At 33.6% G+C, this 60948-nt stretch overlaps 3 protein-coding genes across 9 annotated transcripts in view; 2 read left to right on the top strand and 1 right to left on the bottom strand.

Annotated features, from left to right (window-relative positions):
- Positions 1–2009: 2009 nt before the first annotated feature.
- On the top strand, positions 2010–30895 carry LOC126817007 (uncharacterized). 3 transcript variants are annotated; one of them, XM_050543816.2, is made up of 10 exons: positions 2010–2159; positions 5588–5734; positions 20899–24484; positions 24863–24985; positions 25295–25371; positions 25708–25885; positions 26416–26521; positions 26825–28141; positions 28411–28456; positions 29300–29438. In XM_050543816.2, exons 2-9 carry the CDS (start codon positions 5675–5677, stop codon positions 28427–28429), a joined length of 5466 nt encoding a protein of 1821 aa, XP_050399773.1. In that variant the 5' UTR covers positions 2010–2159; positions 5588–5674; the 3' UTR covers positions 28430–28456; positions 29300–29438. The 3 variants fall into 3 exon arrangements, with proteins under 3 accessions (XP_050399773.1, XP_050399771.1, XP_050399772.1); XM_050543814.2 differs by lacking the exon at positions 28411–28456 and having other exon boundaries at positions 29300–30895; XM_050543815.2 differs by lacking the exons at positions 2010–2159; positions 5588–5734; positions 28411–28456 and adding an exon at positions 7644–7758 and having other exon boundaries at positions 29300–30895.
- Positions 30896–37043: 6148 nt separating this feature from the next.
- On the top strand, positions 37044–46354 carry LOC126816885 (cyclin-H). Of its 3 annotated transcripts, none has more exons than XM_050543679.1 (11): positions 37044–37107; positions 38575–38736; positions 39158–39280; positions 42217–42290; positions 42565–42766; positions 43055–43162; positions 43517–43572; positions 43864–43934; positions 44246–44357; positions 44755–44830; positions 45987–46354. In XM_050543679.1, the coding sequence occupies exons 2-11, from the start codon at positions 38620–38622 to the stop codon at positions 46032–46034; spliced, it is 987 nt and encodes a 328-aa protein (XP_050399636.1). In that variant the 5' UTR covers positions 37044–37107; positions 38575–38619; the 3' UTR covers positions 46035–46354. The 3 variants fall into 3 exon arrangements, with proteins under 3 accessions (XP_050399636.1, XP_050399637.1, XP_050399638.1); XM_050543680.1 differs by having other exon boundaries at positions 37058–37126; XM_050543681.1 differs by having other exon boundaries at positions 37066–37150.
- Positions 46355–46357: 3 nt separating this feature from the next.
- Positions 46358–60948, bottom strand: part of LOC126816884 (uncharacterized) — a 14866-nt gene continuing 275 nt past the window's right edge. For 2 of the 3 annotated variants that reach the window (XM_050543676.2, XM_050543675.2), the window contains exons 2-18: positions 60918–60948; positions 60065–60221; positions 59367–59502; positions 58712–58860; positions 57541–57694; positions 56359–56471; positions 55188–55310; positions 54227–54323; positions 53318–53478; positions 51259–51339; positions 50719–50796; positions 49852–49981; positions 49266–49375; positions 48725–48788; positions 48452–48546; positions 47903–47975; positions 46358–47112 (exon numbers count right to left, since the gene is read on the bottom strand). The exon at positions 60918–60948 is cut by the window's right edge and continues 60 nt beyond it. In XM_050543676.2, coding sequence (XP_050399633.1) covers positions 46979–47112; positions 47903–47975; positions 48452–48546; positions 48725–48788; positions 49266–49375; positions 49852–49981; positions 50719–50796; positions 51259–51339; positions 53318–53478; positions 54227–54323; positions 55188–55310; positions 56359–56471; positions 57541–57694; positions 58712–58860; positions 59367–59502; positions 60065–60221; positions 60918–60934 — 1872 coding nt within the window. In that variant the 5' untranslated portion in view covers positions 60935–60948 and the 3' untranslated portion in view covers positions 46358–46978. The remainder of the gene's footprint in view (positions 47113–47902; positions 47976–48451; positions 48547–48724; positions 48789–49265; positions 49376–49851; positions 49982–50718; positions 50797–51258; positions 51340–53317; positions 53479–54226; positions 54324–55187; positions 55311–56358; positions 56472–57540; positions 57695–58711; positions 58861–59366; positions 59503–60064; positions 60222–60917) is intronic. The other variant, XM_050543677.2, reaches the window with a different exon arrangement.

Raw genomic sequence — 60948 nt, 5'->3', positions numbered from 1 at the left:
AGGTCAATTGAATAACAATAGTTCATTTTTAATAAAAAAAAAGTTACTTTTAATAAGAAATGAACTGTTCTTTGAAAAAAAAAAGTAGTTCCTTTTCAACTGTCCAATCAAATTCATGTAAAGATTAGATTATGAAATATGAAATATGAAATAGATTATGAAATATATTGCACAAGCGATATCTACTGTAGAATGTATTATTGGGTGATAAAATAGTTTAGATATGCACGATGTCCATTAATAAAATTGACACGTTTCTAGTTACTTGAGTTGAAGTAGAACTTTAATTTTTCTAAGCACAAATAGTGTGTTTAAATTAGTCATGTGACAAATACACTTTTAAATACAGACTCCCTCATGAATGGGTATACCCGGTTCTACCTATAGCATACATGTTCCTGAAGTGGCGACCACGAGGTTTACACAATATCTAGCTGATCAAAACTTCTATATACATAAAGATATCATACCCATATAAAATCATCTCCCTTTGTTAGTCTCTTTAAAAGTGAATTGAAACAAGTTGACAAAGATGCGCCATCAACTTAAATTCCGGAAAAAGAAAAATTCAGATTTTTGATTGTCGACTTCGCCTTTCCTGTAATGACTTAAATGGTCATAAGTTCTTATGGCACGTTATGGCACTTGCATCTCAGACAGCCCTTTATGCGCTTGCGGTTATGATTTTGATGATGCCAATCATTACCGTTTAACCTGTACGTCCGATGCACTCGGCAAACCTCACCAGATTCCAGTAGCGGAAACATTCATTTTTTTTTTTTATCTTAGCCCAAAACCTAATTTCAATCCAGTCACTATATTAAAAGGCAATGACGATATTATTATTTCAAGTATGATCTTTCAACAAGTCCATCATGGGTTTCTAGACATCCCCCCCCCCCCGAAAAATAAATTGCCGACCTTTTAAAATACCTAGGCCTACTGTTTTTAATAGACAGCAGCCAGGGATCATCATGTGGAGTATTGATTTGGAGACGTATCTGCCATATATTTCTCAGGCGAAGGACGCCCGGCCCCCTTAACCCCAAGAGAGAATTTTAGAAGAGAGCCCCATTCCCCCGCAAGGGTGTCATCTTGCCATTGCATAGGGGCCGGCAGCTATAAGTTGCCTCAGGGCCCGGCGCGCCTAATGATCCGTCACTGGAGGACCCCCTTCGTCCGGGTGGAGAGATCCTAGCTCCCTCCCCTAGCCCTAGCCGCAGATCTTATTAAATTTTAAGGGGGGAACGGAGGTGGCGGGCGGAGCCCGACACACGGCTCGCGCCGCAGGCGCGAACCTTCTGCGGGGGGGGGGGGGGTGACCTCCCCCAGAAAATTTGAAAGCAGGATGCCTGAAAACGCCATTTGAGACCATTTCTGAGCATTCTGCAGAGATGAACGTACCGAGAATAATTGGGCATTGTACATCGGCATGTTCGGAAATATAGGCTGCATTTCCCGGGCTGAAAATAAGACTTTTGAAATCTTATCGATGCATTTTTCGGGGGGGGGGGGCGAGGCATATGAAATCCCCCCCCCCCCCCGTGAAAATCCAGGGGGGGGGACGCGTCCCCCCATCCCCCCGGGATCTGAGGCCATGGCTACAGGCCTGGCCTGTATGCTTAAATAGAAGCAACTAACAACTATTTAAATTTAATTACGACCTACATCTAAAGCGTATAACTGTGTTAAGACGGGTCACGTGTGTGTATATTTTGATTAATTTCTGTTTCTTTCCGAGCAGAAATCAATAACGTTTACTCATACGCTTCGACCCACGCACGCGCGCTTATCATTGACGCAGACATGGCCTTTTCATCAACAAAATAATTTCTTGGCCAAAAATTCATTTATCAGTAGAAATCAAACAAAAACTCTTTCTTTTATAAATATCGATTTATTCAAACTTTAAACAAACATCAAAATATCGATTAAATACACTGAAAGAATCAGACAAAATGTAACTCAACTAATTTTCTGTGACCTTGACGTTGATTCATCGATTAGGTCATGCGGCCGTGTACAGGAACGGTTCCATGTAAATTATGTTAATGAGTCAACATGGCCGACTGTCGATGATTACGCATAGCTGTGGATGAGTTTACTCGTAGACAGAATTGTGTGATTAGACGTCAACCGGTTTGGTTAGATATTTGAAGGTACGTGTCTAAAATTGAACTGTTTTTAAACTCTAAAAAATGTAGCCTGTAAGAAACTTGGCCGATATGTCTAGGGGAAATTTAATTGTGTATTATTCTCCATCACACATGATTCGCTATTTTCAGAGAAGCTATGGGGTCGGTTAGTACCACTAAAGACAGGGAAATTTGCATCCGAGAAGTTTGGAAATATATTGTTATGGGGACATTCTTAAAGACATGATTGCGATGTTCAGTATGTGTCTAATAGTTACGTAAACAGCTACACTGTCTACCATATTTATTTTTGGCAATATTTTTGTGTTAGAAATTAGGGGCGCCGGAAATTAGTTTTACCCACCCCGCTCGATTTCGTAGTTTTGTAATCATATTTGCAGTGGATTTTAAGAGGAAAAAAAATAACAATGAAAACATAATGTACACATAGTAGCAGGAAATATTGGGCGATTGTTTCATATTATAGTACATAATAGGTAATATACGATATAAACTGTATGGTATCCAAGTATAACTTATTATTACATTATATATTTTATATGATCTTTAGTATTAAATCATAAATAACCAAAAATAAAGAAAAACAAATATTTTTTTTCTCTTTATTATCTACCATGTAATTAGTTTCTCATGAATCATGTAGATTTGTTTTAAAATTTACTTTCACCCATAAAGATTGGGACTATCAATCACAGCCTCTGTCTAACCTACACAACTACCTCTACTAACCATGATTTATTTGGAAGGAAACCCTGTCTTCACACAGAGATTTTACCCAGGATTGTAAATCAGATTACGAAATAGGGCCTAGAATGATAATGATTTAGAGTTTGGAAAGAAAGCGAGCTGTTTCGTAACCTGGCTGTTTCATACTTAGTTCATTCGTACCTCACATGAGCCATTTTGTACCTTGGTTAATTTCAAGAGAACTTTTACATGCACTTCTCCTTTATTTCAACTTCTTTCAATTTATTTCAACATACAGGAAAGGTATGATTCAATTTGTGGCACAAATTGACGTACGAATGAACTAAGTACGAAACAGACATGTTACAAAACAGCCTGCACCCTTTGGAAAAAAATGTTAGAAATATGAATTTTGATGTAAAACGTATTTTCACAAATATATGATTTGAATTTAAGAAAAATATCTAGACTGTTTCAGTTTAAAAATATAGCCTGTTGGACATTTTGATTCAGGCCTGACACATTAAATAGACACTCCTTTCTCTTTATGTACATATATAATAGCTCTATGTCCTTTAATTTAGAATGACTCCACCTTTTACTAAATTTACACATATGTGTGCTTATATTTGTATTATTAATTTCATAAATGTCATTCTTTATCTACAGAGTTTTTATCATAGAATTAAGATAAATGATAAAAATCCTTATCCTGAGATTGCTGCTGATACGGTAGAATTTTGATATTAAATATAACTTTTATTGAAAAGAAATATTTTGAAAAACATTTATTTGACACTGAACATGTAAGCTAAGTGTAGGCCTATACACATTTTGATTTTGAAAGTTTCACATGTAGACTGAATATTAAAATCAAACGTCAAATACTGAACTAATATTGATAAATTTACGGATTTCTCAATATGTTAATGTCAAATCGTCTGGAGTGACTTTGTGTTATTGATATTCTCTTGATATTTTGCCAAGTAATCCTAAATATGTCTAATATTTATGAATACAATCATAAAGGAAGATAGTGATGAAATTATAGGTCCCCCCATATTTAAAAATATTTTTATTTTGATGGAGTTTTAGTTATTGAATAAAAAGCAATTGTATGCCTAGTGGATTTTATCAAGGTACATTTTTTTTTGACAGAAGTGGGATCAAGTCAGGTTACTGATGCGACTTGAGTTCCCATCTCTGGTTTTGTGCTGATTTCTTTGTTTGATTCTGTAAACTCAGCTTACACGCCAATTCTAAGGGATTTTGAAATTTAAGTGAACTAAACTGGTTCAATAGTCGCCGAGCAAAATGCATGCAGAACACAAGTTTAAAAAATTGCAAAGCTTTATGGCCCTATATGGTCTTTTGATCCTTTTGCTGTTTTCACTCACACGCAGAGAGCAAGTTTTCATAGTCTATGGTCTTCGTTATTCTTTTGTTAATTTCTGTCTTCTGCTTTGGTCAGGGAGACAACTATTTATCCTGTTATAATGTTGGAGACTTTGTAATGGTTTAATTATTGACATCTCCATAAAAAAGACCAAACTCATCTTTGAAAGTTGACATCACTTCAATCTGGAAGTGGATATTAAAGTAACATTGCAATTGTCTTTTGTCGGAAAATATCCAATTTCTCACAGCTTAATACATGTTAAACATGTACTCAGGTTGATTATTTAAAATTTGAAATTAGAATAAAAACGGAAACGATTGAATGTAAATCAGTTTATATACATTCATATTACATTATTATACATGTATGTGTTGCGACCCATTTGTGTCAATTTCTAGGTCCCAAATATTAGTGATTTAGCTCTCCTTTAAGGTAGTATGAACAAAACATAATCATTTTAACTTTTAAGACAGGATACACATACATAGTGATAATGATCCTCTTTTAAGGTAAAAATATCTGATGATTCACTGAGATAAAATGTACATTAGACTGTTTATCTGGGTAGAAATAACACTTTATATTATAAGTAGTAGACTATTATACCAATTGTGTGAAATAATGACAGCATGTTCTTGAAATTGATTACTCCTTTGATAAAATAGGCCTACACTGATATATATTTCTAGTGAGTATAGGGTTATATTTTTAAAGATACATAGATACACTGTCTAAATACTTTAAATCACATCATATCTATATTTAGATACTCCTGTATGACTTTTAAATTCATAGTTTAAATATGCACAGATTGAACTCAAATCACTTCCGATAAACAAAATCTTAGAAGACCCCCACAGGGCACTATTCTTTCATTGATAATAAAATTGTTAATACAGATGCATTTGCCTCTTCAAAAATTGTTAAAGCTACATATAGGTAATGATGGGGGTCATGCGCTAGATAGCATATAGCCTACATACGCTTTCTAGCTACATGTAGATCTCAAGGAATCTCATATATTTGTTACTAAATCATATCAAGATATTTTTTTTCCAGTTTCATGGATGTTTTAAGAGCTATGTATATTAATATTATATGTTATTAATATCAATAAAATGTTACAGTGAAACTCAGTATGATCATGTGCAATACAAATGAACATTTTCCGCTTTTCAATGTATTGATTGAAGATTAACAATATTCATATGTTAAATTGCTCAAGGCATGGATGTGTAAAATCATGTGATCTAATTAATCTTGCATTTATTAAAACCATCAAAACCAGAACACCAATTAACATATTTGTGAAGCATGTTTTCTATTAGATGTGTTTGTTTTTCAGGAATGAAAGTTGTGATACTGTAATCGGTATCAATGCAGCGAGTGTGCTTTTCAACATGTCTGCTGACGTTATAACGATGCAGTGGAAATGGATTCTAACGAAAATATTACGGAACCTACGACCAGATCCTTTAATACGACACGTCAGGTGAGTTATATAGAAATATTCCATATGATTTTGATATGGCTCTAGGACAATTAATTCCAGGGCAATTCATCCCCAGACAATTGTCCCCTAGGGCTATTCGTCCCCATGGAAAATTTGTCCAGTGACTATTCGTCCCCTAGGACAATTTGTCCCCAGCCAGACAACAGTACTGCTAGTTCCATTATCAAAAACTGAATTAATCTTTACTTTTTTTATCCTAAATCTTAGTTTTGATGCTAGTTTTACTTAATGGTTCCGGAAGTTTTTTCTTAATAATTGATAGAAATAGCATCTGCATGGTTATTGTTCCATTCTGGTGGCTTCATCAAACCATCAGTGGTTAGCTTTTGCCAAACACCTTACAGTTCTATAAAAAGGATCATATGTTTAAATGGTTTCCCACTATAGATGTATTTGATCTGTGATTGAAAATTGAAAGGTTTGGGGTTCAATAGAATGCACACACACCCTCCACCAATTGGCAGAAAATAGTAGTCTTCAGACAGGAAGAGGGGGAACTGCTAATTTCTTCCTTCATTTGACCCGACGCGCAAGTGAATTATTGAAATAAAATTGAACCATGTGTTAGTCCCGAAATGACCTAGTTTGTGTCAAGTGGACTTTAAACCCCCTCTCTCTCTCTCTCTCTCTGTTTACTTATTATATTATGGTCTATAATGTTTTATATATTGTATAATGTATTTGACAGCATTTGCTGTATCAGGCTGATCTCTGTGGCTAGAGAGTTATTTTGAATATATTTTTTCTCTGGTGTCTACTTTGTCTATGAATTAGCTGATGGTTGCTATGGCAAAGCAATTTGCCAAAATGGCTTTATTCCAAATTTCAAGTTGTTATTTCGTAAATTGGTCTAAAATAACACAATATTGTCTAGATTTCAATATTTTAGATGATCTTTTTGTCATTAAATAGTTAGATACAACAGTTGTATACAATAAAAGTACTCTAAGATAGATAAGTTGCTCAAAATTGTTTCTAGACTTACACAGCACATAGCTGAAGAGTTTCCTTTTTAATTCATTTTAGCTCTATTCTTTGGCACCTAAAAGTGGACACAAATGGATCACAACACATATTATAATGTAACATGAATGTACAAGGCCGTAACTAGCTCAGAGCAACGAGGGGGCGGGAAGTGTTCTCAGGGGTGCTGTAATATTGATGGACAATGTATATCTATATTTTTATGGTAGAAATTTTTTCACAGGCGGGCAAGCCCCCCCCCCCCCCCTTAGTTACGGGCCAGTGATGTGAATGTATATGATTTACATTCAATCGTTTCTGTTTTTACTGTAATTTCTCATCAGTTATGTTAGTCAAAATATGCAAAGAGTCAAAATTGAATGGCAGTCTTTGGCATCTGGCTATTCCAGTCTACACAGGTAGTATTCTCTCCTGTGGAATATGTTTAGCCTCATTTATCAAGTTGCTTCACTACAAAATGGCGCTTGGAAGCATTCTGGTACTCAATTTCGTGTGCCAATTTTAAAATTTTCATTTTGTCTTAAATATTAGATAATCAGAAGCCCATTTTTTCACGGTAAGATAACAACATCAATGTTGATTTAAATCGACCAACAAGTTGTGTTTGCAATGTCAAAGACTGTGGATGATATAGAGTTAGAGTTCCTTTAATAGGAAACAAACTTTTTCCCCAATATGTTATGATTGAAAGGTTATCTGTATTTGTTTGATTTTAGTCAGTTTACATATCACATATATTGTAGTAGATAAATATATGTGTAAATGATGTATAAATCAAGGAATGGTAGATGATATATACAGTAAATAATACCAGGTGTAGTAAGATATATTCTAGACAGTAACACCCACTAGAAGACGTATATGTTATTCTATACTAACACTGCCTTTAGCTCTAGCTTCAACCTCTCTTAATACCAACTCAGTTGAATTGGAGAGAAGGTTTAGCTGACCTGATCTCTCACTAACGTCTGTGTATAAATTATCGAAATGTGATGGAATATAGCCGTTCAATTATTGAGGTAGAGTATCTTTAGTAAACTTGGATCTATCTTAGATTCTATTTAATCAAAATGAGTGAAGATGTCTGCTTAAATTGGTACTTAACAAGTGTAGTGTTCCTAATTCCTACTGTTCAGAGAGGATTTAGTTAGTACTCAGATTTTCTAATCAGTATGTTTCCTTGTACAAAAATTTCTGATTAAGATTTGTACAATGTAATTTTATGAAATATTCAAGAATTCTGTTTTGTTAGGGTGAAACCTTAATCAAAAAAAGACCTGATTGTATTGCTAATGTCAAATTATCAGATTGTTTTTATGCCAAAGAGTTATTTTGGATACAGATTTCATGCAAGGTTGTTGATAATAAAACTGTCTATATTGTCTAACTGGTGATAATGTATAGATTTTTAATCAACACAGTTGGCAACATTACTATATACATCCATTGGCAATAGGATTAACTCCAACTCGAATCTGAGACATTTTACCAGCGAATTTTGATTTAAATCAATGAAATTTTCTATGTTTCTCAAATAAAATAAAGTTTATTATGGGTCATGATGAGGAATTTGAGAAAATGTTTACTATAGACTGTCTGTAATGAAATTGTTCCTTGTTTTTTTATCACTAAGAATTACTCGTCGACTGACGTATACTCACACAGTTGATTGATTTCTTGGTTCAAATATTGATGTAATCTATAAATAGATCAATGAATTTATCAGGAATACAGAATAATGAAGTAAGGCCAGTTATATTGCCTGTATGATGCATGTATGCTATTACAGTTTGCTTTTAATACCACATGATATCGTGATTGAAAGAAACTTTTAGATGGGCTCTATTGATTACGTAGTACAAAGTTATTATCCGCTCCATTGGCATGACATTGGAATATCATACAATAAGCAGCAGATGTGCATGTATTAATTATCCAATTTTTAGCAGAGAGATTTGAGTTGGAATATTAATTAATTGGTAGAATATTATACAAAGCGTAGGGACAATGCATCATTACCTAATTTACATTATACATAGTTAATTATTATGAAAGATTTTGGAAGAATTGATAGTAAAAAATGCCTGTAGTATTCAACCTTTCTTCAGTGTGAGTAAAAAGTATAGGGTTAAATTAGTACTGGTAAAACTGGATTGAATCCTGATCATTAGGTACCACAAACTGTATGTACACAAACTATACAGCATTAGATTAACCATTTAGCAAAATAACCATATTCTTAGGACACCATGGGACAGATGTAGTGCTGGCACGATATATTGTTGAATTGAATCGCGATATCCATAGGTACACAAACACTCTTAAATAGTTTTGGTCCATACATGTATTTTGATCAACATCAATGTCGTGATGTAAAACAGTTTTATTTCTTCGACATCGGCAGGACTAAAAATATTAATTATTCATTTATTCTGTTGTTTTCTTGATAAATATTGACCTGGTTATGAATTGTGATTAGAATCGTATCGTAGCACCTGAATCGTATCGTGACTGCAGTGGCAATACTCAGCACTATACAGATGGCAACACAGAGTTTTACCATGGTGAAAGGGGACTAAATGAAAAAGAATCCTATATATAATACATATGCAACAAGATTACTAACAACAGTAATTAAAAATTACTATTAATAATATAGTATTGTAGAGGTTAATGATATATTTTAAACTTAAGAATACATTGAAATTAAAATATTGCATACATGTAAAATTTGTTTCATTTTGGAAGATACGGATTTATTGTTTGATTTAATATATGTGGAAGGGGCACTAATATCTTTTTAGTGGGTAAGGCCTCTAAAGGTCTTAATCTGGCTTGGGTAAATTATGTGTCTACTTCTAGTCTAGAGGTTACATTTACCCTACTTTATTAAATGTATGTTATTCCTGTCATGTAGATAAGATACTGATGTATGTACATTTAACATTATGTCAAGATGCTGTAGGTACTGAGCTGAATTAATCAAGTAATAAGGAACACTAGGTTCAGATAATGGCACCGGTTGGTATCATTAACCTTAATTGTGTTTCTGGAGTAACAGGGTACTGGTAAGAAATACGAAACTAGAAGTGATATGTTTCTATTAAGCCTTGTTTGATATAGTGCCACAGTCAATGGCTAGTAATTCCAAGATGGAGAAATATCTTGTAAGTGATATTGTTAAGATTACAATATATGTTCTTTGAAAATTCTTCAGCTGTATATAGGCATGTAAGTTATTGTTGTACATGTTGCTTAGGGGTAATTGTTCTTCAAGCCTTGTAAGTTACATTGGTATTGTACATTTACACATGAAGCAATTAATTGCTCAGGATCGACCATTCCTTTTCAAATTGAGCTGTGTTGAGGAAAAATATTTGAAGCTGATTGCTAGTTTAGGCCATATGAACGAACTAATGATTATTAATAAATAACTAACACAATAGAATGTACATCATACATTTTAAAATGAATACCTAGATTTTAGTTGACAAGACAACTAGTTGGTACCATTAAAATCTAGTCTCTAACTAATATTTCTATATGTAAGCACAAAAATTACCGAAAAATTGTTGAAATATCATAAAATAAACATGTATGTTAGTGAGGACTGAGATAATCTCTATATTAGCACTAACTTATAGTATTTGGTAGTGCCCATGGATGGGCATGGTGACCCGTGATTTTGCATGAGGAACAAGATCCCATTTGTGCCCCCAAAAAACAATATTTATATGTATGTGCATTATATGCTTGACACTGGTTAAGCATTATGGTTATGATAATGTTGAAACCGCATGTTTTTTTACCATTTGCAAGAGGACACAAAAACTCAAGGTGGGCGCAAAAACTCAAGATCATGACGTAAAGCTTGTCATAGAAGTCCCATGGCATTTTAGTGGATGTTTATTTAATTGGGAGTCATCCATCAGTTCACAAAGATAATTTTTGAGCAGAGAAAACATTTTCAAAGCTCACATAGAATAGTTCACCGTTGCTTTGTTTATTTTCCATTTGACAAAAGCGTAATTGGGGGGGAATCCAGAGTCGGTGAAAAACTAAACCGTCTAACAATGATGTGAAATTGAGGCTTAAATGCAATATATTGTTCTCGAACAAATGCACTGCTCTGTGCTCAGAATGGGTTAGGTCATTGTGTTACCACATTTTCATAATAGTAACGATATTTTTAAATTGATACATATAATATGTAGCTAAATATGGTTCCTTCTGTTCTGACATATATTTTTCAAAAGATTAGGTGATAATTATTTGATAAAAGTAGGGTTAGAGTCTGAGAATCTTATCCTTTAGAACTAACTTAAGACTTAGTTGTGGCTTTTTACATAAGAACCGAACACCAGGAAGCCTCTAATGGCGAAAGGTCTGCTAAAATGCTGTTATTGACAGATTGCCATAGACTTTGATGTTGACTGTTTAAGTTAAGACCTTGTTTTAATGTAGAGATATATTTAGAAGGTAAGAAGAAGGTACTCAATGTGTTTAAAACACATGCTAGATATATACTGTGTCTGTTTGAAGGAGTAAATAGAGGGTATATTTTTGGTAGATGTACAGCTGTGTTTTTTATCAGGTTTATCAGGTATAGGATAGGTCTTACTGGATATCAGAGTATTGTTTTACCAACTATATGGATTATTAATGATATTGATTTTCCTTGTTTTTATGTATTAGTATCGCTGGCCTGATCATGGTTTTTAGTAATAGTTTGTACAGACGCTCAGTACCATATTGTAAATGAAATCAAGATATTGAGAGGCAGTAAATACATAATATGAACCTATTGAAAATCAGAAATCGTTGGTATCCACAAACTACTTATTAAGCGCCTAAGGAATTTTTGCCTTAACATAAGGGAAAAACAGAACAAAAAACTAGATATATACATTTTGACATGGTATTTATATGATATCTAGTACATTTAGATAGCGAAGGTTTGGCCCATTATACAAGTTTTCTACAGCATTTACCTGGTTTCTATGACATACCCAAAATATTATTGGTTAGTACATAGATAGCATAAGTATTTTAATAGTATACTTGTTATATTGGTCGGAAGTGTCAAAATATCGAAATATTTCATAATTTTGATACTGGTAAGTTTTTAGTTCAAACTTCAGATACCTTATCAGCAGTTTGGCTTGAATGCAACAGTTTATTTTAAGACACATAACTAAATACGTCAGATACCTAGAACTTATGATTAATGGTTTTTAATTAGATGTTTGCACCTGAATACCAAATAGTAGTAAAGATGTAAAATTATTACATCTATGATAAGACGTGTATTCAATGATGGATTTCAGATCCTACAAAGTTCTTATCTTGGTTATGGTTATCTGTGGTCGCTGTAGGAGGTGGATAAATGTAAATGTTCTGAGAACAGCAGACAAACTAATAATTTTAGCCCTAATAAGAATGAATCTTTTTATATTGGATTGTTTTAAACAGAAACAATATTCTTGTTTTGGTTTGCAATATACATATTCATCTCATTGCTGGAAGGAAAAAAGCAATGTGTTGCTCATTCTGAATAAAAAAAATTCTGAATATCTAGAATACCAGATCAATGGTTTGTTCTTAATGGAGTGTTTTAATTCAACATAAAACTTTGATTATGGTATTGATTGAACCCAGTCATGTCTAATGTTGATTCAGTTCCCACCATATTCTTATTAACGATCAACTGACTTCTCCTACCTAAATGAGGGTATTTTAATGACTAGATTGCTGTATGATTTCTTTCGATTATTGTTTTGGCCTAGTTTCTCTTTTGGGTGTGACTTATATTAAACAATTACTTCCACAAATTTATTCTTTTGTTGAGAGTTTATTACTGTATTTTTTTAATGTCACTGTTCGTAAAATATTTGAGACAGCTGAAAACAAAATTCTTAAAATAAGCAAATTTTGAATTTATGTCTTGATTATCTCAGTTCTGGCGTGGGAGCTAAAGATAGATATAATTAGCAGAAAGATATCCTACATATTGTTGTTAAAGTTTGTGTCGGCATATTGACAGGATTTGGCATGGAACCAAAGAGAATTAAGATCATGAATATTGCATGCTTTGTAGATAACGAGTAATCAGTGTATAACGTATGTACCAATAAATTAATCAGTTTCTTCTGTTCAGTAATACTAGAAATAGCGTCTGCTCAAAAATATAGCAGAAACCTGGCAGTAGTCCAGAAGTTCAATTTTAGACACCTCTTTGATTTTTTGCTTGGGATCATCTGCCAACACAGGATGTTGAATCATTATATAGGACTACATATTATATTTTTTATCTGCCAGGAAATCATTTTCTACTAGTATTATAAAATTGTTTTAGTCATCAGATCTTAGTCTAAATATCTAGTTGTTAAATTGATAGAAAAGGAATCACAGAATGAAATAAGTCAAACTTTAAGTTCATCTGTCAGTGAAGTAACCAGTATTGGTACCATTGATTTTCAAAGCAGGAATATATGGTAGACTGTAATACAAGAAGTGGCATTCTCCCAAGCAGAGTATTACTCTATTATGCACCTAGATTCTGATGAAACATTTGATGATAACCCAATAAAAGATATGTGTAGCTATATTTTCAAGAATAGAATAAAAAAGGGGACCATATTTATGGTAAAATAATAACAGTATTTAGAAACTATACAAGAAATGGGGATTTTAATAATTTCAACAATAAACATGTTAATTCATGGGTTTGTTTACCTTTATCATAGTATTTGCATTTATAATGCACTATTAAAACAAATATACATGTAATAAATAAATTTAAGCACAAAATGTAAATTTTAAAAATACAAAAACACATTCTATTAAATTGATTATTTCAAATATCTCTTGAGTAAGATTTGTGTTTGTTATGCATAATATTTCCTGTGAAAATCACATGATTTATGACCCCAGGTCAAAGCAGATGAAGTATATTACCCGTAACCTGGTAGAGTAAAAACAATGTGACCTCTGCGTTATGCACTTATAAAGAAAAAAAGCAAATGCATGAAATTACCCCTTAGCAATAATAACAAAGTTCAATGAGCAAAAAAAAAAAAACTAGTTTCAAGCTGTGTCTGATTGTTTCCACAGGGAAGATTGCCAAATGAGATGATATGAGAACTTGAAATTCAAAACGAAATAGTTTGGTAATTTCGGGGTGAAAATGAAACAAGGGTCCAAGCTTAATAATCCTAAATGGAAAAACATAATAAAATGGGAATAAATTAAGTTTATAATTCAGAAAAAACATAGGACTCCTTTCTAACATGACTGGTGGGACTGTAAATATGATTCTGATAAAATACATCTGGCTCATCAATCAATCATTTAAAGCATTCTGTCTATGAAGGGTAGTGGTTGATGAATTCAGTTCATTCAGAGACATACAGGTCTGCTACAGTTTGAACAGATGTGTGGGGGCAACTTGACCCAACATAATCAATAATAATGTTTAAATTCAATCAAGCTAGACTTTATTATCATGTCTAGATTATTCTCCTACCTAATCCACCATCAAATATAGAGATGACAATAACAAATTATTTACATTTGATGAGAACAATTAACATGAATAACAATTGTAGAAGGTTCTGATTAAATATTAATGAGTAAATAATAATCATCAAGTACCTTCTCAGTGCCAAAAATTTAAAAATAATATATACAATTAGCACATCTGTTTTAGCTCAGGATTCTGTGCTAATTATGAAAAAAATCATTGTGTGCAGCATTCTATTTCTGATCTCTTCAGCATGAAGGCTTGATCCAAAAACATATTTCTATGTTTACATGAAGCACTGCTGATAGTTGAGTATGCTATATTTTGTTGTTGTAGTATTGTGGATATAAACAGATTGATTAGTTCTGTGTATGAATGCAGTTTGAGCTATAGGTTAGAAATATGAATATTGATCATACCAGTCAGGATGAGACCAGCCAATTTACAAGAACTATAGTGCCTCAAGATATTGATTTTATACAGTGTACTGTCCAATGGCTTACATATTTCTAATTGAGCAATAGAAAGTTTGTCACTGAGGCGAATTGCCTATTTATAACATGTCTATATCCATCTACACATTATTGCTGTAGGACATAGAATTTATACAAAAGCTTTTACAATGCTATAGATTTAAGTGGTTAGAATTGCCAGTCTGTTCTGACTAGATGCTATATAATGGGAGATTGATTGGGAGTAGTTTCGTTAAATGCCACAGACTTAGTAACAGACTTATTAGAAAGCAAAACCCAGAGTGTCTCAAATAATTTTTAGTATACGCCCACATTTTCATGCCGATGTATTATGCCATTGGCCCTGGACGGCCGTCCACAATTTGTTTGTGGACACTCTACGGGTCACAATTTTCATTCGTTTTTGACGAAATTTGAAATATGAGTCTATCTCCCAAAAATCTTGGTTCCTTTCGATATTGGATTATGGCCCCTGATTGTTCAAAAAATCACGTTTTTAGCTTGTGGACACTCTAGAGGTCACAATTTTCATCTGATTTTGATGAAACTTGAAATGCATGTTTATAACCAAAGATCTTGGTTCTTTTCTATATTTGTGCATATCGGATCATAACTTTCTGTATTATGGCCCCTGACCCTACGAAAAATCACGTTTTTAGCTTGTGGATCAACTAGAGGTCATGATTTTTATCCGAGTTTAAAAAACGTTAAGATGTACCACCGTTACAGCTTAATGATAGTTGAGTTTGAATTACATGAAAATCGGAAGGAGGAGTAAAGTCGCTTGCTAAACTTTGTGGATTTGTTTTGTTTTGGTTTTTTTCCTGGTCCTCCGGTTTCCTTCCACTGCTAAAGGTCCCTACGAGCAGGGCCCTTATTCACGAAAACTTAAACTAAGATACAGTCAAAATTTTAAGAAATACTGCAATTCGATTGGCTGACCAGTAAAATCAATTTGCATATATCCAATGAAGTTGCAGTATTTCTTAAAATTTCGATTGTAACTTAGTTTTAAGTTTTCGTAAATAAGGGCCCAGGCCAATTATTAAAATTAGATTGTACCATATGTTAGTCCACAATTGACATAGTTTGTGTCAAGTGAATATTTACCATTTCTCTTATTTGATGAGTCTTCAATGTAACTAATATCTAACTAAGGTCAGAGGTTAAATACCATTTATTTAGCAGGGTAAAAAATTCATGTATTTTATTTTGATAAAATTTGGAAAACATTACTCCAAAAATGTATCATTGATTTTATTTATTAAGCCGAATATAACTGAGTCTATAATGTCTTATTTCAAATCAGCTAAATAAGCTACCAGTGTCAATAGATGCCTGTAATTCCACAGGTACCAGTATTCAGAAAATTAGAATAATATTTTTACATCTGTTTGCCTCATGTAATCAGTGAAGATACTACAAGGCAGAAATATAAAAACTGTTACTTGCAGCAATAAATTTCTAATAGCTCTCACCCAACGAAATATCTTTTCCAAAAGTAGATGTCAGAATCATCATAATTGTATGTAGACATAGAGAGAAATTGAGATGTACGTCCATTAAACACTAACTAGATTATTTTGATACTAACAAGGTATATATAAATAATAAAACCAGGAGAGACAGTAATTGATCATCTACTGAAAATCAACACGTTCATTTCGGTACTAACATGATACTTGTGACCCAAAAAAGAAGAAATAGATCTTGAAGTGTTCATCTATGGACAGACCTTATGATCTAAAGCGCATGTGTTAGACCACACAGCTATCCAAACTCCCTGTATATAAAGTGATATGTAATTAATAGTATATAATAAATTTATTAAGTGTTTTAAATAAAACATGTATAAGAGAAGAAGACAATGGTAGATGTATTACTATGCTATATTGATTAGATGACAAATATAATTTACTATCAATACTAGGTTCCAATATCTTCCTGATTATTGTCGATGATTCAGCCAACACACAGTCAATGTCATACTCTGTGTACAATCTAATGATGACTAATACCTAATGTACATGTACTAGCGCCGCTATCTGGCAATGTGCACATTCTGCAAAACATATCTTTTGTTTGATGTATTGTTGGCAGCAGTATAGACTACATGATGTCTACAAGTAAGGTTATAGAGAAGGCTAATATTACCACAGGTATAGGTCTAGAGTATACTGAACCTGAAAGTGATATTTATATTTTCTATTCACTAGTCATCTGTGATAGTTCACTTCTGTTGGTATTTGTGTTGAAGATATTTTGCAAAGGATTATTGAAGGATTATGTTCATGAATTGAAGGTCATACTGAAAAAATTACGGAAAAGCATTGAAATTATTTGAGGGCTAGGGGGCAGCTCATGTCAGAACCTCTTAAATTATATGTACAGCAATAGACTACCATTTGAAAAAGCAGTTGAGAAATGTTCAATTCCGAAATGCTGTGGATTATAACTGTTTAGTTTTGTTTTCAAAGATGGATGTATTTTTGTGCACTCATTGATGGCCTGGTTATTGACGGCATTTATTGATGGTTGAATTTATGCATGTTTAAAGAATAAATACATGCCCATCTGTTATTATCTTGATTCAGTATGGAATATAAACTAGACTATGTGAAAAGGTTATCTGATGTGCTTTTACTATATTGAGTGGTTGGTAACACATGTATGTCACAGTCATGATCAATGTATTGATTATATGACTTTAATCACACCATACCAGAATAGATTTTATTCCCTCGGGCAATCATTACTCATTTTTTATAATGATCTTTGAAGTATCATTTCCTTTAAAGGATAAAAAGAGATAATCATCTTGTAACTCTTGTTGTTTTACTTACGTAGATAATACATCACACTTATTATTCATATAGAAGTTTGTCTTGACATAGTTTAGTCGTAAGGATTATTTGTGTCTGGTAGAAATGAATATAATGTAAGTCTAATGTAAAATAACATTTGTAGGTGTTAAGGGTGTTGAGCAGTCTAAATTGCACATTTTAAAGCTAGCACTGTAATTTTTGTTGATAAGATATGACATTTTTTGTTATTTGGGGTGATAAACTACATATTATTCACTAAATAAATACCAATTTTATTTACCAACTTTGTTCCAAACTTGACTCAAAAGCATGATAATAAAGGGTGCCGATGACTACAAAAGTCAAATTTTCTCAGTTATGCCTTCATGGATTTTCATCAAATTTGGCATGAACAATGTAAGTCCAAAAAATCCACAGGACAATTTTTGACTATAGCCTGTGGTTTGTCCGGTATCACTGGACAATTTTTGGCTATAGGCTGTGGTTTGTCCGGTATCCATGGAAATGCCAAAAAACGATGAGTTTTCAGTTTTCTTGGAAATTCTATTAGTACATGCTAAAAAGATTTATTGATAATCTCCCCAGTAGATCGAAAGTAGAGGTTATAAACGAAATTTCAAGATTTTGTGATTTTCGGTAAATTCTTTGATTACGTCTACAATTTCTAAGTTCTAAAATACAACAATTCGGACGTAAAAAGTAAATATTTACTTCAGTGCACTACTCCGCCGCTCTAAAAATCATTTTATGCATTCAATAATGGTAGTTTTCAACCATCAAAAAATGAAATTCAGCCATGTTCCAGTACGATAGATGGTAGACCTGGATAATTGCATCTTAGAGGGACTTCCTTCTGGCGTCATATATAGATAGATGCCAATGATCCAGTGTGAAACTGCTGCTGGACACGGCCATGATTGTTTACAGCGGACAACATCATAATTTATTCAAGAACTGATCTAGGTCGGGGGAACCTTCAAATTTGCTATGAATAGTTTTTTTTATTTCCGCTTGTACCTCCAATATAATCAACAAACGGTCGGATTGTTATGTGTCCTCTTGGTTATTTTACACAAGGAACAAGTGTGCAAAGTCTTAATAAGATTGGTGTTGAAAAGTTAGTCCTTATCTTTGACTACTCAACACCCTAATTCATGTTACAGTGAAATTGTAGCCTATGGGTTGTGTTAATTCATGTTACAGTTAGGCTGTAGTCTGGGGTTGTGTTTATAATGGTAGTGCAAAAGGGGGCAACAATCCATTCTTTGTAAATTATATGATGTCTTAAAAAATATTTTAATTGGCGATGCACTTTGATAGGATTGTCCCTATTGAGTCCACGATCTGCTATGTGCAGATACGGTCAACACGATTGCTATGACTGACCTCAATATATGACAGGATCACCACGATTACTCCATGATTTAAACCACAGTTTCAATCGTAGCACAAATCTTGATGGTGTGAACCTAGCATTAGGAAATTGTCTGTACTTATTTATTCTGACGCCTTTGTTTTTTACCCTAGCCTTTTAAATATCTATTGTGATAGATGTCTAGAGGAGAGTCAGTTTTATTAAAAAGCTTCATAATCTTATACAGTTTACTTATTACCCATTCCAAAAAAGCATCCGGTAACTTTTTGTGATCTGTATGTTGTAAGTTGTGTTAAACACAATACCACCTATTGATGTTACAATATGTTTAGAGTTATCGATAGACTGTTTTGTACAAAGCTTTCATTAAGTTACACTATGCATGTTTGAAAAAGCAAATGATGAAATGTACAAAAATATACATAAAGGCCTATAATGCAAGTCTGTGTGAGAAAGGGGGGTTGGGTGCCCGAATGGTTAACTTATGCTTGTTGCATCATAAGGTCTGTCATTGAGTCAAGTGGCATGGTTTTTATTCCCCGATTGTACGTGACAAGGAGTAAGGTTGCCTCCTCAACCTCGTGGGTTTTCATTGGGTCCTCCAGTTTTCTGCCACTGCTGTAGGTAGACCCCTACGCGCAAGTGAATTAATGAAATAAAATAGAACCATATGTTAGTCCCGAAATGACCTAGTTTGTGTTGAGTGGAGGTTAAACCCCATCTCTCTCTCTCTCTCTCTCTGAGCAATCTAAAAAATCTAGAAAACAAAAGTGGCATTTAAGAATCAGACATTTCAGACTAAATTAATCTTATTACGTGATGTAAACAAAATGGATAGATGAGGATGTTGTCTGACAAACCACATTCACAAGTTTATTCAGTTGTGTTGTACATAGTTAAAAGCTACTTTATATCTCGTGTGACATTTCGATTTGCTGCCAAAAGTTTTATTTTTGTGCGTTTTATTTTTACACTAACATCAAAGTATGTTGTGCTCGTGAGGATAATTAGATAAATTAATAGAAACGTTTAGAGAGTTTTTGTGCTAAAAAGATATCAGCTTTATGAATATACATGTGTATGTAAATGAATACTGTATATTACATGTAACTTAAACTAGCAATCAAATTAGTCTTGACATTTAAGCTGGAAGTTAGCTGCATAAATAGTACTGTATAGGTTAAAACATAGCTTGTGGTTTAAACTAGTTCTATATGACATATTATGACTTGATATTTATTTCATTGTGTAATTTTAATACAAACATCAGTATTTAAGTTATATAGTTGAATTTGGACCAGTACAAATGCATATCATTATTGATTACAGCAACACACATATATGTAGAATATTTCTATTTTAATTATATAAATCATTGATTTTTAATATTTTATTTGTTATCGTATTATTCTTTATATATAGTGTTTGGACTTTACGGGCTTCAGACTTTTTTGCTAGTATTTTAAATACCAACGCAAGATCATTTTATAGAAACATGATTGGTTTCATCTCTCCAGACTTTTCAGTACAGGTGCTCTGATTTCCACGTTTATTGAAATTTGTGACACAGTGACTACTGTAAGATCAAAATTGTCCTAGATAATTCTAGAGCATATTTTAATTTACCGGTAGTATACAAGTAATTAAGCTTTGGTGTACCGATATTCAAATAACTTTCTCTGTAGAATTTCTAGATTTTGAAATATATTTAAAAATTGTACAATCGAAATTTTAGATTTATTGTGTATAATTGCCCATTTGGCAGAAAGGTAGCCAGAACCAAGTCTGTGATGGAGCAAATATTCTGAAATCGGAACTTGGTTATGTATAAACCATAAAGAGTAAGCCATAGTTACCAGGAAATGTGAAGGTCAATTATTTCCCACATACACGTTTGGTCATGTTATTTCATCTGTTTAATAAAGATTAATAGTGTCTAATGTATTTTTTTTTTATCTTTTCAGGCTACATGGAAAAATATGTCCCCTACCCACGGACAAATAAATACACTACTTAATAATGAAAACTGTGTGGACAATGTAGAAAATAATTATAAACTCTGTGAAAATCTAACAAATCAAAATGTTGCACAAACTATTGACCCAAAACAGTGTAATAACAATGTAACAGGAAACACGGATAAGTTAGATAACATGAATTACAACAATATGGAGACAGAGATTATGATGGATTCATTGAATATGAACGAGGGCTACCAAAAGTTAGAAGCGCGTGCAACTCTGCCTAAAATACGACCCAAAGGCAAGAAAAAATATTCCACGTGGAAGGATGTTTCTCCCAGTAATAGCAAGGAGAATCTAGTAGGACGGAAAATGAGTGACAGTTTTGGTAGTCCTAAGCGCTCCAGATCTTGGGATGTATCGCAAAGTAATGGTAGTCAAACGGTCACCTGGAAAGATATGTCACCAACCAAACTCAAAGGTCAGGTACGTCAAAAAACTATACGTAAAAAGCGACCTGAGAGTGGTTACTACTCTAATGATGTACAAAGTGAAGGACAAGATTCAAGAGAAGAGTTTGATTCTTTATCTGGTTCTGGTAGTGATCAAATTAACAATGGCCGTTCGTCTAGTTCTACACCTGATGATGCTGGTTTCAGCGAATATTATTATGATGAGGATTTCACAGTGAAATTTGACACCAACATCAGAAACTCGTCGCTAAAATTAAAAGATGAACAAGAAGAAGAATTAGTGTTTCCGCCTTCGTTAACTGGTAGTTATACTAGATTTGGCAACCTACGCGAATCTCTGTCTCACCCGGATTTATATTTTGGTAATTATGAATCGGAACTGTCTGGTAGTCGTACATCTATGGAAGTTTCATCTAGTGAACGTGAAATGATGTGTTCTAGTGATATGTTAGATTTTAGTAACGATCCTCTCTTTACACCTACTCCAACCGGTGATTTAGCGGCACAGACATATTCTACAGATAGTTTATCGCGAGATCAGGCCAACAGTACAACTAGTCGTTCATCTGGTGATGGTAAACTAGCAGTTGATTGTTGTCCTAGAAAAGATGAATATTTTCTTTCCTTTAATTCTTCATCACAAGGACAATCAACAGCATCTTTAAGTAGTAATTCCTATGCATCACAAACCTCATCACAAGATGGTATTGGTACTTGTAGTCCTTCGTGTAGTTCAAATGATGGTGAAGAAATCTGCTCGAATAGTTTTCACTTCTGCCAGGCAGGACAGAATGATGAATTTGCAAACAATAATGGCAATTTGAGATCACACCCCAGTAAGTCTGGCTTGGATGTCCTCCAAGAATGTTCAATCGAAAAATCTGAATCAACAAATGGATCTAAAGCTTCAAGTGGCCACCATTCTCGAAGGTCACCTCGAAACAGCCCTAAATCTTCACCAACTAAAAATTCTTCTAAAAACTCACCTAAATCATCTCCCCAAAAGTCAGAATCTGCCAAACTACAGCCGAGCAAAGGTACTTATGGCTCTTTAGATGGTCAACAAAAACTGTGTGGAACAGATAAACAACATAGTTTAAGGAGGGTGAAGAATCTCACTTCGTGGAAACAAGTGAAAAATTTGAAGAAGTTTGGTATTATGTGTAATTCGACGGACAGAGTTCACAGTATGCCTGATTTGAATGTACAGACGTCTTTTAATACCACTCCACACAGGACATATACAGAACAAAGAGATCTACAGGATATATCTGATAGTTTCCACAATAAAAGACATTCTTCTTCTTTATTAGAGCTATATCAGCGAATGAAAAGTCCATCAAGTATGGTCAGTATGGATACTATCCGAGCAGTTGAACAAATTTTGTTTCCAGATAACAGTATTAATGGCAGGTTTAATTCAGAATGTCAGTACAGCCCTAATAGTACAGATTCTAGTTATGATGGAAGCGACCATGGCTGTGGGTGTAGATTTCAAGAAGATACCAGATGCAGCAGCAGAAACAGTTGCAATTCACCAGTTCGATTCATTACATCATCGAAAAATTACTCTCGTGCCACTGCTGTATCCCAGGACACAGTCCAACTTTGGCATGGTACTAAAAACTTCTCATCACAGTTTCCACCTAAAACACAGGACTGTGGTGTGCAGGCATCAATGGACGAACCAGAACCAACACCCGTGTTAAACCAATCTCAACAAACATCCCCAAATATTCATCGAGAAATCATGACTATATTAGAGGATATTGGAGAACATGAGTCTAGAAAACCATTTAAGGAACCTCATCAACGCAAATCTGCATCGGAAACCAGACCAAAACAAACAGAACATAAACCAACTAACAGAAGATCATCGAGCCTCTCACCATCGCGATATGATCAACCAAAATTTTACTCTTACAGATCTTTACCTGATCTAAGTTTCTTGTCTCCAGCACAAAAAAGTGACTTTTCCTGTGAAAGTTCTCTATTTGATCCTGTTAAAATTCCAATCATACTTACACCTGTTGTGGATGATAGTCAACAGACACAGTCCTCTCAAAGAGAATCTGGCTATTGTTCCTGTCATAAAGATAAGCGCTATGGTGGAAGCAGACATAAACACTTTGAATCAGGTTCTAGCAGTGGTTTTAGTACAAGTTCTACGTCTTCTGGTATTGATCCTGACTATTTTGAATGTCGATGTTGTCAAGGAAGTATGGCTAAAGATCTTGAAAGAATTCTTTTTCTACCACCTCATTTAGAGTGCACACAGAAATTTATGGACAGGCGTGAAACTTCAAACAGTTCTCATCATCACAGATCATCAGATCATTCTGGCTATGAACATCATCCTTCATCCATGGGAAAACGAAAGTCATCAAGAAAAATGAGCTCCAGTAGTTCTTCCAATTCAACTTCATCATTACATTTGGACAGATTATATTCAGTTAAAGAAGAGAGCCCCACATCACCAGAGAAGCATGAAAAATTACACACAGTATTTGATCAAGGAGCAAAATTACATGGTCATGTCTATCGAGGCTATCATCTATCCGGCAACATGGAGAAACGTTACCATAATCGAGAATACTATGAAATTGAGGCTGATGAAACCAGCTACTCAATTGAAGTTCAGGAAGACATCAGCTGCGGAAGAAAACCATTAAAATCATGCTTACGCAAAATGGATAAAGGTTGCAGATCACGCTCATTATCCAACCCTGACAACCTGAATGCTCAACTCAATGATTCATCAAAACCACCTCGAAAACCCAATCGCTACTCTATTGCATGTGACAGCCTTTTCCCCCAAACAGTCAATAAACAAGTGGAGGTGACTGAAGCAGATAACCCCCAAGCTACTTTACTTAAAAAAGATATCCAGTCATCTACAACAGGAATTGAAGAACATTTCTCGGAAGCTGATCCACAAAGTGCATCAACAGATGATGTTAGTAAAGCTAATAAAAGAGTCAGCTTTGCTTCTGAAGTCCTATTTCAATCTCCACAGTGTAGTCCCCAAGTATCACCCCATCGCTTACCCAGTGCTGCTAAAGTAACTAGTATTGAAATGGAGGATGAACAACTTCGTGTAGAAATTAGTGAACCAGGTATGTTTGACTGAAAGAATATATTAATAGAACAATAAAGCTTAACAATAAAACATTTTGCTTTGGATATATTATTATTATCAAGAATGGTAGTTCTTATTATTAGGTTATTTTGAGGAAATCAGTAAAATGTAATAGAGTTACATCCATATATCTTAGCGTAATATGTATATGTGTAGTACTGAAGTCTATTTAAATCATTTACAAATTTTCATTTTAAATTATCCATAGCTTAATCCATACTAGAATGTACTAAAAATCAACAGTAAATACCCCCCAGGCTTGGATTCAGTTGGATTAAAAGGGAAGCCCATCCAAAGAGTTAAGTGAAGATTACAAAATGACTTAACATCAAATAATACATTTTTGTCTTTTCAGTTCCTCCAGAAAAACCTAAACGGTTATTTACAGATATACCTCCGGTTGAGTTCCAAGTCAGTCCTACCCTTGATGATCTTCAACAAGGGTCTGAGGAATTGATGGAACTCAACAGGAAAATAGGTAAGTTTGACATTATTGCTAAATCAGTCGATAATACTATTAAACAAGAAGTTAACACTATCCAGTTGTTATAAGAAATTATCTTATATGTATAGACCATTTGTTATTCCTTGGTCCATTGCATGTGTCTTCTGCCTCCCAAGTAATATCAATTGTGTTTTTCCATTATAATTAATCAGTGTTTATGGTCAGTCTCTATTTAAAATTCAACTATCTTAACCTACTAAATCTTGAAATTACATTTATTAAAAAAAGTTGTTAAACTTGTACACTGTATCTCTAATTTCTAATGTGTAATTATTCTTTCAGCTTTGCTTTCCAACATTACCCGTGCAGCTGAAACCCTAGTATTACATTTCGCCCAAGCCAGGGATCCTTTCGAGAAGGTAAGTCATTAAAAAGTAGTCTACTGGTGTAAGATGTGTATGTTATGTGTTATTATAATGCAAAACTAGCTCACTATTCTTTAATTAATAATAGCACTTTTAAATCTTGTTTCATAAACACTTCTGGTAATGAAAATAAAAGTATAAAAGGGTTTGAACAAAAAAAACTTTGGGAGAGAAATCCATACTGGCTAATCACCACTACATGTTTATAGATTTCCAATTTTTTGTGTAATGGAAGATTCACTGTACATGGAGCTTATATATTCTTAATTTTCTTCATAGAGAAAAAATGTAGGTTAAATCCATATCTGATTCATACTGTTATTTTTACAGTTACGCCTAGGGAGCGTTGCTGAAACGCCAGAAGTTGGAACACTGGTGTTCAAGGAACTGTGTCCAGCCATGGAGCAGGTGATAGAAGACAAAATGAAGCCACATAGAACTGGGCTTCATGTCTTTGGTAAAATTCACATCACTCCATGGAGAATCGCAGAAATGTCAGCAGAAGTTGGTAAGTCCAAGAAATTTTTGTTTTAACAGTAGGAATTATAAATCTTTAATTAATGGGAAATACAATTTCAACTCCAAGTTGCGAACATGAATAAACACACTGTGGACAAGAAGAGATAAAAAGAGAGTACATCACAGGTGATTAGATGCTGTAGGGTGCTACTACCACAGGGTAAAAAGTAGTTGTCACTGTTCACCATGTATTCGTTAGTCTATAAGATATCTGTTCGTAACATACTTTATTCCTGGAGTTTCTGCTGCCAGTCTATAAATCCTGAACGCAACATATATGTTTACGTAATCAAGTTTGAGACTGCCAATGAGTTAGAATACATGTAGGTCGCCATTATAAGTTACCAAATGGATTGATAGTTTCATTATTAAATGTTACCAACAGTCATCATTAAAAGTTACCAAATGGTTTGATAGTTTCATCAGCTTAGTAGTGTTGAATTGATAATTTTTAAAGCAGTAAGCTTTAATAAATTAATTTTGTGTAGGGTTATTAATTACAGTGTATATTTTTTTCAGGGCCATATACTAGATCTATCAATCAACTTGTAAAACAACTAAAATCTAGACCAACTCTGTTGTCAAACAAACAAAGGTTCTATGCTTTTGTTGCTGGTCTACTCAAGTAAGTAAATTTATTAACATTTCATATTTTGCTCATAAGATATAGATGATCTTGATTACTATTAATCTTGAATGACAAGAGTTCACTCTAAACTGTTTACGTGATATCTAGGTCTTTTAATAATTTTGCTGGCTAACATACAAACATCTAGCATATTATTTAGTGAAGGAATAAATCTGTTAATTCTCCTGCTGAAGTATTAATTTTCGCTTCAAAGTAGGTTTCTTTGAATTGTGGTGTTAATTCATATTATAGCTATCATAGAATGAAATTCCTTGATTTCTATGTCTGTTTATTTTGTAGTTTAAGATTGTTAGACTTTTGGGTTGGATATATCCAGATGAAGGATGATTTAGTGGAACAGGTCTACCATCCAGACGCCATCTTGAGAAACAGTAAAACTAAGCTTGATAAACATTATAACAGTATGCTACTTGCCTTACAGCCATTATCAGCTTTACCATTTCAGATGGAATATGACTTGGTGGCCCAAAGTCCAGCCGGACTTCTGAACTGTTCTAGTGAAATAAAATCTGAATCAAGCTTCCAAAATGTAACAGATAGTGTTGATTGGGTGAAATCTGGTGTTCCCAAGAGTGTGTCTGATAGTGAACAGGTAGTTGGCTGTACTAAGAGCAGGTTACCCATACCCAAAGCTAAGTCTGTACCATCACATATGGGCCCAACTGTAAACAAAGGTTATAGTGGTGCCAAGAAACTTACTACTTTCACAGGAGTAAGATCGGGTTTGAATCAAATAGGACAGTTACGTGTTGACCTTTCAAAGGTCAAATTGCCAAAAGATGAGTTGCCGTCACAAGAAAGAAGTACCGATTCTTCATCATCTTCTAGTAGTGAATCTAAGGGAAATAAAACAACATGGGCTAAACAATCACCTACCCGCAGTCCAACCAAAATTTTGTGTAATGGAGAATTTGTGGAACCCAAATCAGCCTCCGCTGATGTTGGTAATGTCACTGTCACAGGTTTAACCCAGAAGTTCATTGAAAATCGCAGTCTGGAGAGTTCTGCTGGTAGTATTGAGAAGGGAGATGACTCTAGCTCTAGTCTGTCAATGAAAGCTCTGTTGGATGAATCACCAACCAAAGCAGCAGCCATTGTGAAAAAACCTGAGCTGCCAAAACTTTCACCGAAGAAAACTTTGGACATTACAACATTGATAGATAAACTTTTGCTGTCGAACAAACAACCAGTTATTGTTAAACCAGTGGTAAAACGACCAGCTTCTTCAGCTAGTGATCTGAAAGTGGATTCATCGGAAAGTGATGCTGTTGTAGGATCGGCTGGCTTTGACACTAAAAATGTGAATAAAATTGACAGTAAGGTTTTGGCTGATAGTGTAGATGAAATTGGTGACGATATTTTGGGTAGTGAAGAGGCAATAACGCAAAACACTGGTTCGTGTGTAAGCATTACAGGCAGTGCTTCTAACTATCAACCAAATACAACATTTGCAGTTATTGAAGCCAGTCCTATTATGCATGTTCAGTTTGTGACGCCTAAAGTACCTGAAAGAGCCATTTTTAATGATCATGTGAAAGGATGTGGCCAGTCAGATCTTGTCCTGAAACGTGATGATTTCAGATTAACTGAATTCAGGTAAAATATATTTTGAGAGAATAAAAATGAGGATATTTAGATAATCGTTGTGTTTTTGTTTTGATTTTTTGTAAAAATGGATTTATTTTGAGCTTTGCTGTGAAACCTTTATTTGTTGATCTGTAAATGTGATTGTATGGAGACAATATTTGTCTCTTCTATTTAGATATACCTGTATTATTCACTATACATAATATCCTAAGCACTAAGTTTTTTCCTTGGTATCTTTTACGCTGCAATATCATCATGTGATTTCTTTTGTTATATAGGTTGTTGAATGTGAAGTAATAACTGTGGCATCCAATATTTTGCATGGTAATTTTCATTTTGTTATGTTTATTTTACTCATCAATAACTTTTGCACTTTTTTGTGAGCAGTATACAAAGTCACATCTGAAGACAGTACTTGTTGCATTTGTTGTTGCATGATTGTTGTGTTTATGTATTGCAGATATTAATGAGTGTCACATTAACCAGCTTTGTAAATATATCTTGAATATATATGCTCTACATAATAGTATATTAAATTGCTGTTTGTGCAACATAAATTTTAAAAATTAAACTGAGAATCAAGCGCAGGAAAGATAAATATAAGCTTCTACTATCTGTTTAAACTAAAGGGATATGAGGCGATAGTAGCAAGGAAATTTCATTTTGGCTTCAATCTATTTTATTCGGTTCAATACCAACCTTTCAAATAATGAAATGTGAAAATATATTTATATCAAGTAGTTGTTGAGGTATCTTATATTTCAAATGCTGTTTGGAAAGAAGTGACTCTTGTAAGAAGTAAACATTGCATGTAATCCTCTGCCATTTACCAACAAAAATATCTACAATTGCCAAATTTTCTTTCAAGCAATTTCTTGATATAAACAATGGAAGCTACAAAATAATGGCCTGGGATTGTGATTGACTAAATTATCATTAAATTATCTAAACTGGGGTACTGTTTAATATTTTAAACAGGCAAGAAAATTATATTCTTTTAATTTAATATATGTATTTAATACCTTGTGGAAACAGTTGTGCATCCCATGGTCTGTTTATAAATGAGAGATATAACATGATGCACGATGCACAACCATTGCATGGTTTGATTCTATTTATTATCACAATCTAACACAATTATAACATCTAATACATTCTTATTTACAGATATAGTATAGCTTTACAATCATATGATCCTGATGACATGAATCATCTGTCATATGAAGATGGAGATATTCTAGAAGTTTTGGCTCAACTAGATTCGGATTGGTTATATTGTGCTCGAGGTTCACAGGAAGGACTAGTCAAGATCACTTCTGTTCGACCAATCTCAGCAGAAGACGAATTCAAATTAATGCATAATGATTTTTATAAGTAATCTATTTCCTTTTCTGGGAGGGTGGAATAACCTTTGAAATTATTTATCTAGTTTTTGAAGCAGCTAATGCGAACATGGGATTATTAAACGAACGATAATAAAGCACATGAAATTGAAAATAATATATTAATCTTTAACCCAGCATGCTGTTATTCATGAATGTTCTATCTATTTATATATAATATGCACTTATTAATATGAACAAATAGTGCAATATTTGAACTTGTTACTAAAATTAGATAATTTATAGTCTATTATCACTGGTAGAGTGATTATTTAGAATAAAGTTTTTGGTGCAATATTTACCTTGTATTATAATCTATCCTTTTCTTTATATAAATATACGTCAACTAAACAATTTGTGCTGTATAGTATTGAAGTATGTATAAAATATATTTATTCCATTTAATATGTAAAAGTAATAACAACTGCTGCAATTTAACATTCAAAATTTACATACATGTAATTGTAAAAATTTCCTTAAAATGGAGAAAATGACAACTGATTTATTTCATGTTAAGATTGTGTGTTGTGTTATTATTTATTACGTTATTTCAAGTAAATGTTATTGTCCTTTTAGTGCTGTGATTTTTTTGGGAGAATATTAAATTGTAAAAAATGGTCATTTAGAAAAACCTGTATGCAAGTTGTTTTGTATAATTTTTTCTTAATAGGAAATGTGTCTATCGTTAAAATAATTTATTATCAATGTTAAATTTGTACTTGTATAAAGATTTATTTGATAATCAATTTGAAATTTTTTGCATGTGCATGCTCCAAATTACATGTATTATTCCATTATTTGAAATTTAAACAATGCCCTATTTGGACAGCGTGTTGATTTTTGGTTTAGAAACTTTTTATGGAATATTTCTGAACTTAATTAAATTTGTTTGAAACAATTATATTATTTTCTTTTTGTTTCAAAATTTGTTCTTCATTATTTATAAATGAAGATAACTTTATACTATTATTATTTGCTTTAATTGCTAGCTTTGTCAATTTTAATCATTTGCAATATACAAGACATCATAATTATTTGATTTATATTTAAATAAGATAACCCTTCATTAATTAATATTAAGATGTAATTACTTTTAGAGATAAAGACCAAACCATTTAATTAATGTTTTATTTAATCACCAGTAGTTGTAGAGTATGACTGTATTAGATGGGAGTATAATATCATTCTATATAGGATATTGATGTAGAATTATACAGTGAACACAAAAACCAGTATGGGTTTTATAATAAATAACCCCAGGGTTTCATTGGTTTTTCAATATAATATCAGCTTTTGCTTCAATTTCAAGTGTGCAATATTGTATTACCATATTCTTGTCTGCAGTTACTACAATAAATCATTACATTTAACTCTCACATAATTTTTTTGTTTTTTCTCTTGAAACAAATAAAGGATCTCTTACGTTTCTTTAAAAATGAAGTGTAACTGTACTACTTTTCTTCACAAACCAGGCTAAATCAGACTGGCATACACCATGCAGTGAGGGAATATTTGGTCAGATAGACTACAGATTACTCTTAGTTTGAATTAAAACTATCAAGGTTTGTTTTTTTACATCCATGCCCATGTGTACATGTGTACATTTTGTCCTGGCCAGACTCTTGTCTGCACTACAAGGGGGGAAACCATATTTACTGACTGAACACATCAGTTATGAGTGAGTATATCAGCCAGAGATATATCTATGGACAAAATGATGATGAACAGCAGACTTTAATTGGGATAGATGATAATTTGAGTCAAGTATTATACATATTTGTCAGAAACACCACTGCTTGGGCAAAATTCTCCTCCCCTCACATAATACCTGATAAGTAAGAATATGGCCCTAGTAAAAAGCGTCAACAAACTTTTTAATCCTGTTTCATTCCATGGATAAGTACCACTATATTAAACCAACATGTATCTTACTACAGAATTGGAACATTAAATGGTTTGGGAATTAGAAGCCCACTCGAATAGTTGGAATATCTCAGACAAGAGTAATGCTTACGCTGCATGATATGCAATCTGATTAAAGTACAGATCTATATTTTATTTTTTTATACTTTCGGTGGCCTCTACAACATGAGGATCTGACCAGTTGTAGTGGAAGGTTGCGTCAGAGGTCATACGAGCGGTTTTGGTTTTTAACCGTATGACGTCAGACATTTGAATAATCAGTGTTGATGTTTCTAGTGGGTTACCGGGCCACAGTTCCGTGCACCTCATGCCAAAAAATTGCCGTAACAGACTGTTTCATTGGCAAATCCCTCATGCAAAAAATTGCCGTAACAGACTGTTTCATTGGCTAATCCCTCACATCATCCAGAACGCGGGTTATATAACAACTCTTACAGATCCTGTTGTAGTAAAGACAAAACGAAATTTAGGATCTGTGTTGTAATCAGATTGCATGATATGTCAACATTCCTGCTTTGAATGAAATAGTAGTTTTTATAATGAAGAATATGAAATGGCCAATATGCAACCCTAGATTCCATCAGTACCATTCTATCCATGAAATAAATGTTCATACCTAATCTGAACAAATCTCATAAGAATAAGTCTGAAAGAGAGGGAGAAATGGGGTTCAACGTCCACCCAACACAAACTAGGTCAATTCAAGACTAACACATGGGTAAATTTTATTTCAATAATTTGCTTGCACGTAGGGGTTTTTAGCAGTGGGAGGAAACCGGAGGACCCAGAGAAAACCCACGAGGTTGGACAGGCTGCCCTACCCCTTGTCACATACAACCGAGGAATCGAATCCCAGCCAGTTGACTCATTAACAGACTGTATGATACAGTGTGCACGTGCTAACCATTCGCCCGCTGCCCCCCCCCCCCCCCAGTCTGAAAGAGGTTTAAAAAAAAAAGAATATTCACGAAAACAAGAGAGTGACAACAACCCTATGGGTTGGTCATGCTTTTACATCATTAGGTGCCATCATCTCTTAGAAAGTAATGATCATGACAAATATGAACAAAATCAAAAGTTGCCATCTTTAGGCCATAAGGAATAGGTATGCTAAGTTCCAAGATGATCCATTCAGAATATTGGGCTGAAAGCAATACAAACAAAAATTAGACGTGGCTCTGGCACTTTGGGTGGGCATGCACCAAAAACAATAGGGTCATCCTTAGGGTATGAGGAATAAGCTTGCAAAGTTTCAAGACGATCCATTAAGAATTGTGGCTTATAGGCAATATACCCACACGCATTTTGAGTGTGGACATATAACCAGTGGTTGCCAGGCAAGATACGCCCACATTTTGCAAGAGATGGATAAAGAACAAGCTAAAAACAAATGCGATTTTTCGTACAATCAAGGGCCATAATCCAGAAAGTTATTGTCTGAAATGCGCAAATATCGAAAGGGACAACTGAGATCTTTTGCCAAAATCTGATAAAAATTGTGATCTGTAGAGTATCCACAATTTGTGGACGGATGTGGGCATATAAAAATACAGTGTAAGTAGAATATTTGTAGACTGAAGAGTAAGAGCAGTCAGTGAGTAAGATGCTGTTGACTTTGTATTTAATTACATGGACATAAATATCTGCTCAAATATATACACAAAAGATAGGTTGCCAGTCAACGAAACATATGGCATACTCCCACAGCAGCTAAATCGTCCTGCATAGTTAATCTTTGTAGGTAATGGGAGGCATTTACAAGATATTTTCATACAGATCAGATTATAATTTTTGTCGTTTGACGGTTCACAAGGTTCTACAAACTGAAACAGCAGCCTTAATTCTGGAAAGAAGGATTTTAATTCTGTAAGTAATTTACAGAAATTGTGGAAATTTTGACACGCTTTTTCGTTTTACTAATTTTAATAAAGCATAATATAAATTTTATACAGATCGGATGATTACTTTTGTCGTTTGAGCATTCACAAGGTTCAACAAAGTAAAACGAGGGCCATAACTCTAGAAGTAATGGAGGAAATTGCTGAAATTCAATGACTTCTTCATTTCACTAATTTAGATAATATATATAATTTCATACAGATCGGATGATAACTTTTGTCGTTCGAGCATTCACAAGGTTCAACAAAGTGAAACAAGGGTCATAATTCGAGAAGAAATGAACAGAAATTTCTGAAACTCAATAGGCTTCTTTGTTTCACTAATTTAAATGATACATATAAATTTTATACAGATTGGATGATAACTTTTGTCGTTCGACCAATCACAAGGTTCAACAAAGTGAAACAAGGATTATAACTATAGAAGAAAGGAACGGACGCCAAGGGCTATGACAATATAGCCACATTTCGATGTGGGCGTATAAAAATTATTCTACATATCACTGTAATTCAAGAAATCAACAAGAACAAGTCCTGTTAATTTCAATATATTCTGCTCCTGACAACATAACAATGATGTAATTATCTAACTGATAGTCAGCTGTCCATTATCAAAATGCTGAGACAGCTTATTTTTAATTTTCTACATCATATAAATGCTTCACATAATTTACGGTAAATAAAAGTACAAACATTAAAAAAGAGTTTAGTATTTATTAAGACATGAACATAGATGATTTCAACTGTATATGGTAAATCACTGTACAACAGTGGGTACTGTAATATCATACCAGTAATGACTGTTGGAAAGTAAATTAATGTTTGGCTTGGACCTGGTGTTGACCAAGAATGTTCCTCAGGATTTTTAAGCATGGTTTCCACTTGTCAGTATTGCATAACAGAGGGCCCGACAAGGAACAGTGTCTAGTCGTTTGGGCAGGACAAAAAACTATGGTCATGTGTATGCATTGGCATTCATTCTGACCATTCTTCACATGTCTACAAAATCTTTGGTCAACATTTATTAGTTCTCATATAATGATGCAGATCATTATTATTTCACAAGTAGTGAACACACAAGAACTTAACACACATTTATTTCACACCCTTGAATATTCTCATCTATTATAGCCTCTATCTTGACGTTGATATGACTGTCTGTCTTGATTGTCATAACCTCTATTCCTATTATCATAGCCTCTGTCCCGATTATCATAGCCTCTGTCTCTATTACCATAACTTCTATCCCGATTATCATAACCACGATTCCGGTTATCATAACCTCTATCTCTTGAATCTCTATGACCACCATAGCTGGATCTATTATCTCTATTCCATTGTCTGTTATCATTTCTATTACTGTGAAAATAGAATATAATGTATGAGTTCACATATTTCAAATACACAGGACATGAAGGAATACAATAAAACAATTATTGCATGTTTCCATTAGGACTCATTGTCTTTATCTTGGAAATCATACAATCGTAAAAAATATGGGACATTTATAATAAATATTTAAACTTCAACTCGGTTGCTAAGACACAGGGAATCAGAGTTGGGAGTTAATTTTCCTCTGAAGCAACTATGGTATATGGTGTGCCTCAAGGATCTGTGGTCCAATACCATTCATTGTCTATATCACCAGTCACATTGTGAGAAAGTATGTTTTTAAATTCCATCTGTATGTTGATGAAACACAATTATATATATCTTATATTAAACTTAAAGTTCAAATTGAAATTGGAAGCCTGTATAAAGTTAGAATATGGATTGTCAAAAATTTGTGAAAATTAAATATGTTAGAGGAGTGATTCTTGACACAATCATGGAAGCACTTGTAATCAATGTTATAAAACCAACTGTTTTCATCAATCTGAATAAAACACAGATCCTATTTCGATTCATTTTTTATAGTTCAGAATATTGTTGGAAGAGTTGTTATATAACAGGCATTCTAGTTGATGTGAGGAATTAGCCAATGAAATGGTCTGTGACGGCAAGTTCTTGACGTGCTCTGCACGAAACTGTGGGTAAACCCCTAGAAACGTCAACGCTGAATGATTATCATAAGGTCAAAAACCACTCGTATAACTCCGACGCAACCTCCCAGTGCAACTGTTCAGATCTTCATGTAGTGTAGCCCATTGAAAGTATAAAAAAAAAAAAACGAAATATACATCTGTATTTTAATCAGAATTCACTTGATGCAACAAAATCACTTGTTAACAAAATCATTGAGACCATCAAGTAGGCTGAGGCTATGCTGCATTTCTTTTCTTAGCTGATTTCATAATTATATAACAGATAATGTAATTAACAATAAAGCTGTCAATCAAAACAATGTAACAATATACTTATATATATACCCATCTGGCATTATACCTACCCTTGACGATTCCAATCATTTCTTTTTGGCTTCACATACCAGTTTTTAGCACATGGTGGACCAATAACCGGCCTTGTCAATGTTTGTTTGTAGTCTGGATCATCTTCTGTATAACGATTTTGAAACATCTCTTCATAGATAGAAATATCAGTCGCAGACTGATCATCTTCACTTGCCATCATGGAAACAAAGCACTGACAGGAATTAAGCTGTGTCTTCTACTTGTCTGAAATACATGTAAAAAATCAATATAACAAAAAAATATATATCACATTACACATAATTATCACTCAGATTGTACTGGTGCAGAACTTTAGCATTCGGGGGCAATCAATTTATAGCCAAATGAAGGAATGAATGACATTAACAATGTCAACAGAAACATACTACCAGTAATAGTATTTCACGAGTAAGGTTGGAGTAAATATTGTCCATCTGGCTTGATAACTGACATGACTGTAATCTGGGATATGATCAGCTAAACTCCCTAATAATGGGCAAATTAATTAATACCAATCAGTCACTTTAAAAACAGTCATATAGTAGACCTACTAGTAGGAAATGAAATGAAATGAAATGGGGTTTAACGTCCTGCTGTTTTGCTCCTACTGCCTGGGCTAGTGAAGACATGCACTGCATACGCCAAGCATGCAATGTGCTATGAGGGAAATTTTGCCTGGACAACGTCACTACGGCTAACTGTCACAGGTTCTTTTACATGCACGCCAATGTGTACAAGGGACCTCATTTTTTTTGTCCCATTCAAATGACTATAGGTTGTCCTTTGCCAGGCCCTCCGTATCACTGACAAGGCCAAGGGGGAACCACGCCGGAAAAGCTTGATGAACTTTCTCAGCCAACGCAGGGATCGATCACAGAATCTCCTGGTTAACGAGCCAATGTCCTACCCACTGAAAAGCTGTGGCTCCCCTTACTACTACTACTAGTAGAGTAGAGTAGTGTAGGACTTATTCATAATTATTCAATCAGTGGAACTGGAACTTAATCAAGTAGAAGTGTCGTTGTTGTGTAACTGTAAGACAAATAAACCGGCGCCAGAGGCCAGGTTAAAAATAACCAACGTTGTTCGGTTCTGTATTTGGTTATGGGATGTTAGCTTGGGAAGGTTTATCAATCTTATTAGCTCACCTTAAAACGTAAAACAAAATGTAAATAAATAATAGCAAAATTTACAAAATATACTGCGTGTTGTGAAAGTCAAGGGACTTAACTCATAAGATAGATTTAGACGCCAGCAACAAGTCCAATTAATCTTTGTTTCGCACCACATTTTGACAACCGAGACTAAAATTAGAGTAATTTCCCTTTAATTATTCTGTTCCTGAAATTGAACTGTGTTAGGCACAAATACACAATTATTCGGTATATTAGTTCATGCATGGTATTTTACTTCTATAACGTTTAGGTTATTGTTAAACTTGGTGTTATTATCTGTTATCAGTTATGAAAGTACAAAAATGTATCCACAACAAAACATTAATGTTCATTGTCAGTTAAAGGTTTCAACTCAATTTTCAAGTAATTAAAAGAATGCAGATGCTTTCCCCCAGAAAAAAAGAAAAATCTGAATAAACTTTGTGATTTATTTCACATTCAACATCATAAATTTTCTTTAAAATCTTGTATCCATAAGGAAAGTTAACACTGTCACAAAATTTTAACAATTGCATCCAAACCCCCAGCATAATACTCAGCTTTGAGTGAGTCTGGGTATTAATACAGAAACAGAAACAGAAACAAACAAATAACCTGTGAAACTGATGGTTGAATGAGACAGGCGCATAAAAATCCACCTGTGTCCGTAACTGGACTCAGTGATTTTTGATCCCGTTTCTCTAAGTCTCCATCACCAGTCAGTGGCGTTGAAAGCAATTGAGAAGGTGGGTGGGTGGAGATCAAGATCTATTTGTGGTTTATTCGTTTGGACACAAGTGTTGAAATTTTGTGACAGTTCCTTGCCTCTTTTGATTTGGGGATCTGCTTCAATCAAGCGAGATTGACAAGACGAATGTATCTGTCACTATGATTTCAGACATTGCTTGTATAACTTGTAGTTTGCTATTACAAGATTTTTTAAAACTAAAAGACAATATTTTATGTTGAGATATAATTTAACAGATATTTTAATATGTTAAGTAAATAATCTGCTTGTATATGGCGGTATATTAGAATCAAAATTCTAACGTGCTATTGTCTAAATTCTGACTTCTGTTTATGTAATTTAACTTCTATTCATGTAATTTCTAACTTCTATTCATGTAATTTTTAAATTAAGACAATTTATAATCCAATTTCTTTATTTGTTCAGCGTAAATTTTAATTCTATTTCATCTTATTTCTATTATTTAGATGAAAAACGTCTTCTTCATTGATGCTTTACACCTTTAGCATGAACATCAACGAATTTAGAATTTTCTACACTTATGCCTAGCAACAATCATTATCAACATAATGGTCCCGATCGGGTGCCAAATTGAGTTCACGGTGGTGACAGCGAACGACGTCATAATGATGGTTGCTAGGTACTAGGTATCAAAATTTTAAATTTGGTCAACATTCATGATTATCGTGTAAAACGACAATGAAGTAGACATTTTTCGTCTTAATAATAGAAATAAGATGAAACAAAATTAAAATTTACTCTGAACAAATAAAGAAGTTGGATTATACATTGTCTTAATTTAGAAATTACATGAATAGAAGTTAGAAATTACATGAATAGAAGTTAGAAATTAGACGATAGCATGTTAGAATTTTGAATCTAATATACCGCCATCCTTGTGAGGATATGTTTTGTTGATTAACCTGTAGTTTTTTATTCCTTATCAGGTTTTGTTGAAGATTCGGACATAATTATTTAAGAGAGCTTCATTCATGTTTGCCAGCAGCACTCATTTAAAATTTTGGACCTTCAGTGGTGAAAATGAAATAAAGCAACTGAGAGCAGAAACAAGTGAAAAATATCTTGCAAAACATGCCAGTGGTTTGTCGGTAAATTATAACATTATAAATTTTCGGCAAATTGTAATTGAAATATTTATACATATGCACATCATACTAATATGCATAAAAGTATAATTTTTAATCCTTGGATGCAAATAAACTATTTTTTTACACAAAAATGACAAAAAAAATGTTTTATTGATGCGACTGGTGTTAGATTTCAGGAGCTCTTTTATGACACTAGGTTTCTCATCATATACAAAACACTCATTTGGTTGACTGAAACATGTGTTTGTAGAATGGAAAAATAGTCAATCCTAAAACTTGCAGTTTTATTATACTGGTTGACTGAGAGGTTTGTATACTATAGTCTCAAACCACCATTGATAAAACACCAAAATGTCAGCAATCAAAAACTTCATCTAAATATTTATGCCATTCAGTCACTGAATTTTTGTTAAATATTTAGGAAGAAGAAAGAGCTAAAGAATTCTTGACACAAAGTGAAGAAAGACAACTGGTCAGACATTTTGAATATGTATTAAAAGAGTTCTGTGGTAAATTTCAACCTCCAATGCCCAAATGTGTTGTTGTAAGTAACCATTTTACTTCTTCTTTAAGGAGACATTATGTAAGATTTAGGTAAAGCACTGACGACCATTCTTGCTATTAATAATAGTTAAAAAATACATAATGCAAAATGAATATATTGAAAATTTCATTCAAATATCTTTATTCTGGGCGAAGTTATAAGTTTTTATACGCCCACATTTTCATGTGGACGTATATTGTCGTCGCTCCTGTCCATCCGGACGTCCGTCCACAATTTGTTTGTGGACTCTCTACAGGTCACAATTCTTGTCCGATTTTGACGAAACTTGAAATATAGCTTTATCCCAAAAAAATCTTGGCTGCTTTCGATATTGGCATGTATCGGATCGAAACTTCATGGATTATGGCCCCTGTTTGTACGAAAAATCACGTTTTTAGCTTGTGGACCCTATAGAGGTCACAATTTTTTATCTGATTTTGTTGAAACTTGAAATGTAAGTTTATAACCCAAAGATCTCGGTTCCTTTTGATATTTGCGCATATCGGACCCTATAGAAGTCATAATTTTTATCCGATTTAAAAAAACGTATTATTATATCACCGTTACACCCTAAGGACGACTGAGTTTGAATTTCGTGAAAATCGGCCCAAAATTGACAGACAAAATGGCCGCCGTTCGTTCTCAAATAGCGTAAAAATATGGTATATCAAGGTTGTGGACCCTATAGAGGTCACAATTTTTATCCGATTTTGTTGAAACTTGAAATGTAAGTTTATAACCCAAAGATCTTGGTTCCTTTCGATATTCGCGCATATCGGACTGTAACTTCCTGAATTATGGCCCCTGATTGTACGAAAAATCGCGTTTTTAGCTGGTGTACCCGATAGAGATCATAATTTTTATCCGATTTAAAAAAACGTATTATTATATCTTCGTTACACCCTAAGGACGACTGAGTTCGAATTTCGTGAAAATCGGCCCAAAATTGACAGACAAAATGGCCGCCGTTCATTCCCAAATAGCGTAAGAATATGGTATATCAAGGTTGTGGACCCTATAGAGGTCACAATTTTTATCCGATTTTGTTGAAACTTGAAATGTAAGTTTATAACCCAAAGATCTTGGTTCCTTTCGATATTCGCACATATCGGACCGTAACTTCCTGAATTATGGTCCCTGATTGTATGAAAAATTGCGTTTTTAGCTTGTGGACCCGATAGAGATCATAATTTTTATCCGATTTAAAAAAACGTATTATTATATCACCGTTACACCCTAAAGACGACTGAGTTCGAATTTCGTGAAAATCGGCCCAAAATTGACAGACAAAATGGCCGCCGTTCATTCCCAAATAGCGTAAGAATATGGTATATCAAGGTTGTGGACCCTATAGGGGTCACAATTTTTATCCGATTTTGTTGAAACTTGAAATGTAAGTTTATAACCCAAAGATCTTGGATCCTTTCGATATTCGCGCATATCGGCCCGTAACTTCCTGAATTATGGCCCCTGATTGTACGAAAAATCGCGTTTTTAGCTTGTGGACCCTATAGAGGTCATAATTTTTATCCGATATAAAAAAAAGTATTATTATATCACCGTTACACCCTAGGGTCGACTGAGTTCGAATTTTGTGAAAATCGGCCCAAAATTGACAGACAAAATGGCTGCCGTTCGTTCTCAAATAGCGTAAGAATATGGTATATCAAGGTTGTAGACCCTATAGAGGTCACAATTTTTGTCCGATTTTGATGAAACTTGAAATGTAAGTTTATAACCCAAAGATCTCGGTTCCTTTCAATATTCGCGCATATCGTACCGTAACTTCCTGAATTATGGCCCATGATTGTACGAAAAATCGCGTTTTTAGCTTGTGGACCCTATAGAGGTCATAATTTTTATCCAATTTAAAAAAACGTATTATTATATCACCGTTACACCCTAAAAACAGCTGAGGTCGAATTTCATGAAAATCGTCCAAAAATTGACAGACAAACTGCCCGCCGTTCGTTCTCAAATAGCGTAAAAATATGGTATATCAAGGTTGTGGACCCTATAGAGGTCACAATTTTTATCCAATTTTGTTGAAACTTGAAATGTAATTTTATAACCCAAAGATCTCGGTTCCTTTCGATATTCGCGCATATCGGACCTTAACTTCCTGAATTATGGTCCCTGATTGTACGAAAAATCGCGTTTTTAGCTTGTGGACCCTATATAGGTCATAATTTTTATCAGATTTAAAAAAACGTATTATTATGTCACCTTTCCACCCTAAGGACGACGGAGTTTGAATTTCGTGAAAATTGGCCCAAAATTGACAGACAAAATGGCCGCCGTTCGTTCTCAAATAGCGTAAAAATATGGTATATCAAGGTTGTGGACCCTATAGAGGTCACAATTTTGATCCGATTTTGATGAAACTTGAAATACATATTTATAACCCAAAGATCTTGGTTCCTTTCGATATTCTTACATATTGGATCATAATTTCCTGAATTATGGCCCTTGATTGTACAAAAAATCACTTCTTTTTTTGAGCTTGTTCTCTGTCCATCTCTTGCAAAATGTGGGCGTATCTTGCATGGCAACCGCTTGTTGTAGTTTTGACAAGATATCGTAACCACGCTACTGGTATATTCAAGGCTTAGCCTCGCTTCTCCATTTTTAAATTATACGGTATCATTAAATAGCTGAACCATTCTAATCTACTTAAGCTTGGAGCTTATGGTCTTGTCATGTTTATAAATGTCTAATTAATAATTTATATTACATTTAAGGCATAAAGAAAGACATGCAATTGGCAGATTTAGCTCTTGCATAATGCCTGTTTAAGTTTGTCATTATAATTTGAAAATATACTTCTAGTTAAAAAATAAATTTTCATGTTGTGCTGAGAAACCTAATTTCCTTGAGGACACAGCTTTTTTTTTTTTTAACAAATGGCAATTGACCAGTATCTGTTTATATTTCAGGGTACATCTTTAGCGTTCTTCAAGAGATTTTATGTTCACAATTCTGTCATGGATTATCATCCAAGAGACATCATGTAAGATTTTTAAATCAAATCTTTGATTTTATTAGTTAACTGTGTGTTCTAATGTAATTTATAGTACTCTTATAATCATCATAACTTTGTAAATACCAAACAGAATAGAACCATATTTGGACTGATATTCCTTTTTAGATATTCGATTTTCACGGTATTGTGTAGGTGGCAAGGGATTCAAAATTTTGCAAATGATAATCAGAGACTTTAAATATACATTTTGATAATTTTGGCCCACCATTATCTAATTTACGATTAGATTTGTATTTTACAGGTTGACATGTATGTATCTATCATGTAAAGTAGAAGAATTTTATGTTCCAATTGGTCAGTTTGTCAAGAACTTAAAGGGCGATAGAGAGAAATTTGCTGATATAATTCTTGGTTTTGAATTATTATTGATGCAGAAGATTCATTATCATCTTACTATACACAATTCATTTCGTGCTTTAGAAGGACTTCTCATTGATTTAAAGGTAATTAGGCCCAGATTTATCTCACCATTATACTATATAGCAAAGTGGCTTTAAAATTGTTTTGAAATTTGAGACAATTGCTCAAGCAGTGATAAGGAGGAATTCTATCTATATTTTTAGCTGTGCATCAGTTATTCACAGAGCTATGGCACCAGTCCTCAAAAGGATTTTTTGAGATTGGATATTATATTTTGTGAGCTTTAACTTCTCCAGTTCAACAATAATTTATGAAGCATTTGAAATGTAATATTTACATCAACATTTCACAAGTCATTTTGGATTTTACAGACAAGATATAAAGATCATTGTGATGCTGAGAAATTAAGAAAAATAGCTGAGGAATTTATAGATCAATCTCTTGGTACAGATGCTAGTTTAATATTCTCACCATCACAGGTATGTTGTTTACAAATATTTCAACAAGTTTGACTGTAGTTTATCTCATTGTTTGTGAAATGCTGCTTAATGTATTCTGTGATCAAGGGAGAAAGTGATCATAAAATAAATTATGTACATTTTAAATGACACAGAAATGTTTATTTAAATTGTAGGATTATGTCTCCAATATTTGGGTAAATAATTCAATGTGAACATAAACAAGATTTTAATTTGTCAACAACTGGTGCTATGATATGTCATACGCTATTAATAGTGGGCCTATTGTCAAGGTTGATTATAGCTGACAATCAAAATCTCCTGTTTTGTAGAATTCTGTTTTATGATACATGTACATTCTATTTAATTTTTCAGATTGCTCTTTCAGCATTGTTAGCTAGTTCATCTAAAGAAGGAATTAATCTTGACAAGTGAGTGCTTCATGTCCTTTATTATTGTCATGATTTTAAACAAATACAACAGCTTATTAATAAGGGCCCAAATATGCCCTTCCCCTGACCTTCTGCATTTATTATGAAAAATCTAAATTGGCACTACCTACCAAATTTGGTTGCCATCAGTTGAGTTATAATTGGACCAACACTACACAATTACCACTTTCTGTAGTGAAATGGCAAGTTTGGTGAATTTGACAGTTGACAATATACTTTGATTCATTTTATCATGCTGTTACAATATAATTTCAACTGTTTTTATTTCAGTTATGTTACTGGAACATTGTTGCTTGGTTCTTCTGAAGATGATCTACAGAAAACTATTTATCAAGTTAAAAGTAAGTAATGTTTGTGTATGTTGTATTTTAGAATACATTAGGAGATTTTAAATATAGACTCTATATTACACTGTATATAACATTTGAATCCAAAATAAAGATAAAGGTATAGATATAAGTTTAATATATAAGTTTAAATAACATTTGAATCCAAAATAAAGACGTGCAATAATCCTATTTAGCTCTTTATAATGCATCTTTAGTATGATAACTAGTCAACCATGATCCTTTCTCATCTTTCATCAAAATTATCTTCATCAAGATGATGTTTAAGACATTAAACATGATTACTACCGTTAAATTTATTACAGGAATTCGATATATGATTAAAAACCAAGAACCACTACAAAGAGAACTGATTCAAATTATACAGAAAAAACTAGAAAAATGTCGAAACCAGGAAAATAATCCAGAAAGTGAAATGTAGGTATTACTTAAAATATATCGTTTGTTAACTTACATGTATGTATTTAATATAAAACCAAATTACACTGTTTATATTAATAAGATTTAAAAGTTTCTAAAAACAAAATGACTATCTAAACAGTTTGACTTTGGTTGTGTTCTTATTGCTATATAGGCATAAATTTATGTCAATTTGGACCGAACAATACCAATATTTACGGACCATACAAATTGAAGTATTGGCAGAATTTTATTACTGATAATTTGCATGCATATATCTGTACACTTGGGTTTGAATTTTTAAATTTTAACAAGTGAAAGATAACACCATCCCCCTTTCAGTGAGACAATCATATTTGTGTTCAAACTAAAGTTTTACTGTCACAAGTTTTAAATCAGCAAGTTTTAATTGTAGTTATAAAAGAAAAATGGAAGAAATGATAGATGAAGATGATGAAATAAGAACACAGAAAAGAGCCAAATTAAATGAGGTAAATTACGATTTAAATTAAAAAAAAAAGAAACACCAACCAAATACAGTATCTATATATATAGAGATTAATGTATAATAAAATGTTTATGAGGTGCACTTAAACTCATTTATTTTCTGCTCCCACTACAGTTATTTTTTATACACCCACATTTTTATGTGGACCTATATTTTGTCGCCCCTGTCTGTCCACAATTTGTTTGTGGACAGTCTACAGGTCACAATTTTTATCCGATTTTGACCAAACTTGAAATAGGTTTATCTCTAAAAGATCTTGGTTCTTTCGTTATTGGTAACTTCATGGATTATGACCCCTGATTGTACGAAAAATCACGTTTTTATCCAATTTTGATGTATATTTATAACCTAAAGATCTCAGTTCCTTTCGATATTTGCGCATTTTTGACCGTAAATTCTTGGATTATGACCCCTGATTGTACAAAAAAAATTTGCGATTTTAGCTTGTTGACCCCCCTAGAGTAGAGGTCACAATTTTTATCCAGTTTTGATGAAACTTAAAATATATGTTTATATCCCAAAGAACACAGTTCCTTTCAATATTCGTTCACATCAGACCATAACTTTGTTGATTATGGCCCCTGATTGTACGAAAAATCAGATTTTTAGCTTGTGGACCCTCAAGAGGTCACAATTTTTATCCGATTTTAAAAACTGTTTAAAATGGCACTGTTGCACCGTAATGAATTTCGGGAAAGTCAAAACTAAACTACCCGACAAAATGGCGCTCCTTGTACACGAATAGTGTAAAAGTATGCAATACGAAGGTTATGTCCAATTTCAAACTTAAAATATATGTTTATGTCCCAAAGATCTCAGTTCCTGTTGATATTCGCACATTTCAGATCCTTACTTTTTTTTTAAAAGCTTGTTCTCTATCCATCTCTTGCAAAATGTAGGTGTATCTTGCATGTCGACCACTTGTTTAACCCTTTGAACCCGACTGGCCAATTTTCCGACCAAGATAATAACATCTATATCCCAGCTGGCCAGTTAACAAGCATAATTATTTTTATGCTATTTGTTGTGTACTTGTTGACTTATGTCATAAGATAATATGTGAACAATCTAGCTTGTAGTGCCTTCAATTGTGACTTACCGTAATAGAAGAATTATTTCAATGTAATCATATTTTTCAGGGAAGAGAGACAGACCATGAGTTGTTTGGACCTCTTAATCCGATATAAAACCCTTTAAGATGATTGTAATGATATTTTCATCATCAAATTATTATTATTATATCATGGAATAAGAATGTTAGAACAGCTATAAACCATTGTATACACATGGTTGAAAAGATCACAGATAGAATAGTGAATGAAATGGATTGATGGATATCTGTATATTTGTTGAAAACTTGTGTTCTGGAGGGGAAATGAATTCATGTATGGATTATAATAGGTTAAAATGGAGTATCAGTAGAGACGTTTTATTGAGTTACCAGATAACTCCTGTTCTTTATTACTTATACAATTGTTAACATTTGAATAAAAGAAACTTAAAATTGTTTTGTTTTTAAAAATGTCTTTATTATAAATGAATGAAAGGAAAGACTTTATTTACAAAAATAGTTTTAAAAAAATAAATTCTGATTAGTAGTATATGTTTCCCTTCGGCTAATAGATAGTAGATCACTAACTCACCCCTCCCCAATTAGTCAAGTATCAGGTGTTCTAGAAATAATATGCATATCCTGCCTAATGTATGACACCATCACAACTTAACTAGACAGAAAAAGGCAGCGATCACAAGATTATTTTTTGACATCGTACCAATTTCCTGACCATAAGTTGGCATTCAAGACAATATTAATTACAAACTTGAATTAATGTCAAATTTTACTTTATAAGGTTTCACACCTTGAAAAGCTCTTGATTTTATCCAAAATCCCAATCTACTTTCAATTTCAAAATGGACAGCAACTCTGTTGCATAAGCTGGATTTCCCTAGAATTTTGTCCCTTGGGAGCTCAGAAGCCCAAAACTAATCCTTGAAAATTACTTCATTGATACAGAAAAATCTTTTTAATTTCTGTATGTGCAGTACTAGTGACAACAAATTATGTTAAGTTATCATTAAGTTATTTGAACACAGACAGGTTATTTGGTTGTATTTTAATGACTGAGTCATATTAATCCTTGCTACGTGTATACGGTACTGTACAATCATCAGGTCTTTGAAGACGCCTGTGTATTATAAACATGGTAGCGATACCAATAACTAGTCCTACCACTAACATACCAACACCAACTCCTGCCATTGCTCCTGTAATCAAAACAATAATAACAAATAATTAGTTTACTTTGAGGTCCAAATGTTTTAAATATCAGAGTACATGTATAGCAGGGCTTTCAAGTTTTGCCAGTCGCTCAATTTTGGAAGTATTTAATTTACTTTGGATAAGCAAGATATTTTTTATCCAAAGAATATGACAACTTTTATATATATATTCAAGTGTTTTTACACATACAAACATTAAATTTAACTGTATTTATTGTGTTCTAAGGTTAAATTGTTTGAAATTCTAATTTTATGGCATGTAAATTGATAGATGGGTAAGTTCTCTAGTCAGACAATATGACTGAAGCAAGAACCTTGATGTATGGCTGTCTTCATTAGCCCAGTCAGAGCAGAACAGTAGGATGATAAACCTCATTTCATTTCATTTCCAGATGTATGGTAGCCTTAAAGGAGATAATCCACTTACTTCTATATATTTACAATAGATAGATTACAATGACAGCTACTTAAATCAACTTGTAAAAAAAATTCAAATCTTCCCCTTTCAAGTGCCCTACTGAACATCAATGTGTTTATTATGTCACTAATGCCATCAGGACTACTTATTATCAATTAGAAATACACAATTATCTTGAAGCAACAAAATAAACAAATTGTACCAATCCCCCACAAAACATTGCCATTAATGACGTTTCTAGCACTGATGACATCGTTCGTTGGTCTGAATGTTTGCTTCTACCTGGGGTGATATCAGAAATATATAACGGTGAAGGGGAAAAACAGAACGATTCCCCCAGTAAAAAATTATAATTACCTGAAGAAAAGGTGTCTGATGTAGAGATGATATTTGTGATTGTTGATACTGAATCTGCTTCAATGTAAAACATCTGAAAATACAACATTCAGGGTGTAAAAATATGCCATGCTTAGTAAAATAAGTATATGTATTCATTATTCACTTGTATTTATAATAATTAACTGTATATTACAAGGTATGGTTCATATGTGTATTCACACACCTCCAGATTACATATGTTTGAAGCTCAATATTTCCTGTATCAACCTTCTGTAAAGTCATTAGGGGTTTTGAAAACAACTGACTGATTAATTTGAAATAATGGACCTAATATTATTGTTCAAGTACAGCGATTTTATTGGTCTAAATAAAAATAAGTTGCTAACACATCTGGAGGTAGAATATGTTGAACTTTCAAATTGTCTGTTGCAAGCAGTCATTGAGTTGGTCAATATACTGCCCTTACCTCTCACCTATCAACAAACTGTTGGTATTGTACAGTGGCCTAAATTTAATATAAATGTGTTGGACCAATTTGTGTTGGGAATTTTCACAATAAATAAATACCTTATTGTTGTGGGGATAATGAACTGAAAACTGTGGATTAGTTGAGGCCCCAACAACTAATTTATGAAATGCTTCTCCCACATTAGCAGAATTATCTACAAAAAAATAATTGAAAACACATACAATTCTATTTTAAGTTATAGCCATTTTGAGTTTAATTTACAGATTGTAGTGTGTTCTTTTACACTATTTCTTTTGACTCTTGGGATATGTTAGTTCTAATATAATATGATTTAATAAAGTAGTATGTTGTTATATATTTGGTAACTTTACCTGATGAGATTGGTGATTTATCCAATATAGAAAATAGAACATTTATCTTGTCACCTCCTGTAATCTAATAATTATATAAAATTAAAATCATTATAAAATAATATCACCTGGTAGATTGAAAGATCTGATAATAATTATTTTTATAGCATTAATATGACTGACGATTATCCAGACGTGATATTTGATTAATAATAATCAGTAAATATTTATATTAATAAATGAAATGGAATGGGAGGGATTAATGTCCTACTATTTGGGCTACTGAAGACGGGCATAGGCCATGCAGTGTGCTATGAGGAAAGTTTTGCCTGGACAGTGGTGTTCTGTTTTTTTTTGTCCTATCTGAATGACTAGACACTGTTCTTTGCCAGGCCCTGGCACCACTGACATGGCTAAACCAAGCTGAAAATTCCTAGGGAACTTTATCGACCAACCCCCGGATCAAATCCGAGACATCCTGGCTTGCGAGCCAGCATCTCATGCAATGATCCACCACCACTCCATTATATTAATAAACATGAGAAAAATGATATAACCATACCTGTAAATGAGCTATACGTAATGGTTTTACACCACTTAATTTAGCTAGTTTACTTCTAGTAGCTGTATAAAAATATGATCTGTAACCTTCAACATCCTTTACATAATCACCTATAACCATTGATCAAAATAAATATACAACAAAAACATTCAGAAATATTTAACAGCAATAAATTGTAAATTCCATTACAGATAGGAATGGTTTTTAATATCTTTGTTGACACTTAACTTAGGTTATTTGGAAATGAACATACAGTAATTTTTTATTTCTATCCTTATTCAATGCAAGGAGATGAATTTTGCCCAGAAAGTGGAGTACCGGTATCTAACTACTCTTCTTTGAATTCCATCTGCAAAGTAATCTTTTACATGCACTGCCAATTTGTACATGGGACATCCCTTTTTTCTCCCATTCTATTGACTACACGTTCCTAATTAGCCCTGCAGACACCATCCCTGACAAGTGAGAACTGGTCTTAAAACAGACTTATAGACATCCAATATTAACACAACAATGCATTACTATGTATTATAATACTATATGAAGTAGTTAGTCAAGTACTGCATTTAGAAGTTAAAACTTTTACCTTTAATTGTCAACATGATGTTCAGTTTGTTTGGACCATCTGAATAACAAAGACTAATGTCATATATATCCAGATCAGAATGGGTTGGTTGATAATTGTAGAAATGAACAAACTTCTCAGATCCAGAGTCCTAATTTTGAGAAAAAATAAATAAAATGGTGGATTATTATCAAAAACTGTAATAAATGTAATGTTCTCACATATCCAGTACCTCTTATATAAATATAAGATCTCTATGGTTGAAGAAATATTTCAGTGTGAACTGTGAATACTTTTTAGTACAGACAGGGGGAGAGAGAAATGGGGTTTACCGTCCACTCGACACAAAGTAGGTGATTTGCATTTAGGAGTCTTTGGGAAATCAGAGGATTCAGAGAAAACCATCAAGGTTTGACAGGTAACCCAACTTCTTGTCACTTACAAGCGGGGAATCAAAACCCTGTCACTTTACTCAATGACAGACCTTGTGATTGTTAAACCATTCAGCCACAACCCCCCACCCGTATCCACTAGTATGAACATAAACTTACCAACAAAGCAGTAATCACTATTTCAATTGTCAAGAATTGTATATATTGATATGGGAGAAAATTGTCAAGACTTCTAATACTATTGTTTACATCCGATTTCAACTAGGGAGATATCACACACAATCAAAGATCAAAGTGGTTCAACAGACATGTATATTAGATTACTTATTGTACCTTTGCTTTCATATTAATCTTGCAAAGTAAACCACAGCATTTGAATCTGTACCAAAGTTCTAACCAATCAGTCATTCTATAGACGGTGTCAGTATTCCAGATATAAATAGTTTGATATATTTGTTACAAGTGAACTAACCAACTCAGATGGGTTTGTTAATACCTTTGTTTTTGATATATTCTTAGAATAAAGTCCAATTAACACAGGAAGTTGTTTCTTTAGATCTGGCAGGTTTGGTTTCTGAAAGTAAAAGATACCTAAAGTGCAATCATCCATGATAATAAAATTGAGTAATATGTTAAGTTAACTCAGTCAGTAAAGTACAGTCTTTGGTATCCTCAGTGGAATAGAACAGCACAATGTCAGGAGGATGGTACACTACTGGTTCAATAAGCAGGAGATTCTTTACTGGTAGTCCTAGTGCTCACACAAACAGTTTATCAATTAAAACTAATGGAATTTAATCAGTAAAATATCTAAAAATAAATATATTTATCTGAAAGATTGACAGTTTAACAAATCTGCAAATGCACCAGAAGCAGTTTAAAATTGACCATTTGGATTGTATCAGAATATTCTTAGAATATTGGAATACTAAAGTCAGTATTCGATGTGACCATTGAAAGGTTCTCTGTACAAAACGTTTACAATTCAGGGTGCATGTGTTAATTCACTATAATATAAAAACCATTCTAATCTTACCTTCAAGAAAAGAATTTCCTGTACAATTCCATCCCTGCTCAAGTTAGCCCAAGCATTGGCACTTAATCCACGCCAAATTCGCTAAAATATAACAAAAGTATAACATAAATTTGTAAATATTTTACAGTATTTTAATATATACTATTCAAAAAAAGTAGGGGATATTTGATTTTTAAGTGTTATTAAAGTCACCTAATGAAACTGACGAAGAAACAAATGACAAAATGAAATGAAGTTCACATTCATCGATTTATTCCAAATGATCGTTAGACTAAGTAAGGCACAGACTGACCATTATAAGGGTAAAATGATACCCGGGGTCAAACAGCAAAGTTACCACAGCATCACAACCAAGTCAGTAACGGGTAAATCCTCCTCTGTTTGCCAAACAAGCATTGATCCGACGTGGCATACTCCTAATGAGACGTCTAAGGTCATTTTGGTCCAGATTGTCCCATTCCTGTTGCAACGCAGCAGCAAGTTCTTGGACATTGGCAGGACGTTGTTGACGTTGACGTAACCTCTGTCCAAGCATGTCCCAGACATGCTCGATGGGGGAGAGGTCGGGACTCAGTGCTGGCCAAGGTAATGTGGTGATGTTCTGTTGTTGGAGGTAACCTGTAACGATCCTGGCCGTGTGACATCTTGCGTTGTCATCCTGGAAGATGAAACGGCGGCCATGACGTCGTGCGAACGGCACAACATGGACTGCCAAGATGTTGTCCCGGTAGTACTGGCCTGTAACACGCCCTGCAACAACATGTAAAGCCGTTCTTCCAGCAACAGTGATGCCTCCCCACACCATAACAGAACCACCCCCAAATCGATCATGTCTGATGACGTTAACGTCTTGGAAGCGCTCGTTTCGACGATGCCACACCCTCCTACGTCTGTCCAAAAAATCAACAGTGAACCTTGACTCATCTGAAAACATCACATTGCTCCAGCGTCGATTATCCCAGTGTTGACGATCCCTACACCAAAGACGTCTTGCCTGAATGTGATGATCTCTCAAACAAGGGATCACGCGAGGACGTCGGGCGCGAAGGTGACCCCTATGCAGTCGATTCCGAATCGTCTGGCCACTCACTCTCAAACCAGTGTCTGTTTGAAGACGAGCGCTGATCTGATTTGCTGTGATGACACGATTTCTCAAGGACAAGGTACGGATAAATCGATCCTGGGCTTGAGTTGTCGACCTGAGCGTGGTCTGTCCTGTACAGATTGTGTATCACGGTATCTGGACCATAGCCTGCTTATGACAGACTGAGAAACATTCATCGTCCGCGCCACAACCGCCTGTGTTGTGCCGATCTGTAGCATGCCAAGGGCACGTAACCTTTCATTTTGGGTAAGCCGACGCATATCAAAATTTGTTTTCTGGTCACTAAAACAATTAAACTGATGTTTCCACCCTGGAATTCAATGCCACAATGACTGTAACATTCAAAGTCAGAGTCGTGCAAATCTTGGGTTGGACCCCCATGATGATCCCAAGCATCACCTGCATTCCATGCGGTAGCTATTGGTGCGTTTGGGCGTCACATGTAACTGGAAATGTTTCTTCTGTTAGGTTCTATAGTGACTTTTTTCGTAGTCATTTGCATATTTTAGTATTATGCCCCCAAAATCAAATATCCCCTACTTTTTTTGAATAGTATATGTATAAAACTTTGTTTTATACTTATAGACTATATTTTTTTTTTGTAAACAATATTTTATTTTATTTGAAAATAGATTGGGGAACAGGCTAGGCCTATGTTGACTCCTCTCTAGACTATATAATGAAAGAAATGGTGTTTGATGTCCACCTGACACAATCTAGGTCATTTCAGGAGTAAAACAAAGAACAATAATTCGCTTGCGTGTACATGTCTTTAGCAGTGAGGAGAAACCTTAGGACCCGGAGAAAACTCACCAGGATGGACAGTCAACACTACTCCTTGTCACATACAAGCTTGGGATCGAAAACCTTACATTTAACTCCATGACAGACCTTAAGATCTAAGTCCACTGAACTGCGACCCTATGTAATGAAAGATAAACCATGTATAGTTACCTGGCCCTGGTAGATATAAGTTCTATTATTATATTTAAGTATATCTTCAGCATGTCTCATCTTTATTTTACCTGTCTGTGATACTAGACTACCATAAGAATCATTACTTATTTTATTTATTGTACAGTTACCATGTAATACATCTATAATATACTCCACGCCTATGAATCAAACAAATATTTTTATTTTATTAATGGACATATGATACTATTCATGTATAAATGGATATTAATCTTCACTGTAACCTGGATATCGTTTAATCTTGCGTATTTAGTCCTAATTTCTTTCACATTTGTTCAATAACAAATCTTCGTTTGAAAATTTCAAATAATGGTACAGGAAATGTGCCAATCTTACATTATTTAAATATTGGACTCATGTGATGATTTTATTGAAATGTAAACGTGGAATAGTGTCTGTATTTTAAGTTGTTTAATTGTCTCAGGCAAGACATTGCAAAATATATTGAAATAACTAACTCCTCATGCAGTACCAATTATCAATATATTACTGAATGTCTCGTTCTTAACCATTAAACCACACATAGTTCAGATATTTACTATACAACATATAGTAGCATAATTACAGTCACATTCTCAAAACAGTCCATTTTGAAACTACTAATACTATATATATCATATTAAATTTTAGATAAGATTTATTTAGAGCTTATAATACAACCAGATTTGTAACAAGGATAACCATAGTATGCCACCATTGGCAAAATCATTGTTTGTCATTAAAAAACCCTGATCTTTTTTGTGATCAGATAAAGATAAAAGTATCCAAATAAAAGTTGAAACAATGTCAATCACAGGTGTGATAGAAACAAAAGCAGTCACAGTGAATCTTCCAAACGAGTCTTTAAAAATTGACATAATTGACAAATATAAATATATTAACATTTACCTAAATTAAAATCTTCAATAGTGGTGATTTTGTTTGTTGATTTATCTAGGTTTATATGATCAGATCTGATTAAACCATAATTATAATCAAAATATATCTGAAAATATTTAATAAAAACAATCATTTACATAACATAACCTACATGTTGGGGAAATTAAAAACTATATGTCATTTTCATAAGCTCTGTTATTTCCTATTACATTACATTACAAGCAGGTATTGAACTGAGGACCTCAGATGCTATCCTGCTGATCACAGACATCACAATCATCCAGCAGTCAAGGTATTTCACTCATGACTTGTATGTATATTCACCAGTCTATGTAATATGTATATTCTCAGTGAGTTATTGGAGAATAAATTTGTGTATGTCAGAGTTTACTGGTGTTTATAATTAACAATTTCAGTAAATTGGAGTAAAATTCTCAAGGGCAGATCCAGGAATTTTTGCGGTGGAGGTGGGGTTTGCCAGGTTCCTGTTAAGGAAATTTGACAGTTAACATGATGCCATCCTCATTTCTAAATTATGTTTGACATCAATTTTTATTAGGAATTAATAGGATCACATTGTGATTCAATATCATTGATACAAAGTATTAATTGTGATATCACATATGTCTATATCATTATCTCGCACTTTGAATGCCCATCTGATGATAAAGGATAAAGCACGCGACCGTGAAACTTTTCTCATAAAAGTGTTGTTTTGTTTTACAATTTTTTTTTTATGTAGCTGAATCTGCCCCTTGTTCTTGTATGCGCACACCAATGTGTATATAAATCTGGACAACCACGCTGGAATATCTCAGTCAACCCCAGGGACTCACTGGTCAGCAAGCCAGCACAATACTCACTTAGCCATGGTTGTCCTAGTAGTTATTGAGGAATAAGGTTAAAAACCATACAAGTAGATCCTTCATGTTAGATCACACCCTCTATAACAAGATAAAATTAAACCTACTCTTTCTGTAGATGGTTTATCTATATCAAATGTATCTATCTCTAAATTCAGTGAAAACTGTTCTGGTAATATTGGCATCTTTAAAGTTGGTTTTCTTCCTGGACAAATTGTTCCTCTTGGTATCTATTAATAAAAACAGCTCATTATATTAGAGAATGATTCTATTTTTTTTTTAGATAACAGGAATATCATATATAAATAAGGAATTGAAAATAATGATATTTAGTATGCATTTCAGATAAAGCTGATCTAAGAACCTTGTGATTGTTATAAGTTAGCTTAAATTTGTCATCTGAACACAAAGATGGGGCAAATAAACTAATGTAAAAAATTGGAAGTTTCAAGTAGGATAAGAATGTGCGTATAACTATAAAGTCTAACCGCCTCTGTTAGAATAGTCAAGCTGGTTTCATTAATAGTCTGTGTAAATGCTACGCTCTCCTGGTTTAAATACTTCATTCATTTGAAACTACTTTATGTCTTTGAACCTGACTGGTCGGTTTTCCGGCCAAGATACTAATATCTATATCCGGGCAGACTGGTTATCCGACTAAGCCTTACGCATTAGGAATTCAACTCTGTACATGTGATGATGTGTTGTGGGTATGACTTCGTTGGAATTTCATCAAGTCTAGACCCATCAGAACATGTGTTACAATGTGCTGTCTGCAGTAAGGGCTTCCCCCTTTTACTCGCAGACACAACACAAATATTCCTGAAAATATGGCTGTATGGTCATGAATGGCAAACAGACGTGTAACAGGCTAGAATACTTGAAAATGATGATGAAGACTTGAATAATGTTGATTAAGGGGACGATAGTCACTTTCTTTGGACTTTTTTCAGGTTTTTTTGTGAACTGTGGAACTATGATGACAAATGTTGCCTTGAAAAATCATATTACAAGTATATGTATATTTCAGAACTATTTTCCTTGTAGCACATGATCCATACTAAAGGAATATAACTTTTGTTGGCACTTTGGCTGATTAGCAATTTTATATTTTGTCACTGAAAATTGCCAAATTTTGCCTCACAGGCCAGGGGGAGGGCCATTTATGGTATATATGCCAGGGTACAAAGGGTTAATGTTAAAACATTATATTTATCTAGTCTGGTCTTTGTTGGACATCTCATGTTTTTCTATAAAATAAGTAAATCTTCTTACTACCTCAAATACTAGTGGATCTTTTACTGGGCCTGGTCTAAAGAAGACAAAATCATAAACATGGCTGAAGTTGTGTGTTCCAGGCAATTCTTTTCCTTTTGAATCAACATTTACAGCTGTAAAGATAAATAGTCTATTTACACGGTACAGATATAAGTTTTCACAGATTTAGCAACTTCGGTCATCTCAAAAGTTAGGTGCTATTACTATTAATCTGAGAGGGTTCTGCCTTGAACAAATGAGTAGTATGAGTTATTTGACTCCTTTTCCCAAACATTCCATTTGACATATTATTTGATCATTCAAAAATTTGATGTCCACCTGTCACTCCATTTATGAGAATGCTTGTTTATGACAGAAAAATACTGTGTAATTGGTTGGTTATTTTATTCAAATACCAGCAGTTGCCAGGCAAGATATGCCCACATTTTGCCAGAAATGGACAAGCTAAAAAAAAGCAATTTTTCGTACAATTAGGGGCCATAATCCTGGAGGTTATACTCTGAAATGCGCGAATATCGAAAGGGACTGAGATATTTTGGATATAAAGATATATTTTATGTTTCATCAAAATCGGATAAAAATTGTGACTTCTAGAGGGTCCACAACCTTGGTATTATATACTACTTTTGTACATTTAAACGTCTTTTAAAATTGGATAAAAAATGTGACTCCATAATCCAGGAAGTTACAGGATCCTATATGCGCAAATATCGTACAATCAGGGGCCATAATCCAAGAAGTTACGGTCCAATATGTGCGAATATCAAAAGGAACAGATATCTTTGGGTAATAAACAAACATTTTAAGTTTAATCAAAATCTGATCAAAATTGTGACCTCTAGAGTGTCCACAAGCTAAAAACATAATTTTTCGTACAATCAGGGGCCATAATCCATGAAGTTATGGTCTGATACATGCCAATATCGATAGGAACCTAGATCAAGTTTCGTCAAAATCAGATAAAAATTGTGACCTGTGTTCATTCTGAACCTGCAACTGCATAATAATACCTTTAAATTTGATTATTCAGCCTTTTAAATGTCTCAACTTTCAGAAAATTTCAAAGGATTATATCAACATGTTTTGAGACCAAGATGGAGCGAACAACCGAAAATTGTAAAAGGGCTATATGATGACATAATATTAGTCTGTTAAATTATAAAATAATGATGTATACATTACCTGTTCCATTGATTACGGCTCTAACAGGTATTTCTTTATGTCCACTAGCTGTATGATAATCCGATGTAGTAAAATAATAATCTAACGTAAAGTTGGTTTTCTTCTCCTTCCATTGCTGACATGATCTCCAATGATTGACAGGTATTCCACGAACCTTTAAGCACAAAAATATTACCAACATTTACATATCAACATTTAATATATCAGTTTATATATATTGTGAGATTCTGATAAATTAGTCAAAGAGTGGTTAATTATATGTAAAAAACTAAAAATATAATTAACAAAAGCTATCCGAGTTTTACAAATATCCTAAAATGGATTCTTTATACCAGATATATGGTGTGTGGCCGAAACCTCAAATAAAAGGTAAATGTAAACAAAGAGGGTGGGGATCCTTCGGAAATGAATGAAATGGGGTTTAACGTCCCACTGTTCTGCTCCGACTGGGCTAATGAAGGCGGGCATATGCCATACAGTGTGCAATGAGGGAAATTTTGCCCGGGGCAGTCGCACTATGGCCTACTCTTATATCAAGTTCCAACTGCAAAGGGATCTTTTATGTGCACGCCAATGTATACACAGAGCCTCATTTTTTTCATCCCATCCGACTGACTAGATAGCCCTCCTTCCTGCACCACAGGCAAGGGTAAATCACGTAGGAAAAAGGACCCCTCGGGACAAAATGTTACAGATGTGACTCCATTTTGATTCAAATACTTTTCAAGTGATATATCATTTTTGTCACAAACGGGATCAGTCTTCATATAGTTGATTTATCAAATAAAAGGGTTAAAATTCCTACAGGATCATAGGGAGATAGGAGAAGTCCAGTATATAACTCAGAAATTTTATGCAATCTGTGGTTTCAACTTTTACATTATTTCTGCCAAAATAGGTTTCATTAAACTTCTGTCCGAATTTAAATACATCGCCAGTAGGCATATTAATACGTAGTTATCTCCCTTGAGGAATATCGAGAGTTATTCTCTCATTATTGTTTATCCCGCCATTGTGAGTTTTGCCATTAAACATCTACTAACCAAATGTCGTCTCGTTGTGGTTATTTCCTATCGACTGGCGCATCAGTTTTAACTTTTACCTTATCTCTGCCAAAATAGGTTTCATTAAACTTCTGTCCAAATTTAAATAATTGAGTTTCAATTTTTACCTTATCTCTGCCCAAATAGGTTTCATTAAACTTCTGTCCAAATTTAAATACATCAGTTACTGTATCTACATGTGATGAACCATTACCAGCAGTAAAACCAAATATACTTCTATGATTTTCTTTTAAATCTGTTGTTTTACATGTACCATCTAAAATCACAAACAGTATACCAGTATACAAATAGTACAATGATCAATACAGCATCAAAAAGATAATATCAAGACAATTTATACTCTCTCCACCGGCATCATTATTTGGAGATTTTTATAATTGTACAATTTACACTTAAATAGACTATAAACTAGTATAAACTGATATGAATTGTGAATATAAAAATCAACAAAAAAGATTGGTAATGATAGTCATTACAGAAAACTTTTGGGTTCAAAAATGTCTTGATGACGGCCATAAATATTCTTGAAAGCAGATTTCAGCTCAAAAAATAAATAACCTTGTCTATAAAGAAGTTAAAATAATATCAAAACATTTGGGAATATGACAGTGTTTAGGTAAATTAAGGAAATGTTTGTGTGAAAAAATCAACATATTGTCTACTTACATAATCTAGACAGGAAAAATGAAAGGTTGACATTTGAGTCAAATATTCCATGAATCCAGAGTATAAACTCTAGGTATATTATAAAGATATATTTACCTGAATGAATATCATATCTTTCCATTTGTTTAAAATTTATAATAGATGTAAATAATTTCCCATTTGACATGATCATAATAGCAGCTCTGTTACTAAGGTAATCATAATATTCTGTAACCTCGATACTTTTTCCTTTCTGAAATATAATTTTCATCAACATAGTATTGTCAGGCAATGAATATACTTCGTCAATCAGGTTTTGACATTTGTGTTTTTGGGGTAAGGGGGTAATAATTAGTCCTTTATCACACTGCTAAAACTTCTGCCCTCTAGATCTTTAGAAGAATGGGGAAACCAGAGCACCCAGAGAAAACCCATGAGGTTAGGAATGCAATGCCATTACTGACAATGATTTGGGAAAAGGGTTGACAGGAAAAACAATCATAGACATCAGATACCCCTTTTTAAATCTATGGCCACAATGGTTGGTTGACATTTTATTCATGGGGGTTTCAATAAAAGATGATAGAGGTTAAGGCCACCACAAAAGTTAAATAACTCAATGATGCTAATAGAAGTTAATTGGTTGAGAGGCGGGGATCATACTAGAATCCTTGACAGAAGCACTGCCTGTGTGTATAACTATCTCCATTGAACTCATGATGGCACCCAATCCTCTCACATTTAAGATTAAAATATAATACATTCATCCACAAAAAATACACCATTTTCTCCAAAATATGAAAAATGCACTTTACTTGTTTTATATTAGCTTCTATTCTAGCTTCATATTGATTGGGTAAAGGCGGAAGTTTTGGACCTGTTGATTGTCCTGGTGGTATATTACAATCATATGATAATACACAAACTACACAAACTGATACACAGTATAACACTTTATAATACATGATCTTTCTGAAATAAATAAACATTTCATATTAATATTCTCAAAACAATGTTCAATTATGACCTTGTATACACATTAACCTAGGCTTCTTCGTCTGATGACCTTAAACACTGTGTATCAATTTGAAGGCATCCACAATTGCCAGACATTTCAATGTGGGCATATAAAAATTGGCGGGGACTTCTCAGGCCCCTAATACATGCACCCATCACCGATAATTCTAAAATCATTGTCAAGATGTAATGTAGCGTGCTCACAAGATTTCATATGGATTTTGATTTTGATTTTCCTGAAAATGGTCTTCTCTTAGTCCTAACAAGCCATAATAAAATTAAAACCAAAAATAAAAAAACCCTCTAAAATCTACATATACTGGTCGAGTCTTGTTCTTCAGGCAAGTAGAACACAAAATTGTATATCATCATTCCTCTAGGCAACATATCTTCATTTATATATATTTTATCATTTTATATGATCTATGTTAATATTTCATTATATTCAGATAATATACACCTTGCCTCTAGACATATTAGATATACTGTAATAATTACACAATATCATATCCGCCATTCAGTAACCTGATACGCCATTTTTACAAACTTTTAAAAATAAACTTTTTGAAATCCTTTTCATACATATTTCCACAGCTAAAACTTTGTCTCCATTATAAATAACCAACTAAAAAATTGTACTGAAACACTTACCTGTTGGGTAAAAACATAAAAAAAATGAAAG

This window comes from Patella vulgata, chromosome 3 (genome assembly GCF_932274485.2).
Source record: "Patella vulgata chromosome 3, xgPatVulg1.2, whole genome shotgun sequence".
Lineage (NCBI taxonomy): Eukaryota > Metazoa > Mollusca > Gastropoda > Patellidae > Patella > Patella vulgata.
Note: the sequence above shows the minus strand (reverse complement) of the source record. Positions and strands in the feature narration are given on the sequence as shown.

What these genes read in the sequence shown, in the direction of transcription:
- LOC126816885 (XM_050543679.1), top strand. Translation starts at nt 38,620, where the DNA reads ATGTTTGCCAGCAGCACTCATTTAAAATTTTGGACCTTCAGTGGTGAA. An exon ending in GAAGGAATTAATCTTGACAA is followed by an intron (nt 43,573 to 43,863) that starts GTGAGTGCTTCA and finishes TTTTTATTTCAG; the next exon opens with TTATGTTACTGGAACATTGT. An exon ending in AACTATTTATCAAGTTAAAA is followed by an intron (nt 43,935 to 44,245) that starts GTAAGTAATGTT and finishes AATTTATTACAG; the next exon opens with GAATTCGATATATGATTAAA.
- LOC126817007 (XM_050543814.2), top strand. Translation starts at nt 5,675, where the DNA reads ATGGATTCTAACGAAAATATTACGGAACCTACGACCAGATCCTTTAAT. An exon ending in CCAGGGATCCTTTCGAGAAG is followed by an intron (nt 25,372 to 25,707) that starts GTAAGTCATTAA and finishes TTATTTTTACAG; the next exon opens with TTACGCCTAGGGAGCGTTGC. An exon ending in TTTGTTGCTGGTCTACTCAA is followed by an intron (nt 26,522 to 26,824) that starts GTAAGTAAATTT and finishes TTTATTTTGTAG; the next exon opens with TTTAAGATTGTTAGACTTTT.